The sequence below is a fragment of the Dipodomys merriami genome, unplaced genomic scaffold (assembly GCF_024711535.1).
Source record: "Dipodomys merriami isolate MVZ:Mamm:240054 unplaced genomic scaffold, mDipMer1.0.p SCAF_48, whole genome shotgun sequence".
In the NCBI taxonomy this organism is placed as follows: Eukaryota; Metazoa; Chordata; class Mammalia; order Rodentia; family Heteromyidae; genus Dipodomys; species Dipodomys merriami.
The window spans coordinates 2,185,832-2,247,500 of NW_027206046.1; the positions used below are offsets into that span (position 1 = coordinate 2,185,832).

The following is a 61,669-nucleotide window of genomic DNA, read 5'->3' on the forward strand; positions in this document are numbered from 1 at the left end:
TGAGCCACAGCGCCACCTCCGGCTTTTTTCTTTTTGCTTATGTGGTGCTGAGGAATCGAACCCAGGGCCTCAGGCATGCAAGGCAAGCGCTCTACCACTGAGCCACCTTCCCAGCCAACTCTGCTGATTTTCTACTCAGTTGACACCATAGAAATCATCGTGGGTAACCTTTGAACTTGAACAAGATATTCAGGGCCCCTGGCCAGTGGGGTGGGTCACCCTCACGGATTAGCTGTTACAGCCAGTGATTAGCGCTTAACCTGGTCTTTCAGAAATAACAGAAATGCTGCCAGGTTTCTCGGTTCCTTTAAATGTTGTGGACAGAGCTAGCCCTGAGTCCTGGCTGCAGGTTGGGTTGCTATGGGAGCAAGCAGCATCCTTGGCCACCTGCTCCTCAGAAGAACCCCTCCCTGTGCCAGCTTAATAATGGCACTTTCTAGTACCTTTCTTTGTTGCTGGCATAGGTGTCTCTGCCCTCCCCAAGCCAGCTGAACAATAGCCAGGGTCTCTCACAAATATGTGGCATGGAAAATACAGGCAACAATGTGATGGGGTTAGCTGTGTCCGTCGCTGGCCTTCATGACCCTAGGGGACGGGTGAGATTTTACATTAGACAAGATCAACTCAGAAGTGCCAGTGGGAGATTCTTGTCTAAGCACTGGGCCTGGCTGGCTTGTGGGGTTCCAGAGGCTCCTCTCAGTGTTTCCTTCGCCTGCATTAAAGGCTGCTGGCTACAGCAGCCTGTCCTGGTAAAGACACTGAAAGGGAACCCATAAGCGAGCAAAAGGGCCACAGAGATACAGAGATGCCCTAGCTCCTTGTTGGGGCTCCTGAAAGTGGAAGTGTACGTATGTGGAAGCCCTCACTTTAGGCTGCACTTGATTTGTAAACTAAAATCAGTGACTTGTGTTGCTTGTGTGCCTGGATTCTGCCCACCTGCACACTTCCCTGTACAGTTCGCCCAAACACCGAGGAGGATACAGTACACTATACTCACCACTCTGTAAATAAACTGAGGCTCAGAGACATGGGCCTGGCTTCCTTGGTAAGCAGCAATGCCAGCCTTCAAATCTGAGATTCCTACACTTGATTTGTCCTCTTGAAAGAAGAAAACTCTCTTTTCCTGCCTGCCAGCTAACCAGCTCCATGCTCAGTGCTCACTTCCTTTTTTTTTTTTTTTTTTTAAATTGTATTTTATTTTATTTGAGAACATACTGTACAGAGGGGCTACAATTACATGGGCAGGATAATGCATACATTTCTTACCAAGCATTGCAGCCTCCTCCTTTGTTTACCCTTCACTTCCCTTCCCCGCCTCCCCCCTCCCCCCACCCAATTTTACCCCCCTCCATCCCCCCAATTATACCCCCCTCCCCCCCCACACCAAAATTGTAAAGCTGGTTTTGACATGACATTTTGTACTTCTCATTGTTGCAACAGGTCTACCTGAATCCTTAAACGACTTGTTTGTCCCCATCTCCTCCACATGTTATACTGACATCAAATATAGTGAAAGCGGGGGTTACACTGTGGGGGAGGGACATACAAAGCAACAAAGAAATAATCTTATAAATGCATTAGAAACACATGCATGAAAGAAACGAAAACATTAAAATACATATTTAAGGGTTCATTTTCCTAACATCACATTATCTGGCCTTTTCCGCTTGACTCATACCTATACTAGATATTGCAAATAAGGGAAACCATGGGACCTATGCTTCTTTGGGCCTGGCTTACTTCACTTAATATAATTTTTTCCAAACCTTTCCATTTCCTAACAAATGGGGAAATGTCATTCTTTCTGATGGAGGCATAGAATTCCATTGTGTATATATACCACATTTTCTTGATCCATTCATCTACTGAGGGGCATCTGGGTTGGTTCCATATCTTAGCTATGGTAAATAATGCTGCAATAAACATAGTTGTGCTGGTAGCTTTAGTGTGGTCTTGTTTGTAAACATTTGGGTAAATGCCCAAAAGTGGGATTGCTGGATCATAGGGGAGATCTATGTGAAGTCTTTTGAGGAACCTCCATACTGCTTTCCAAAGTGGTTGAACAAGTTTACATTCCCACCAACAATGAAGTAAGGTTCCTTTCTGTCCACATCCCCTCCAGCATCTGTTGTTATTAGAGTTCTTGATTTTTGCTGTTCTAACTGGAGTGAGGTGATATCTCAATGTTGTTTTGATTTGCATTTCTTTTATGGCTAGGGATGTTGAACATTTCTTCATGTGTCTATTGGCCATCCTTCTTTCTTCTTCAGAGAAGCTTCTCTTTAAGTCTTTCACCCACTTATTTATTGGGCAGTTGTTTCTTTGAGGATTTGGTGTTGGGTGGTTTAATTTTTTTTTTTTTTTTTTTTTTTTTTTTGTCGGTCGTGGGGCTTGAACTCTGGGCCTGGGAGCTGTCCCTCAGCTCTTCAGCTCAAGGGGAGCGCTCTACCACTTGAGCTACAGCGCCACTTCCGGTTTTGGTGGTTTATTGGAGATAGGAGTCTCATGGTCTCTCCTGCCCGGGCTGGCTTTGAACCGCGATCCTCAGATCTCAGCCTCCTGAGTAGCTAGGATTACAGGCGTGAGCCACCAGCGCCCGGCTTTTGGTTTAATTTTTTGAGTTCCAAGTATATTTTAGATATGAGACCCTTGTCCGTTGTATGGCTAGTAAAGATCTTCTCCCAATCGGTGGGCTTTCTATTGATCTTGCCAGCTATGTCATTTGCCCTGCAAAAGCTCTGCAATCTTATGCAATCCCATTTGTCCAACCTTTCTTTGATTTGTTGTGCTTCCGGGTCTCTATTCAGAAAATTTCGACCTGAGCCAAGGAGACCTAGGGTTTCTCCTATTCCATCCTGTAATGTTTTCAGAGTGTCTGCTTTGAGTTCAAGGTCTTTGATCCATTTGGAGTCGATTCTGGTGCAGGGTGATATATAAGGATCTAGCTTTAGTTTTCTACATGTAGTTAACCAATTTTGCCAGCACCATTTACTGAAGAGGCTGTCTTTCTTCCATTCTATTGTTTTAGCTTCCTTATCGAAGATTAGATGGCTATAGGTCTGTAGGTTCATTTCTGGGTTTTCAATTCTATTCCATTGGTCCTGAGGTCTGTTCTTATGCCAATACCAAGCTGTTTTTATTACTATGGCTTTATAGTAGAGTTTGAAATTTGGTATTGATATTCCTCCAGCAGTGTTCTTTCTGTTGAGGAGCGTTTTTGCTATTCGGGGTCTTTTATTGTTCCATATGAATTTTTGGATTGCCTCCTCTATTTCCTTGAAGAATGAGGGTGGAATTTTGATAGGTATCGCGTTGAATTTGTAGATAAGTGCTCACTTCCTTAAACTCCAGTTCTGATCTAGAGAGAAGAAGTACCCAAAGGCATCTGTCTTTCGCACTGATGGATCTCTGCTTCCCAAGAGTCTGGGATGCTGGGGGGGCAGCAGAGGGCAGCCTCCTTCTATCTTCCTTATTTCACACAGATTTCACTGTATGTGCAATGTCTCCATTCTTAAAGAAATACTATCCCTCTTGTAACCCAAGACTATGGTGGAGCGGCATTGCTAATGGGGCAAGATAGAAATCCTAGAAGGTAGAGCTCTCTTTTAATTTCACATCCTTAATTCTCAGTGGGCTCCCTTTGAGGCAGGACAGATAGGCAAGGAGACCAAGAAATTATATTACTTTTAGCAAATAGCATAAGAGCTCTGTGTGTCTTGGAGACTTTTTTTTTTTGGTGGTGGTGGTGGTGATAGGGCTTGAACTCAGGGCCTGGGAGCTGTCCCTGAGCTTTTTCACTCCAGGATAGTGCTCTACCACTTTGAGCTACAGTGCCACATCCAGTTTTCTGGTGGTCAATTGGAGACAAGAATCTCACCGACTTTCCTGCCTGGGCTGGCTTTGAGCTGTGATCCTCAGATCTCAGCCTCTTCAGTAGCCAGAATTACAGGCATGAGCCATCAGTGTTCAGACTGTGAAATTTTCAGAGATAGTAATAAATTAGGATCTGTTGTTGGGAGAGCAAATAATTAAACGTTTTGTGGAGGACAGCTTGGCAAAATACATGAAGTCATGAAATATGCCTCATCTTTGACGCAGCTAAATATTTCTGAGAATTCCTCCGCAGAAAGTCACAGAGAGAGAAAGGCATTCTGGACAAGCGTGTGTCAGCACCATATGTCCATCAGAGGCCAGGTCTGGAAAAATAACCTACGTGATAGAATTATTCCTGCATGTATTCATCTAACTAGTAAGCAACTCTTAAAATGTGAAGTGCCTATCGAAAGGAAAAGACATTCTTGACACAGTAAGCAAAACAAAACAAAACAAAAACCCAAGGGTTAAAAATAATGGAGTAACCGAGGTAGGGTAGCATATGTCTATAGTTGTAGCTATTCTGGAAACTGAGGCAGGAAACCCACTTGAACTCTAGTTCAAGACTCACCTAGGCAACATAATGAGATCCTGTCTACACACAAATAGTTGTCCTCTTCATCCAACCAGAACCAAACTCAAGAAATGTTAGAGAGTCCCAAAAGTTTGATTAAAGTGTACTTTAGGAAGTTAGGAAGAAGAGGTCAGGTGTACTGTCACATACAAGGGTGACTGTAGATCATGACAAAGTGTAAAGCCAGAAGATGGAATTTGGATTGTTTTCACTATAAAAGAAATGATGTGTTTGAAGAGATCAGACAGACAGACAGACAGACAGACAGGTAAATAGAATAGTAACCATTCATTGAGTCCAAACCAGCATAAAACATATTAATCCAATACATTACCAGTTACCATAAAGTATAAGGCAGCTATGCAACCTGGGTCTTGTGTCCAGCATAAGGAGAATTCAGGTAAGGCACAAACATAAGTAAAGATGATGGAAGGGTTTAGTAGAAGAGGAAACTGACAGAGCACATGGCATAGACACACCACAGGGAAGATGGCAGTTCAGCCCAGCTCAGCCATCTTGGCCATCTACAGAGCTTGGCCTTGGGTTAAATAGAGGGAATTGAGTCCTTGAAGATGGCTTTCTGATTGGTGGCTATACTTTCTGTTTCCTGTAATGTTATGACACCAAAGATTTACTGTCCCATTCTTATGTACTCATTCTTCTGTCTATACATCCTTATTCTTCTGTAGACCTCTGCCCCCATATCCTTGTCTGGTAGGTTTTGGTTTACCTGCTGATCATGCCATCTGCAAGTTCTATGCTCTGATTGGTTACTTTACACTAACTCATACTAGAATTACTCTGAGTTAAATATTACACTATGTTATACATGGTTCTGAACATCACGTAATATCCTATAAATATGTACACTATATATCAGGTTAAAAATAGGAAATAACAATATTTCCTGAACAAATACTAAAAGGATATGCCCTAAAGTATTAAGTACTACTCCAGTTGTTTTATTGAAATGTATAATCATACAGAACTGATATTTGGGTAATAAACCTGATTTTATTTAGGTGGCAACATGTATAGAATTCATTCTAGAGAGAATATTAAGCTATCATAAAAACAACCCCACCTCCATTGCTATTCAAGATGGGTAATTTAGGTGCCAATTTCATCACTTCCTAGAGCAATGCATTTTCTTCTTCATAGGCAGAACACCAGTCCTGATGGTCTTCTTGTGTCTCCCTGACATACTGGCATGGCTTTGTCTTCTTACCAGGTTCCTATCATATAGACAGGGTAGCATTATGGTCCCACACTGAAGGCTGATCACCCCACATCTACCATTTTGAGAAAGGACAATTTTTAGAGTGCCTAAAGTCTATTGATTGTCTGCCTGCCTGCCTGTCTGCCTGCCTGCCTGCCTGCCTGCCTGCCTGTCTGTCTGTCTGTCTGTCTGTCTATCTATCTATCTATCTATCTATCTATCTATCTATCTATCTATCTATCTATCTATCTATCTATCTATCTATCTTGTATGCCAGTACTAGACTTTGAACTCAAAGCCTCATGCTCTTGCTTAGCTGTTTTTGCTCTAAGCTGTCAGTCTCCATTGGAGCCACACCTCCCTTTCCAATTTTCTTGCAGGTTAATTGGAGATAAGAGCCTTATGGACTTCCCAGCCCAGGCTAGTTTTGAAACACCATCCTCAGATCTCATCCTTCCAAGTAGTTGGGATTACAGGTGTGAGTCATCAGAACCTGGGTGACATCTTATCTTCATAAGCCGCCTATGGCTTGTGTCATCAACCAAAGGGTTTCTAGCCTACCTATTCTGTCCATGATTTCACGATGGAGGCAGCCATAAGTGACCATCTCAAAGCCTGTGATTTCATCCCACTAGACCCTACCAAAGCATTCACCACATGAGGCATCTCCCTGCCATGTTCTAGCTCTGGTCTTTTTATATCCTTTCTCCTTTTCCTCAAGCCGGTAATCCTAGCTACTTAGGAAGCTGAGATCTGAGGCTGGTGGTTCAGAGGGAACCAATGGAAGTCCATAAGACCCTTATCTCCAATCAACTACCAGTAGTTGAGCTGTGGCTCAAGTGACAGAACATGCTAGCAATAAGTAATAAAGCTCAGGGACCATGTCCAGGCCAGGTCCATTGCGTGCACACACACATACACACACACACACACACACACACACACACACACACACACACACACACACACACACACACAAATGAAAAGAAAAAAGCAAGGAAGAAGGAAGGAAAGAAGAAAAGAAAGAGAGAGAGAGAAAGAAAGAGAGAAAGAAAGAAAGAAAGAAAGAGAGAAAGAAAGAAAGAAAGAAAGAAAGAAAGAAAGAAAGAAAGAAAGAAAGAGAGAAAGAGAGAAAGAGAGAAAGAGAGAAACAGAGAAAGAGAGAAACAGAGAAAGAGAGAAAGAAAGAAAGAAAGAAGGAAAGAAGGAAAGAAAGGAAAGAAAGAAAGAAAAAAGAAAGAAAGAAGGAAAGAAAGAAAGAAAGAAAGAAAGACAGAAAGAAAGAAAGAAAGAAAGGAAGGAAGGAAGGAAGGAAGGAAGGAAGGAAGGATGAAAGGAAGAAAAGAAGGAAGGAAGGAAGGGAGGAAGGGAGGAAGGGAGGGAGGGAGGGAAGGAAGGAAGGAAGGAAGGAAGGAAGGAAGGAAGGAAGGAAGGAAGGAAGGAAGGAAGGAAGGGAGGGAGGGAGGGAAGGAAGGAAGGAAGGAAGGAAGGAAGGAAGGAAAGAAGGAAGAGAAAAAGAGAAAGAACTATCTGCACTTGGTTCCTGAGCCACTGTAATCTGTTCTATTGTTTACTGTTTGACTGACATTACTTGGTTAAGACCTTAGGAAAGAACACGTTCCATTTGCTTTTCCTACAATGAACTGGGACACTGGAATGTAAATCCTGTGTTGCATTCAAACCCCTGAGAGCTTCAACAACTGAATATGACAAGTACTGGGATGTTCTGCCTGAATGAAATCTGCTGAAGATTGTTTGAGTCTGCCTTTGTGCCACTGTCCACAGGGCACTTGTAGTGTTTAGACACCTGTGTCATCCTATGGAGGTGACTCTCCCTTGGAAGGTGAAGACTTGTCTGCACCCTGACCTGTCCACTCCTGAACCCTCCTCTGAAGTTTCCTTCCTCCTGTTCTCAGGAATCAGCTCATGTGTCTTCCTCTCCAGGAGGCTGAGCAGGCTACTTGCTTGGAAGAGGCACTCTGTCTCCAGGGAGATGAGACACAATACTGTTTTGGGCAGTAACCCAACATCCTGCCCAATCCCATCTGCCAGGTATTTGTCTGGGCACCCAGAGCGGCAGCTGACTAATATGGAATGAATGGAAAAGAGAACAACGCAATGGAAGATGTCCTTAAACAGCTTAGAGAAGAAGAGCGTGGAGTCACAAATGGGAGATGGCTCTGCATCTGCTCTTCTCTCCATGAGGCTTATCCGTTCGTTCCTTGCATTCCTGGACTTGAGTGCCCTCCAACCATGTCTCTCTGTGGCTGAGGTGTCTCCCTTGGTCGTGTAGACAATTCCTGTATTGCCAAGGTGACATCAAAGGCTGATGTTCCCAGGGCCATTGGAGAGAGACAGTAAGAAGTGGCTACTTACCACACACAACTTAAAAAAAAAAAAAGAAGCCTGGTCATTCACAGAATTGTGTTGAAAAACTCACAGTCTATGGAAGGGATGTATACCTTATTGTAATGGAGATAGAGGTGTCATACAAATGGATGACTATGAGGCTTGGAGCAGAACTAGCTGTTGTTGCTGGCCTCTTCACCACTAGATCTTTTCAATACCAGGAAAATGATGAAAACATCACCATATCGAAGTAATTCTCAGTGTTTCTTTTGCACCAAGAGTTCCAAAATGAGTTTCCAGCAGTCATCTTGCAAATGCTTTGGCTGCTCTGTCCTCAGGAGAGAGATCACCTGCCCAAAGTGCCTATTGGCCCTGGACATCACCTTAGCAACCAGCACCTCTGGGCTTGTTGGAGGGCTTTTGAGCTGGTGGGGGTGGGAAGTCCGTCTCCTCAGAGCCTAGGCCTTTTATTGAGGTATTGTCCCTTATTATAATGCCCTCTTTTCTTTTTCACAATAAATATTTATTATGTACCTACTGAATATCAAGTGTTGTCCTGAGTGAACAGGATGAGGTACTGCCCTCGTGGGGCTTATGTTCTGCTGCAAAACCTAATGCATCATAAATAAGTGGAGATTATGCAGAATATTGATGTAGGGAAAGGGCAAACATGATCAAAGTGACTATATTCCTGGGTGATTTGTAATCTACAGAATTCTCCCTGGCTTTCCATGTCTCCTGGTGCTTCACAGAATGGTTTTTAGACCCCACAAGCCTTTAGGCCTGAAGTGTAGGAGTCCCAAATTAGGTTTGGTCACTTGTTCCCATATACCAAATAAACAGACAAGGTGAAGGGCAGCGAAAGGAGATTCACGACATGGCAGCCATGGGAAGACAATACTTTAGTATGTGTTCAGGGATACAGACATTGGCCTCAGGTTAAATAGAGAGAATTGGGGGCAAAGGGTGAGGTGAAGTCTAAATACATCAAACAATCCCAAATCACTAGTATAGCTCCGGCTTTGTCCTTGGAGGCTTGTCCAGGAATTGTTACCACTGTATTCCTGGGCCCAAGCAGGCACAAGATGTTCCCCTGAGTTTTGAGCTGTCTCCTCTAAGATGAGAAGAAGAATACATAGCACCGTTTGAGGGGAAGTTTGCCTTCCACACAGGATGCTGATGATAGGAATTTGCTTTTTCCTCCTGCAACCCAAAGATGTTTGCAAAGGCACTGCAGCAGAGAGGAACTCGGATCCAATGGTATGGTTACACAAGTGAGTGATGTTTAGCTTATACACAAGGCCCAGAAAAACAAACAGCTTTAATGTTGCCTCTTACCTGCTCACCTTTGGAACTCTCTGCCTCCATGGGTTCAAATCTTGACCCAAGTCTGGTTCCATGAGGGTCTAGAATTTCCATGTTGGGTCAGGCAAAGCCTCCACTCACTGGGAATGAGTGTAAGTGAGAAGCCCCTAGAGCACTGGGGAGACACAGGGACCAACTGTATCTTGGAGGTGGTACAGCCACCTGGAGAATGGAGGTGGGGACAGATAACTGCAGAAACCACCAAGCTTTGTAAGGTATGTGTCTCTTGTTGGTCATGACAAGCTACCCGGAAACTCAATAGCTAAACTAGTATCTTTCCCCACTTTTTGTTTTTTAAATCACAATGAGTCTTCAGCAGGAGGATCCAAATCTGGGGCTAGGGGCTGAGCAGTCTTGGAGAATGTCTTTGTCTTGGGACTTGACATCTTTGGGCAACAGGTAACATTGGTCTCTCTTTCACCTGCCTTAAGAGTGATGTCACCCTCTTCTGATGACGTGTCTGTTCACAACAAGCTACTTCTCAAAAGCCTACAAGGAGAGAATTTAATGCTGTGGGAAAAAAATAAGCCTGGTTCTTTAGAAAAGGATTTAGACATGTATTTACAAGAGTGTAATGACAAGCCAAAAGGTTAATTCCTTGTAAATCTCTTTCTATGCTGTCTTGAGCTGTCACTGTGACTCATTCTACGTAAGCAGAGGAAATGCTTTCAGAATTGTGTGTGTGTGTGTGTGTGTGTGTGTGTGTGTGCATGCTTGCACGCGCACACGCATGCGCACTATTCCTGGGGCTTGAGCTTAAGGCCTGGACACTGTCCCTGAGCTATTTTACTCTACCACTTTATCACTTATGCCACCTCTCCACTTCCAGGATTTTGCTGGTTAATTGGAGATAAGAGTCTCATCTTGGCTGCACTGGCTGGCTCTGAACTGAGATCCTCAGACCTAAGCCTCCTGAGGAGCTAAGATTATGGGCATGAACTGCCAGCACCTGGCTTCTTTGAATTATTTTATTTTATAGGACTCAAGGAGTGCACATGTGTGGTATGCCATGGTTGGCGTGGTCTGAGGGTGTATGTATCAGAGGAGAACTGTGTGTCATGTGTATGTAGTGTGTAGCGTGTGGATGTATTTGTCATTTGGGAGTATAAACATGCCTATAAACATGTATGAACATGTAGTGTATGTATAATTATGGCTTGAGTGTGTGTGTGAGTGTGCATATGTATGTACATTTGGGTCTGTTTGTGTGTGTGCATACACACACACACATGTGCATGTGAGGTGTGTATGGCACTGACTGATTTTAGACTCCAGGATAAAGTCCAGGTGTCACAAATTAGGTCCGGCCACTCATCCCCAACCATCGAATAAACAGCCAAGGTGAAGGGCAGACAAAGGAGATTCATTACATGGCAGCCAGGGGAAGGTAACATTGCAGTACATCTCCAGCCATCTTCAGGGGTGCAGACAGTGGGCTCATGTTAAATTAGGAGAAGTGGGGACAGGGTGGGAGAAGGGAATGCACAGCTTAGAAAGTCTCTGGTCGCAGGTGTGGCCTTATGGATCATTAGTGCAGTCTTTGTCCTTGAAGGAGTTCTGGAAAAATTATTGCTGTATTACTGGAACAGAACAAGAACCAGGGGGTCTCCTGAGTTTTGGTTCATTTTCTTTAAGGTGATTAAGAAGAAGAATGTGTTTGTTGTTTGAAGCAAAGTTTGCCTTCTACACAAGAGGTTGAATCAGTGAATTTCCCCTTTGCTCCTGAAGTTCAAGGTCATGGCAGGGGACTGTAATAAAGAATGACTCACATGGAAGGGCACAGATACCAAATTGAAGGACTTTTGGTTAATTCTCTGGGCTCAGCAGAAGCGTCTCTTCTGGTTGCCAGGAAGAGAGAGACCAAACTAGATAAACGCTGACATTTCTAAATAGCAACAATGACTTACTACATTCCTTTCAATATTTAAAAGGAACAAAAACAGGCAAACTACACTTCGAAAGGCAGTCATTGGGGAGACACAATTCCATTTGCTCAGACTCGTTTTGAAATGTTTCATTTCTCTCCTATAAAAAATCTTCATACCATTTCCAGTGACAATCGATTGCATTACTTCCTCTCATCGTTAGTGACAGAATATGCTTTTCAAATAGCCCCCTGGAAAGCAGTCACACATGTAGGCAGCTTCAATGCAAGGAAAGGTGAAGAAAAGTAGAATGTGATGTTTAAATGGCTGTGAAAGTTTGAGATTCACTGAGGTAGCAAAAAAAAGGGGGGGTTATAGTTATCTAAAAGCTGAAATGGAAGCATAATCTGGTTCCAGTCTCCATAAATGACACATCTCCCATACAGTCACTGTGCTAGGGCTCCCTGTCACTTACTCTCCTTATTTCTGCAGCTCTAGGACTTTTACCTTCTATATCCACATCCTTTGCAACCCAGAATTAATCTCATGCTTACAAGATGCCCAGTGCGCATGAGCAGGAGTCCCAGGCAGACTTACTTTTAGTCTCTGATGTTCCTGCATTGGACTTAGGATGAGAATAATTATATCTACCATCTTTTCTTATCAGAATCACCTAATAAGAAAAAGGTGACTGGAGTCATGCTTCCTAAATTGGCTGTGACTGAGAAGAATTCCTAAGGGACCAATGCTAATATTTTGGTTTCTTCCTACATAGGGAAAGAGAGTATACAATGCAGGCTTTGGACTCTGCACTTGGATCTGTGATAGTGAACACATTTGTGGATAGGTATGGCTGTGTTCCTGTAAAACTCTGACACTGAAATTTGAATTTCGTGTGTGTGTGTGTGTGTGTGTGTAAATTTCATGTGTGTGTGTGTGTGTGTGTGTGTGTGTGTGTGTGTGTGTATACAACCAGCTCTCTAGCTCTACCTTCTACTCTAGGGTTAAAAAAAACATTCTAGAGATGAGAAAATGCAAGGTGCAGCCATGGTGAATCTTCATGCTTTTGTTTGTTTGTCTTGTGGCGTTAGGGAATAAATTCAGGGCCTTTCACCTGCTAGGCAGGCATTCTACCACTTAAGTCATGCCTCCAGCCCCGTTTTATGGTGACTATTTATAATAGAAGGTCTTTCTTTGTGCCCAGGCTGACCTATTTGTTCTGCTCTATGTCACTGGGGATTAACAGATGCTTTCCATAGTACTTAGTCATTGAGCTTTCCTTGTGGCTGAGATGATAGATGTGTAGTACCATGCCCAGATACTGGTTGAGATGCAGTCTCCTGAACTTTTTAGGTCCAGACTGACCTCAAACTGCAGTTCTTTGATCTCTGCTTTCAAAGTAGTCCAGATCACAGGCTTGAGTCACTGCGCCAGGTTCCAGACTTTTGGTTTTGATGTATTGCTCTACAGTCATATGTAAGTCAGCTTAATATTGATAAATTGTGTTTCCAATGGTTGTGAAGGATTTTCCTTATAGGGAAGGATTTTCCTTATAGGGAGTCCAATTCCATGTAGGGCAAGACAAAATTTTCCTTCGATAGTATCATGGTTAGCTGGACATGGCTTATACTGTAATCATTGGTACACAGGAGGCTAAATCTGAGGATTGCTGTTCTAAGCCAGCCTGGGCAGAAAAGTCCATGAGGTTTTTATCTCCATCTAACCACCAAAAAGCCAGAAGGGAGCTGTGGTTCAAGTGGTAGAGCCTCATCCCTGAGGCAAAAAGCTAAAGGATAATGCCCAGGACTTGAGTTCAATCGCTGACACAGGTACAAGCAAAGTTTTGGTTATTCTTGGGATATAAGTGAAATACAAATGAGGCAAAAAAGAAGTATAAGGAAAAAGAAATTAGCAAAAGTGTTTTACTCAAAGTAAATCACAAATGGGAGGCTGAAAGTGGGAAGGAAAGAAAGGAGAAGGAAAGCCAGGCACCGGTGGCTCATGCCTATAACCTTAGCTACTCAAGAAGCTGAGATCTGAGGATCATGGTTCAAAGCCAGCCCAGGCAGGAAAGTCTGTGAGACTCTTATCTCCAAGAAACCACTCAGAAAACTGTAAGAGGCACTGTGGCTCAAGTGGTAGAGTGCTAGCCTTGAGCTGAAGAGCTGAGGAACAGCGCTCAGGCCCAGGGTCGAAGCCCCATGACCAGGAAAAAAAGAAAGAAAGAAAGGAGAAGGTGAATAAGAGTGGAGATATGACCAATGTAGATTACAGTAAATTATTGCCATTTCCCCAGAGCTTCTGCAAAGTACCAGAGATGGCTACATGTATCAAAGATTTAAGTGCATTTAGCTTTTTGTAATGGTGAAAGCAAAGTTAAATCAAAGGAAGGAAGTGCATGCCACACATGATTGGCCGTAAGAGTCATGGAATGCACGTGAAAATGGTGGATTTGATACTGGAGGTGCTCACTGAGGACCAAGTTGTTACTTGTAGCCAAACCAAAGAAAATCTGGGCAAGAACTGAGCAGGCACCAGTGGCTGGTGAACTAATGCATGCTGTTTATTGGTTGGCATTAGGATGGAAACCTCTGACTTAAAAAATGGCCTCAAAACTGATGGCTTAATGAAACAAATTTTTTTTCCTCACTCAAACCATAGCTGGAGTTAGCCATCACTATAAGATAATGTCTTTAGTACGCTAGGGAAATTCAGCATGGAGAATTCTACATGAAGGAAGCATGTGGCTTCTGCTAACATTTTATCTGCTACAGAAACATCATCTTTCTATGGCTAAGTTTAAGAAAAGAAAGAAAATGCTGGTTTGGCTTTTTTTTTAAAGTCGGTTATGGGGCTTGAACTCAAGGCCTGGACACTTTTCCTTTTTTGCTCATGGCTAATGCTCTACTACTTTGAGCCACAGCTCCACTTCTACTTTTGGGGTGGTTAATTAGAGATAAGAGTCTCATGGACTCTTCTTCCCCAGGCTGGTTTTGATCCTCAGATCTCAGCCTCCTGAGTAGCCAGAAGTACAGGAATGGGCCACCAATACCCAGCTAGCCTTGACTTTTACTTTGTAAAAAATGAAGACTACAAATTGGTGAGAATTGTAATTTCGACTACACCTGGATCACACAGGAGTCAGGCTGGGGCCAGACAATGAGCTGTCCTGACCCAACTCTAAGTGAACTTAGAGCATTTCACTAAAAGGCTGGGATGAGGAAGACCAATGTCAACAATTGGTTTTACTGCTTACATTATCTAAGAGACTTCAGGCAAATCACTAACATCTCTAGGCTTCCATATTGGAAATGTCTTGAGATACTCAGGTACTGTGTAGAAATGAGGACAGCAACTTGAAAAGAATTTGGTAAAGGCGAAGATTTTACTTCTGTGAAACAGTGTAGGCAAGCGAGCAAGCGCGTTGGGCAGGCAGTCTGCCGAGGTTTTATGGTGAAAGAGTCACTGCCCCTCATCCTGAGGTATTAGGACATGAGGAGGGGGCACTCATGAGTGGAATTAGTGCCCTTATAAGATGAGGCCCCGCAGAGCCGTGAGGACACACCAAGAAAGCTCTGAGTAGCAGAAAGAAAGCCCTAAGCAGACAGCACATCGGCCTTGAGCTTGGAGTCTCCAGCTTCCAAAACTCTGGGGAATAAAATGTGGCTCTTCATGATCTACCCAGTTTATATTTTTGTTACAGGGTCTGCAATGGACTAAGGTACAGAGAGAATTATAGTGTGATTCAAGTCTGTGAATTATATATTTTTCTGGGTCCTAATAATGCAACTGAAACTTGAACAGGAACCCTTAACACCTGCGTGTGTGTGTGTGTGTGTGTGTGTGTGTGTGTGTGTGTTTATGAATTACAAATGGTTGACCCTGTGCTCCTGAGAATAGATTCTTTCATTTTGTTTTATCTTTGTGTGAATGGTCTCAGTTTCTGGGGATCCACCTCACTTTGGAGAGGCTGTGGTGCTAGAGACCTGCCCTAGTGTGTTATCAAACAGATGGGAGACACAGGTCGACTTGGAGTCTCTAGAAAAAGAGACTGGGTTCCTGGGCTGGCAAGGAAAGTCATGGCAGATGATAATGGCCAGTAAAAACCAAAGAGCAAAGTGCAGGGATGTAAATGCACCTACTCCTCAGGGTATATGACCTCTCAGGCTGGTTCTCTTCAACCCTTTTACATGGTTCTTCTTTTCTTTGATTAAAGGGCCTTTATTGGCTAAACAAGGTGCCTTCCAGAAGCACCACAGCATTCGGTATACTTACAGTCTTTCCATGTTTTGGTCTATCATCTGCTGCTTAAACATCTGTCTCCTACTCCAGGCTGTCAATGCCATGAGCTGAGCTCGTTGATTTTTGCCTGACATTATGTGCCTTTAGCCCTAGCCTGGCAGACAATAGAAACATTTGAGGAATGGGTAAGTTCCCCCATGTGTAAAAAGTTTTAAATGTGTGTAGCAGTTCCTGGTGGGGTGAATGCAAGTCAAAGGTTCTCCATTAGAAGACTAGAAGCCAACTGTCTTTATTTACCACTCTCAAATCGAGGTGGTACTAAATTAATTGACTGGTTCACTCTTAGGTCAACAGGAAAATCAGACAGCAGAGTAGCAACAGATACTGAGTCCTGAGTGGACACAGCTTATTATCTAGGGACTCATAGTCTAAGATTAAAAAAATTCCTACTCATTCTTTGGTTGGATGGGAAGAATGCAACATGCTATCATCCTGTGTGATGCATACCCTACGATAAAACCATGTGTGGCTACATGCTGGTGGTTCACACCTGTAATCATAGCTACTCAGAAAGCTGAAATCTAAGGATCGTAGTTCAAAGCCAGCCCAGTCAAAAAATCGGTGAGACTCTTAACTCCATTTAGCCACCAAAAGAAAACCCCCCTAGAGTGGAACTGTGGCTCAAGTGGTAGAGTGCTACTCTTGAGCTGAAGAGCTGAGGGACAGCGCCCAGGCCTTGAGCTGAAGAGCTGAGGGACAGGGCCCAGGCCTAGAGTTCAGGCCTCTTGGCCTGGGCCCTGTCCCTCAGCTCTTCAGCTCAAGGCTAGCGCTCTACCATTTGAGCCACAGCGCCACTTCTGGCTTATTTCTTCTTGCTTATGTGGTGCTGAGGAATGGAACCCAGGGCCTCAAGCATGCAAGGCAAGCACTCTACCACTGAGCCGCCTTCCCAGCCCCTGAAGTATATTCTTGTAACAGAGAATAGAGTTCCCAGGCAATCCTAGCAGTGGTGCTTTAGCCAATCACAGACTTCCCACAGACCAGACCATGCCCATATAAGGTCAGTATCTCATCACAGTCTGGAAGGAAATGCTGACTGGCTGCAACCAGGTTGTTTCCTTAAATCACTTCCTTTATTTCCTGGCTATAAATATAACCTGCACAGATAGTGTGGGATGGATGGGCAGGGATGGGATGAGGGACATTGAGAACCATTTTAGTCCAGATTGCTCAGCACTAGAGTCACAACTACAATTAACTAAGCTCTACAATACTGTATGTGTTGTGATGTTGTCTTTAGTAGACCAAAGGGATTCAAGGCTACTCTTCACCCTACTGCTGTAGTCCGTGCTGCTCTCCCCATGCCCACCCCAACATTTTCAGTCCTTCCAAGTTACTCACTATCCACCATGCATTTTGATATATTGGATCCAATCTTGTCATCCATTTACCCAAAGCAAAGCTGTCATTGTGAGATCGTGTGTGTAGGAAAGACCCACAATCCCAACACCCTCCCCTGTCTTGGTGCTCCTCCAGGGAGAATGGGAGACTTTGTTTCTGGAAATCCATTCCAGGACATTCCAGCTCTGCTTCTAAATAACACCTTCAATTTTCACAGTTGGAAGTTGTCTGAGACTTGCATCTGAAATCACCTTGGAAATCTATAAAGGATCCCTGGAAGATGCCGGGGATGGATGTCTCACTCTGCTGATCCTAGAGTTTGCTGCAGGACAGTAGAAGACATCAGGAGCCCTGTGGCCTACTGCCAGCTATTTTTGGGGAGAGAGGTTAGCAGGTGGAGGTGAGGAAGCAATCTCTGCCAGTTGGGACAGCTAGGTAATCTCACATTGGAATTTTAGATTTGGCCTTCACTTGTCTTTGCTTTGAAATCCCCATGGCGTTCTCCTGACATTTATTGAGGGCACTTGTCAGCTTGAGGGTGATGTAATGCAGACACTCTACTTTCAGATCCTCCCTCTCAGCTAAGACTGAATGCCACTAATGGGAGATTACCTAGAAGGGTGGGCTTGCCCTCCATGTACTCTGGTAGAGAAACCTCTGTTGTGAATTATTCCACTTGAATCTAATTGTAGCGTAAACACTGACAGGGACCCAAAAGTGGTAAGATTCCTATCTCCACAGTGTTCTTTCATTATATGTCATGTAATATCATACAGTGGCTGGTATCTTCACCTTTGCCACCTTGGCAAATGTAAAATATCCATGTTATTACTTCTATAACTATAAAACCTGATCTACAAAATATTAACCACAAAATATTTGCCACCCTACAAAACATTGTTATCCATTCTTGCTTAGAAAGCACAGATGAATTTGAGCTTGAATGGGCCAGGTACGGGGGGCTCTTGGCTGTAATCTTAGCTACTCAGGAGGCTGAGATCTGAAAAATCACAAATCAAAGCCAGCTTAGGCAGATAAATCAGAGTCTTATCTCCAATGAACATACTGCAAAAAGCTGGAGGTAGAGGTGTGGATCAAGTAGTAGAGTGCAAAGTTTTATTGAAATAGCTGAGCAAGAACATGAGGCCCTGAATTCAGGCTTTAGCATTGTCACTAAAAATTTAAAAATAAACTAAAATAAAGCCAGCCTGATTTCCTCCACTTTGGAAAAGATCTAGGCATAGCAGGATAGGGGAAAAAGTAAATAATTTCAAGATTTGTGTTCAGAATTCTGCTGTAAAAACCTAGTTAGAAGCTGGGCACTGGGAAGTGGTGATGTGTCTCAAGTGGTAGAGCGCTAGCCTTGAGCTGAAGAGCTGAGGGACAGCGCCCAGGCCCAGAGTTCAAACCCCATGACCAACCAAAAAAAACCAAAAAGAAGCTGGGCACTGGTGGTTCATGCCTGTAATCTGAATCTGAGGATCATGGTTCAAAGCCAACCCAGCCAGAAAAGTCCAGAAACTCTTTTTGTTGTTGTTGTTGTTAGTCATGGGGCTTGAACTCTCAGCCTGGGCACTGTCCCTCAGCTCCTCAGCTCAAGGCAAGCACTCCACCATTTGAGCCACAGTGCCACTTCTGGTTTTCTGGTGGTTAATTGAAGATAAGAGTCTCATGGACATTCCTGCCTGGGCTGGCTTTGAACCATGATCTTCAGATCTCAGCCACCTGAGAATCTAGGATGACAGGCCTGAGCCACCAGCTCCCAGTCACAGACTCTTATCTCCAGTAAAATACTTAGAAATGGCTGGAAGTGGTATGGTGGCTCAAGTGGTAGAACACTAGCTTTGAGCACAAAGAGGCTCAGAGACAGGCCCTGAGTTTGAGTCCCAGGACTGGCAAAAACCAACAGCAACAACAACAACAAAATCCAAAAACCTAACTGGAGTTCACCAGTATCCATGTGATTTTTGTGTATTGCAAACAGGTTTGGGCTGTACTGAGGAAGTGTATAAATAGAAAATAGATAATATCACTCATTCCAGTATTCCATTACTGACTCTACTTCCTGTAACAAATATCTATGGACATCGGGTAGGATATGGCTGACTGTGGTGCATGCTGGGTGTGGGGGGAAACGGTGGCAGTTTTCATTTTTGAAGTTGCTGCCAAGAGCGAAAACACATTTATGGGACATAGAGTATGAGTATTTGGAGAGATGGAAAGAGGCCTCCGTAGTCAAGCAGACAGGAGGAGGGTCCCAGGAAGAGCTTACTAAATGCATCTTCAGCCAGGGACAGTGCTAGGGGCATGCTCCAGCCAATGTACAGAAGGCAGGCACACATCCTGGCTTGCTTTCTGCCCTGAGTTTTTTTCCACGTCACTTTGTATCTGTAAATATTCTAACGCACAGGAAGTAAAAGTAGACTCTATTGTTATTATTTTTCTTTTATGCTGCTACTGGGGCTTGAGCTCTGAGCCTCTTGTTATGGTCTGACTTTTACACTCAAGGCTGGCACTCTACCAGTGGAGTGTGAGCGTGGCATTATTTGCAGATGGTACCTTTAAGAGATGGGAGGTTTGTAGGTCATTGGAATGGGGTTTGTTGGTTTGTTTTTGGTGCCTCTCTTTTTGTATTATCATATTTTTATTGTCTTAAGTACAGTACAAAGAAGTTACCATTCAACAAATCAGTTTATAAGTACGATGAATCTTCATCAGTGTCACCCCATTTATCAATCTCTCCCATCCTTCCCAGACCCATCCCTCCCCTCAATTTTCATAATTGCATAGCATATACATTAAATATTAGGACTGTATTCTTCCTCTTCCTCTTTTCTTTTTTAAATTATCTTTAAGTAGTTGTACAAAGAAGTTCCCATTCTACAAATCAGTATATGAATACAAGGTGCCTGACAACATTGTTACCCATTGCTCCTAACCTATCCCTTCTCTCACTTTTTTTTTTAAATTGAGATTAGGTGATTACATACATTTCACATATTTCATAGTATTGTGGAATAGTGATACTTAGTTAAAGTCACAAACACATTTTAACCTTCACAAGGCAAATTGTCATTATCATGGTCTATAAAGTTTGTGAATTCTATGAGCTTTGACAATCCAATTATTTCTTCCACATCAGATGACGTTTCTATCTCTTTCCTTTTGCTTAGTGTAAGCTGTTCCCTCTTTCCCTCTCATTCCTCCTTTCCCATCACTGTCTTTGAGTTGCTTAGTTCTTTCTTCTATGTCCAGTTGGTGCCTGTCTTGAATCTTGCAATCAGGGCCTAGGTACTGTCCTTAAGCTTTTTAGCTCAAGACTAGCATTCTACCACTAGAGCCACAGCTCTGCTTCAGTTTTTTGGTGGTTAAGTGAAGATGAAAGTCCCACAGAATTTTCTTCCCGGGTTGCTTTGAACAACAACCCTTGAACTTCAGTCTGGAATGTATTCTTGAAGGGTCTGTGGGAACCTGTTTTCTTCTGTTCTCTCTCTACTTCCTGGCTCAAGGTGTGGCCATTTGTTCTGGACACAAGATCCTGCCATTGTCATCTGTCACCCTCATCAGAGTTGAAACAATGATGAAGTTGGCAAGGTTTTAACTCTCTAAAACTATGAGTTAGAGAAACCTTTCTCTTTAGAAGTTAGTTGCCTTAGACATTTCATTGCAGTAATGTGAAGCTGACTAGCAGACACCTAGATTCTGGTCTTAACTTTAGGAGGTTTTTCTTTGTAAGAAGTCAGACCAAGCATGGATAAGGAAAGCACAGCATCAGAAGGCAGGAAGATCGGCCATGCTCAGTGACACATTCTCAAAGGTGTTGGATCGACCCATTGTGTGATGTATGCTTATTGAATTAAGACATTATTCAAAGAGTGCATTGAAAGAGCACATGTTGACATATAGAGCACCCAGAAAATGAAAAACACAACAAAACAAAAAAAGAGAAGTAAGCACTTAATATTCTAAGTGTGAGAACCCACGAAAATGTTGCTATGCCCTATGAACTTTGACCCCCGTTGCTATAGTGGGATGTGTACTGGTGTAGATTTTCTGGTGCCTTTCATTTCACACGCAGCAGGAGCAGCTTAGCATGTGTGCGGGCGGGCAGGGTTGAGTTGCAGTGCAAGCCCCTTATGGCCCCTCTTGGTGAAGGTTCCAAAGAGGATGCTCCAAAGTAGAGACAGTGGGAGGTACTCCCAGAAGGTCAGCCTGAGATCCTGAAAGCCTGTATACAGCTTTCCCTGCCCTGAGTGGAAAGAGTATACTGATCTTTATGTGCATTCTCCCCCCTATAAACAAACATATTGTCAAAGCAGAGCCCTGGGCCTGTATTAGGCCTTGTAGTTGAAAGGTGCTTTAAGAAGCACAGTGGCTTTGAGAGGCACCTCTGGAGGCTTGAAAGGCCAGGGAAAGGGCAGCACTGGTTACTCAGAGCCAAAAGATATTCCATTGCATTGGCCCTGAATTCCAGGAGAATAGACAGCTACCTCTCAATACTGTGGCTAAAAGCTACTCTTCAGCAACTCTGTCTCACGAGAGGTGAGAAGATGCCTAGAATTAGCAACCCAGAGCCCTAGGAAAAGCTGGAAATCCAGTCCCAATCTCCACCAAACTGAGGCCATCTGGCTGTATCAATTAAGCCATGTGTCTTCTTGGATACTGGCAGCTAAGACTACACATGGTTGGAGCAGGGCATTGGGCTAGCCAATCAGAAGGCTTTGATCTGAGGCTTGCAGAAAAACTGGAAAGTTTGTGAGACTCTTACCTCCAATTAACCAGCAAAAAATAAAAACCCTGGAAATGAAACTGCGGCCCAAGTGGTTGAACACCAGCTTTGAGTGAACAAGTCAAGTGAGAGTTTAAGGCTTTGGAAGTTTAAATCCTAGTAATGGACACACACACACACACACACACACACACACACAAACACACACACACACACACACACACACACTTATACAGATATTTCTGCAGGTCACCTCCCTCTGGGATGCAGTGATAGATGCTGAAAGTTGGTTCTAGCATCATTACTAATTCACTCCCTGTTTGGTGAGAGTGTTGTACACACAGCAGTAGTGTGGAAGCTTCTCAGCAAAACAGTCCCACCATGTGTATTGTGAGTGAGGGTGGGCATGGGCGCATCCCCTCTGCTGGCTGTTTAGGGCCCTCTTTGTGCATCTATGGACACTGTGCATTCAGAAAACAGCCTCTCCCCACAGTCACCAGAAGTGGCATGAGTGATGATCACAGGATCTTTGGTAAAGTGGGCTTTGCAAAGTCATTTCAGACATTTTTATATTCCCTCTCTGTTAAAGCTGTCTACCTGAAGTGGAGTTGGGATGTATGGCAGAGATGAATTTAGTAGTTTGCTGAACAAAGGGATCAAGTAACAATGATTACTATTTACCATATACTCGTAAGTACAGTGTACCAAGAACAGTGGGAGCAGATCCTATTGATGGTTTTTTTGTCTCCTATGTTGTTTATTTATTTATTTTGTGCTGGTACTGGAGCTTGAACTCAGGGCTGAGTACTGTCCCTTAGCTTTTTCATTCAAGGCTGCTATTCTATCACTTGACCTACTTCTGTCTTCTTGGGGTTAATTGGAGATGAGAGTCTCTTGGAAGCCAGAAGCCCATTTGGCTTACACCTGTGAACTGAACTACTTAGAAGACAGAGATCTCTAAGGGTTGAGGTTCAAAGCCAGCCAGGGCTGGAAAGTTTGTGAAACTCTTATCTCCAATAAACCAACAATAAAAGCTAGAATTGCTAGCTCTGTGCAAAAAAAGTCAGGGACAGCACTTATGCCCTGAATTTAAGTTCCTAAACGGTCACACAGAGAGGTAAGAAAGTGAGAGAGAGAGACAGAGAGAGTGGGAGAGAGGGAGGGAGGATAGAAAAAGAGGAGAAAGAGAAAGGGAAAGAGAGGAGAGAGAAAGAGACACAGAGAGATTTGTTTGTCCAGATTGGCTTAAAAATGGGATCCTCAGATCCCAACCTCCTCAGTAGCTAGGATGACAAACATGAACCACCAGCGCCCTGCATGGAGTTTTTTTTATATGGTACCTATTTATACATTGTGACCAGAACTAACACCGTGGTTCTGATGAGGGCTGCTGAAGCACCTCCTGCCAACCTTCTACCCAGACGTGTGCTGGCCCAGGAGTCATGAGAAACAAAGGGAAATCTGCACGTGCTGTTGGGCCATATTCTGGTCCTAGATACCATGATGGTCCCCTAAGGCTGCCATGGACCTGGAAAAACCCTATGGCCTAGAGACACTATAGTCTTCTTAAAATTGTAGCACAATGTATTATTTCCATGTGTACTAAATGCTTTGTAAACAAACCACGGTGATGCCAGTCAAGTAAATGACAGCATGGCCAGTTACATACTCAACATTTCCCAACCATTATCTTAGATTATATTCCTTCCATTCGTTATTATCATCTTAACATTAAATGCTAAAGAGCCTCCAAGGGCCCTTCAGAGAGTACTTCAGAAGAAGGTATTATTACAGGAAGTGACAGCTCCATGCATGTCACTTCTCCAAACCTTCCAAGGGCTAAGATGTGGAGTGGAAGGCAGAGAACTAACAGTCCTTAATGTAGGCTAGTGTGTGTGCCTGTGTCCGAGTCTTCAACAGAAAAACAGGTATAAAAAGAGAAAAGAATAGAAAAATTCTTCAGTACTAATGTAAAGGAAATGCATTTACAGTTATATGATACCTTTGTATCTTACCCTAAGGACTATCAGAACAGAGCTCAAACCAAAAATTGAAAGTTTCTAAAGTGAAGCTTACAGTCTCAAGATGAGTTTTTGTTATTAAGATGATTACTTTTAGTTTTTTTCTTTTGAGATAGGGCTTGCTATAGAGTGGCTGCCTCCCTCAAATTCATGATCCTCCTGCTTCTGCTTCTAGAATTATATGCCACACGTGAAAATATTTGTCATACGCTGAGCATCCCAAGTGAACAGTGTTTCTAAAGTCCATATCGGCATAGTAGAGCACAGTGAATGCTTACCCACCTACAGCAGCTTCCAGACCTGTGCGCTCTAATTGTTATGCCTTATATAGATGATATGTTACTATCTTTGGAGGGGTCCAGTTGTGGGGCCTAAACTCTGGGCCTGGGCACTGTCCCTCAGCTCTTCAGCTCAAGGCTAGCGCTCTACCACTTGAGCCACAGTGCCACTTCTGGCTTTTTTTCTTTTTGTTTTTGTGGTGCTGAGGAATTGAACCCAGGGCCTCATGCATGCAAGGTAAGTGCTCTACCACTGAGCCACCTTTCCAGCCCCCATATTTTACTTTTATATCCGTGTTTAGTTGTACGTGTTGTGTTGCATACTTTTTCTGTTTGTTTGTTTTTCCTCAAGGTTTTTGCTCTTCCACTTGAGTAACAGTTCTACTTTCTCACCTTTTGGTGGGTAATTGGAGTTCAATCTCATGGACATTTCTGCCCGGCTGGCACAGAACCCTGATCCTCAAATCTTAGCCTCCTGAGTAGGATTACAGGCATGAGACACTAGTATCTAGCTCGCTCTCTCTCTCTCTCCTCCCTCTCTCTCTCTGTGTCTCTGTCTGTCTCTGTCTGTCCCTGTCTCTCTCTCTGTGACATATTGGTGTTTAAATTAGAACTTCCAATTTGCTAGGCAAGTCCTCTACCATTCTTTTTCCAGGGCAGCCTAAACTTCGGACTGTGATCCTCTTATTTATACTTCTGGCATAGCTGACAGGCACACACCACTATACCCAGCACTTTCTTTTCTTTTCTTTTTCTTTTTGCCAGTCTTGGGACCTGAACTCTGGGCCTGGGCGATGTCCCTCAGCAGTTCAGCTCAAGGCTAGCACTCTACCACTTGAGCCACAGTACCACTTCTGGCTTTTTCTGCTTATGTGGTGCTGAGCAATAGAACCCAAGGCCTCATGCATGCAAGGCATGCACTCTACCACTGTGCCGCCTTCCCAGCCCCGATGTGCAGAATTTTCTGTTGAAAATGTGGTCTCACAATCTATTTTATCTGTTCAGGCCTTGAAGCATAATGTTTCTAATCTTATGTGTTCCTGTATACCTATCAGAACGTGCACAGGACACTTGCAAATGCTTCTTGATTCTCCCATCTCTAAGTATGTTCATTACCTCCAGATGACTCCACAGAGCAGCTTCAAGGGCAAACTGATCTTTAGGTCATAAACACCTAACAATACCCTAGGATAATGGGAAGAGAGGCAAAATGATTTGTGCAGGATGAGAGCAACGGTGACAAGGAAGGTATGGATCTGACCTAGAAAGGACTCCTGGAAGCTGAGACCATGCTGGCACCAAGGCTCAGCAGTGGACGTGGGGATTCCACAGACAAAGTGTGCTGCTGTGTACACATGAGCACATTGCGCTATGGGAAGGGAGATTTCAGGCTCCAGTTTGTTTTGAGGAAGGTCTTATGTGAGGAAGCAGCATAGGTCATTGGGCCCTGAGAGGATGACCCCCACTTCTTTGACAATGGAATTGAATGTGGAATTCTGATAGGCAGAAAACTGTAACTAACAGTCTCGTCATGGGACACAGAAGCCAAGAATTCAGAGGCAAACGACCCTATAAACAGTTTGTAAACCACAGGAGCAGATTTCTATCTTTATATACTATATTCCTTAAAAGCAATAGTAAAAAAAATACTAGTAATCCCCTCACCACCATGAAATATTTCATTATAGAATAAAAAATAGTCTTCTCTTTAATAAAAATGAGCACCTATAAAAAAAAAGGTCTGGTTATATGTGTAATGTTGGTTTTCGAATACTTCTTTGATTTTCCCACCTCTAAGTATTGGCATTAGCTCCAGATGACAGCACAGAAGGGTTCCAAGGACAAACCGATTAGGCTACAGAAAGTTAACAATGACCAAGGATGTAGAAGCCAAAATATGTTACAGAAGGACATGGCAGTCAGAGAAGGCCATGAAAGGCAAAAGGATTTGAGCTGGATGAGAGAAATAGTGACAAATAGGGCATGGATGTGACCTAGGACTGACTCCTGAAAGCTGAGTCCATGCCAGTACCTAGGCCTAGCAGATTAGGTTTGGACAAACAAGGTGTGCTGTTAACTCTAGAAGTGGGTTGTGAGGGGCATCCTGCTTGCAGGAGTTCACTCCCCCTTCCCAACATGCAAGTCTGGGTATAGGATGGACAGCCACAGCAGGGAGTCCTGGCAGAAAGGAGTTATGGGAGGCTCGGGATGGGGAAGCTGGGCTCTGACTCTCGCTGTCCCCAATCTGCCTCCAGCATCCTTTGTTCTGACTTCATGTGGAAGGACTTTGCCCCTAAAGATTTTTATGAACACATGAACAGAAACAATCTGAATGAACTTAACGCACTATCAAATGCTCAACATGGCCTCCTCAGACCAGCTCCCCCACTTACAAGTTCTTGTAGAGCAGCTGGAGGAGCCCGTGACTAATCAGAACAAGGAAGGGAGGGAGGAGTCCTTGTGTAGCCACCTGAGAGCTTGTGAGTAGGGATGGAAACAGGGCCCCTAGCGATGGGCTTCCCAGGCTGATGATTGGCGGGGAGTTCTTAGTACTCCCCAGCTTGGCAAAGTGTCTTTTGATAAGATGTTCTCTTCCAGGAATTGTCTGCTCTCAGTTTGAAAGCACTCAGCCATAGCCATGGGTGCGAAAAACCCTGCCTTCTCATCAAAGTTCAGTCTCAACTCAAATGCTACAACTTCCTCCATTACATCCTCATGGCAGTTGAGTCACACCAGAACTTCTAGAGTTCACTCTAATCCTCATGTACCTATTTCCATTCCCAGATTTTTGTCAACATAATGCAGTTACCCCTGAACCTATGCTAAAGAAGCCCCCAGTGATGTCCGTGGTGATAACAGGTGGAAATCGGGAGTCATCATTGGACTGCACCAAGTGTGTGGATGGAACCTGGTTATTTTCATTTGTAGAAAGGCCACAATAGGTTTTGATGTCTACAGACACCCTATGCAACCGGTGTCCACTTGAGAACTCAGGAAGAACATCTTGTCTCATGTGTGGTGGTAGATTCCATTGTGGACCCTGAATTAGCCTTCCTGCCTTAGGCAACTTGGAAGAAGATCTAGTGTTAGATCTTGCTTCCCTCCTCCCTGGGCAAATACCTATTTTACTTTTTGTCATGATTTACTATGTATTGTTTTAATGGTATGAAAATGTCCGTGTTTACATGATGTTGTACAATTCTTGAACACAAAAGAATGTGGTCTTTTCTACCTCCAATCTGATATCCTGAGCACATGGGGCCTGAGTGGGAGGAAGCAGAGTGTGCTGGATCTGGGGAAAGATTCTGCTGGATTTACAAGGAACTGGTGACTAGAGGGAGCCACAAGGAATGCAGGCAGTGGAGGATGCAGCCTGTGCCGAGATAGGACCCTTGATGCTGAGACACAAAAGCTCTGTGTTATATCACAACAGGTGTCTTTGGAAACTGGTCCCACTTGAATCTCAAGCCCCCACCTCTTACTAGGGATAACTTCCCCTTTCCAGCTAGTCAGGTAAATGTGTTGATGTTTGAAGCTCTCTGCCAACAGTGAGCCAGTCTGCACTGTGCAAATATAGAACATATAAATTTTAAAAGCTAGAGTTAAATATTTGGTGCTGTTTTATGCTCTTAAGATGTTCCTTGTGTTGGGGTTTTCATGAAGATTTTCTAAGTCTCCATGAGGGTTGTCATGGACTGTAAGTTATCAAGATGACACAATAAGAGTTCCATACCTGGGTTTGGAGAATGGTCTGGAAATGAGCTTGCTGCACATATTAGTTTACTTGGCTAGGCATTTTTCTCCGTAAGAAGTTATTGTGCCGGGGGGGGGGCTGAGAGGGTGGCTCACTGGTAGAATGCTTGCCTTGCATGCATGAGGCCCTGGGTTTGATTCCCAAGCACCACATAAATAAAAGGAAAAAAGCCAGAAGTGGCGCTGTACTCAAGTAGTAGTGCGCTAGCCTTGAGCTGAAGAGCTGAGGGACAGCAACCAAGCCCAGAGTTCTGGCCCCAGGACCGGACCCCCCCCAAAAAAAGTCATTGTGGCTGCCTTTTCGTGTTCATTATATCAAAAGCTTCAACCTCTAATATGTAAAAATCTGAGGGAATATCTAACTGTCTTTGGAAAAGGGTGTCGTTTGGGGTAGCAAAACATTTTCTTCTGACCATGTTGGCATTGTTCTACCCAAATAGATCAATGCGTCTCTCTATACCAGGTTAGGAACAGTTCTGAGTCTCCCTGTCTTGAAGCACAGGTTCTGTGAATCCTTGAATTTCATCTGCTCTCTATCCCAGGGCAGTGGATTCTGAGAGGAGGCCGGGGCCCTGTAGTTTGGCAGAGGTGCATGTGCAGAGGGAACATGGCTGGTTGGCATGCTGCAGTGGGAAATCCAGAAACTCTGGCAATCACCAGTTCAGTGAAGAGGACTGAGGGTTTAGGAAGGGACCGAGTGAAGAGTGTGCATGTAGGTGGTGTGTGTACAGAATGGTGGTGCTTGAAATTAAAAGCTGGCCACTGTCCCTGAGTTCTTTCACTTAAGGTTAGCACTCTAGCACTTTGAGCTACAGCTGGAGATAATAATTTGATAGCATTTCCTGACCTGGCTGGCTTTGAACCCTGATCCTCAGATCTCAGCCTGCTGACTAGCAAAGAATAAGGGCTGAGCCAGAGACACTGATACATACCATTTTTGTGTGTAGACTATTGGTGGTAAAGAAGACTCATTTACTCAAGAAATCAAAAACAACTAACAAGGGAGATTGTTGCTGAAAATCTACATGTCTGACAGAAGACTTGGGTAACATTGTGACAGGAAAAGCTAAATTCCAGAATTGGGATTGTTTTCCGTATTCACTATATACATCATTTATATATAATGTATAATAAAATATAAGTATATATGTATGTATATATTGTATAATATACTATATGATAATACATATGTTTGAATTTTTTGGGGGTCCGGTCATGGGGTCTGAACTCTGGGCCTGGGCGCTGTCCCTCAGCTCTTCAGCTCAAGGCTAGCGCTCTACCACTTGAGCCACAGCGCCACTTCCAGCTTTTTTCTTTTTGCTTGTGTTGTGCTGAGGAATCGAACCCAGGGCCTCGAGCATGCAAGGCAAGCGCTCTACCACTGAGCCACCTTCCCAGCCCCACTATTTGAATGTATTTTAAAGAAGGACTAGCATGTGATATTATGGGTCACAAATATATTGTTTCACAAAGCACCAATATAAGGGGCTGGAGGTGGTTCAGTGGTAGAGCGCTTGCGTTTCATGCATGAGGCCCTGGGTACGATTACTCAGCACCATATAAGCAAAAAGAAAAAAGCCAGTAGGGGTGCTGTTGCTGAAGTGGTAGAATGGTAGCCTTGTGCTGAAGAGCTGAGGGAAAGCACCCAGGCCCAGAGTTTAGGCCCCACATCCAGAACCAAAGAAACAAAAAACAAAAAAAAAATGAATATGAAACACATTATTGGGGAAATTAGTGATATATCTGTCTTAAGTCAACATAGTTCAATTCACCAAATGCTTTTGCAGAAAGGGATCCTGTGCTGGACACTGGTAGCTCACCCCTGTAATACTAGCTACTCAAGAGGCTGAGTTCTGAGGATTGCAGCTGAAAGTCAGCCCGGGCGGAAACATCCGTAAAACTCTGATCTCCCAATAAGCGACCAGAAAACTGGAAGTGGTACTGTGCCTCAAGGTGGTAGAGCCCTAGCTTTGAGCTGAAAAGCTGAGGACAGGCCCAGGCCCAGATTTCAAGCCTCAGGAACAATCCCTTAAACCCCCCAAAATATGGGAGGGCACGTAATGAGCTGTTCATATGTAGCTCAGGTCTGTGATCCTAATTAATCAGAAAACTTGGTTCTGAGTTTCAGAGGTTCTATCCTCAGGGCACTAAGTTTTGAGAGAAGAGCTGGGCCCTCCAGGGGCACAAAGAGACATGTGCAGTGGAGGATGGCTTGTGCCTGTGCTTGGATGGGAAATCCAGAAACTGAACCGCCATTGCCACAGTCGAGGAAAAATGAGGCTGAAAAGGAGCAATATCCATGCTGGGTAGGAAAGTTCCACGAATCTCTCATCTCCAACTGACTACAAAAAGCTCCAAGTGGAGCTATGTCTCAGAGGGTAGAGCAATAGCTTTGAGGAAAAATGCTAAGGGAGAAGGCAAAGGGTCCAAGATCACAAATGCGCGCGCATGCGTGGGCACACAAACACACACACACACACACACACACACACACACACACACACACACACACACACACACACACTAACCAGAGTAACTATTGTATCTTAAATTCCTATGCAGAGATTGGACAACAGCTCAGCAATGTGTGAAATTCCTTCTTCCCTTTTGTGCTGAGGGAGGAGGACAGATCATGGGACACAGAAGCAAAGACTACAGAGGCAAATAACTATATAAACGATTACCTTGTAAAAAGCAAAGGAGCAGATTTCTACCTTAAATACTATATTCCTTAAAGCTATAGTAAAACAAGTCCTAGTCATCAAAATAAGACAATGCAGCACCTCTTCCTTTCTCTGCTTGCCTCCATGAAATATTGCAAGTATAAAAAATAATTTTCTCGCTTACAAAAATGGACACATATACAATGGATGATTATAAGTGTAATGTATGTTTTGCAATACTTGTTAGTTTTTCTCATTTCTAAGTATTTGCATTAGTTCCACATGACCCAAGAGAGGGGTTCCAAGGACAAACAGATTAGGCTACAGAAAGTAAACAATGGCCTAGGATGTAGATGTCAAAACTATGTGCCAGAAGGATGTGGTAGTGACAGAAGGCCCTCAGAAACAAAATGATTTGAGCCAGATGAGAGGAATAGTGACAGATAGGCCATGAATGTGACCTAGCAGTGACTCCTGGAAGCTGAGAACAAGCCAGAACCTAGGGCAAGCACATTAGGATTGGACAAACAAGGTGTGCTGTTCATTGTGTCTACATGTACACATTGCAATATTGGCTGGATGGGAATATTTCTTGTGTGAGGAAGCGGCAGAGGTCATTGGCCCTGACAGGTGACCCTGCCTCCTTCACAATGGAATAGAACATGGAACCCTGATAGCAGGCCACGGTAACTCACAGTTGGCTCAAGCCAGCTCACTTGGCCTGTGCCTCAGGAACCAGAAACATGTTCTCGTGCTGTATTCGCAGGTCTCGAGACTCTGGTCTCAGCCAAGAGCAGTATGGGTGCCTCAGTCAAAGCTGTAGACACTGGATCAGTGGCAAGCCACGAACCAACCATCTCAGAGATTTGTCCAAAAAGAAACCTAGGAAATCACAAGGCAACTCAGGCAAGGTATACTCATGATAGAAAACCCACTTAACCCCAACCCAGCCCACAGTAGAACCTTCTTAGGTGATTTGTCAATACTGGGATAATGCTTTCTGCATAGTTTTCAATCCACTCGATCACAATTAGTCCTTTGTAAGTGTTCTCATTTCCATGATTTTTTTCTGATTCTTTTTCCCACCTTAGTGTGCCAATGAGTCAGCCCTGATCCTGAATGTGCCATGCAGTATATGGAGCCCGGAGGCAGGCCTGCTGGACATGCTGGTGATGAACCTGGTCCCTGCCTACCAGAAAGGCGATCTCTTCTATGTTGGAAACTTCCTCCACAATTATAGACAGTGGGGGACAATGCAGCAAGTGCTGGATATTGTGTTTAAAAAGTGAGTGTTCCCCCTTCCTTTGCATCTGGGTCTCTTCAGCCCCTCCTTGCTGAGTTGTGGAGTACTGGGCACCCCTCTGAACCTGTTGATTTCATGGGGGTCTTCTCACAGGAGCTTGGCATGAGACAAAGAAGTGCACCCCCTGCCTACTTTCTTAGTATGGGTCTGCCCAGGACATTTCCTAGAAAAGCTACTGGAACCTCAGAAGCTGGCTTACTGAGGGGCTAGGATTACAGGCATGTGCCAGTGGCACCCAACTTCTGCCCTGACCTAGGTGAGGTTCTAGGAAATCACATTTCCCATGAGTAAATAAGGTTTCATTAGCAATTGGATGTCTGTGAATAATGTAGACCCAGGAAAGGCTGGGGTGTGGGGAAGGCGGGTGAACTGGAGGCTGAATCACTTCAGAGACCTCAGGGAGGGATTATGTTAGCTTTATATATTTATAACCCCTGAAGCTTTGATGTTTTTCAGTTTGTGCCAGTCCTACAACTGAACTCAGGGCCTGAGTGCTGTTTCTTTGGTGCTCAGAGCTACCACTATAGCATTTGAACCATAGGTGCAATTCTGGCCTTTTAAAAATTAGTGTCCTTAGACTTTTACTGACTAATCTCTATTCAGACTGTGCACGTGAGATATCATGTTCCTGATTAGCTAGAATTTGAGGTATTAGCCACTGGCACATTTTCCTTGGACCAAATGCGTATACCTCTCATAAAAAATTTTTTTTACTGAACTGTATAGACATATCTCACTTGTTTATGTGTCAGATTCCATTCCCATCTGGGCATGAGCCCATCCCATATGTGTCCTGTGTGGGCAGAAAAGGAGAAGCTGAGAGGTGACTTCCTCCTGTCCTCCCATAGGTACAGGTTCCCGGGCCGTAACTCCGAGGAAGATGAACAAATAAAGAAGTAAGTGGACTGTGGCACAAAGAAAAGGCCCCTTCGTTCAAAATGGTATCTTTGAGGCTTCTGATTCAAAGTGCAGATTTCTCATTTGCACACCACTTGGGCTTTCCACTAGGGGCTGAGGGTTGGGATTGGAGTGGTGGCAGAGGACACAGCTGTGTTTTGGTTGTGGACTCTCAGGGATGACAGGGAGGGCTGTGTGTACAAAATCAGTTCCTTCTTGTTACCTATCCCAGTGAGAATATTGGAGAATTATCTTTCAGAAGCTTGTAGTCATGGCTGGTGAAGATCACTCTGCCTGCAGGAGTCTCCTCCTGCTTCCCAACTTGCAAGTGTGCATATAGCAGTCCTTGCAGAAAGGGGCTATTGGAGGCCCAGGATAGGGAGGGCAGGCACTCACTCTTCTTGTCACCAATCTGCCCACAGCACCCTTTGTTCCATCTTCACCATGTGGATGGACTGCTACCCTGCAGATTTCCGAGAGCCCCAGAACCGACACCCGGTGAAAGAACTTACCCACTATGCCATGCTCCACATGCCCTCCTCAGATCTGGTCCTCAATCTCCACGTTCATCTGGATGAGCTGGAGGAGACCGGGATGAATGAGACCAAGAAACAGAGGAAGAAGTCCCTGTGTGGTCACCTCAGAGCTTGTGAGTAGGGATGGCGCTTGGGCCTCTAGGGTTGAGCCTAATTGCCTGAGAGCCCTTATTACCCCCCAGGTTGTAAGAATGTCTTTTTATGATACTATCTGCCAGGCAGTGTTGGTTCTCTTGGTGAAAGCACTTTCTTTCTTGGGAAAGACCTTACCTTCTCATCAGTGTTCAGTCCAAAGTAAACTTGTACAGCTTCCTCCATTAGAGCCTCATGGAAATTGAACTCCACGTGAACATCCTGAATCCACTGTCAAACTCCTTTACCTATTTCTCTTTCTCAGGCTTTGGCCGCCGTAGAGCAGCTTCTGCTGACCACCCAAGAGAGAAGCCGTCGGTGATGTCAGGGATGGTGATGGATGGAGATCTGGAGCCATCACTGGACTCCACAAAGCATGTGCATGTAGAGGGGTTGCATGCATTTGCAGTGAGGCCCCAACAGGTTGTGAGTCCTGTGGATAAGACACTGGTTGTGAACCCCACATGTGACAGAGCTGAACTTGTAGGGACCCCAAAGCAAGAAGAAAGTAATAGTGATTGTCTTCCTCTGACTTTCACAGTCAGTCCAGATCAGCTCAAAAAGGGTCAAATCAGCACTCCCCCTGGTGTGCTGGAGGGAGTAGCACACGTGGGGCTGATGGAAAATGTCCCCAGTCTGTGCTCAGGGGAACCAATAACTGAGGTCCCAAAGTTAGATGCAGCTCAGGAAAGTGAATCTGTCCTCAAAAAATATCTGGACAAATCTGTCCTGATGCAGCAGAACCAATCTCCAACTGAGAAATTAGAATCTGCCTCTCCAGCAATTGCAGGAGCAACTCCAATCATTCATGAGGAGGCAGATCCCTTGGAGGATTCTGAGGCAGAATTTATGTTTGAAGGCAACTTAGAAGCCGACCTAGACTTAGAGCTTCCTTCCCCTCTCCCTGGGGTTATCTCTCTTTTTCTTTTTGTCCTGATTGTTGTAAAATGTGCATTCTTTTTATTCTTCTAAATTTATTAAATATATATGTTTATGTTGTACAATTTATGGAGGCTAAATGCTGTGGTTTGTTTTCTTATACATTCTGATGTCCCAGACACATGAGTCCTGAGTAAAGGCAAAAGAGTGACCTGGAGCTGTCCAAGAGCACTTACTGGCTATGAAGGGAACAGTTCAGTGCACTATAAGGGGAGGGGCAAGGAACCCAACCCATGCTTGCATGGGGTGATCAGGCTAATACTAAAGTTCTAGGACATAGCAAACCAGATATCCTTGAAAATGTTCTGTATGTGGGACTTTCTTCCATTAGTGAATTCAAGTCTGTACGCACACCCATTTTACTCTGTGCAAATATGTAAGGACATTTCACCTCAAAATACCACCAAAGTTTCTTTGAGGGAAAAGTATTTGACAGAATACATAGGAAATAGGTAACAGCCATCATCAGTAGAAGACAGAAGACTTAGCCAGAGGGACAAAGACATGCCAGGTGTCCTGTAGACAAATCTGAAAGACTTATCCAATGAGCCAGCAAAAGTCAGGAACTCATAGCATGGTTGAAGTTACATGTTTAAGCATGGAACAAAAAGTGAGCAGGAGCTTAAGGCCGTGAGTTCAAATTCCACTACTGGCACAAAAGATGAAGACATGTAGACATGAAATGTGGACAATGGTAGCTTTAAACCATGGAAACAGAAAAACATACAAATGGGAATATTACATATTTAAGCAAAAAGGCCAGACTTATAATCAACCATTGGTGAGTAGGTGTGGGCCTGTTTATGTTCTATGGGAGCATGTGGAATAATTTATGAAACACCAAATAGATTCCAAGTAGCCAAATGTGGATCAGGATGAGGTGGTACTATGTAGTGAGTTGTGGAAGAATAGGATATACATCTTAGATATCCATATACATTTTTCTAAATGGAGTTGTCAGGGATTTCTCAGTCTTCCTGTCTGTCTTTCTGTGTTTGTCTGTCTCTGTCTCTATTTCTCTCAATCTCTGTTTCTGTCTCTCTCTTGTGTCTGTCTCTTTTTCTGTCTCTGTCTCTGTCTCTGTCTCTCTCTCGCGCGTGCGCGCGTGCTTTTCTTCTCTCCGTTTGGTTGTGGAGCTGGAACTCATGTTGTGGACACTGTTTTTGAGCTTTTTTTGCACAAGGCTAATGCTCTTCCACTTACAGTCACAGCTCCCCTTCCATTTTTTGGTGCTTAATTGGAGAGAAGAGTCTCATGGACTTTCCTGCCTGATCTGGCTTGGAACCATGATCCTTGGATTTAGCCTCTTGACTAGCTAGCAGCAAAGGAGAGATCCACAGCATCCAGTCAGGAATCTTTTTTAAACCTGATTTTCTAAGAAATCACATAAATATTTCATAGCAAAGGTTTGAAGTCTGACTTCAATGTGACAAGAAAAGAATTTTGTCAGCCTGAGACAATTGAAGATCCTGGAGTATTGTTTGTTGTTGTTTGAGTCTGGAACCCAGACATATACAAGCGACTGAAGTACTACACCATTAGCTTTACAATCTGAGTCTAGGGATTCAAGTTTATATAAAATGTTAGCTCTCCATCATGCATACCTCCGAGATATGGTACATAACTTCTGCATTTCTATTGGTGTTTTGAAAACGATGCTATTTATATAAGTGTTGTTTTGTAAATCTGGTGGTAGAGCTGCACACTTCTAATCAATCAGAGCAACTGGAAAGACAGAAGTGAGGAACTTGAAATTGAATGCCAGCCGGAGGCCAAAACTCACCAATTGGTCTGAAAAATAATTGTAAACAAACACCCCAGGCAAAACCCAAGTCACAGAGTAATACCTGTGTACTAAAACATTTTTGGGCAAAATGCTTATAGAACATTGATTATCAATATATAAATATATATTGTGTGTACATATACCATTGATTAAAATAGATTAATATATATTTGAGTGTGTGTGAGTGTGTGTGTATGTGTATTTACAAAGTGAACGTAAGGAAATTCAGCAAACTCAGTATGAAAAAGGCGCTGTGAGCTGGCCACCTGAGGTAGAGGCCTGTGATCTTTGTGACTTACGAATCTGGGTTCTGAGTTTCAGGAACTCTCAACCCCAAGGCCTTAGATTTTGAGACAAGGCCTCATCTCCTCTGAAGCAGCACGTGGAAGAATGACCGGGAAGAATGAGACCAAGAAACAGAGGAAGAAGTCCCTGTGTGGTCACCTCAGAGCTTGTGAGTAGGGATGGCTCCTGGGCTTCTAGGGATGGTCCTAATTGCCCGAGAACCCTTATTAACCCCAGGTTGTAAGAATGCCTTTGTATGATATTCTCTGCCAGGCAGTGTTTGTTCTATTGGTGAAAGCACTTGGGCTTATCCACTGTTGGGAAAGACCTTACCTTCTCATCAGTGTTCAGTCCAAAGTAAACTTGTACAGCTTCCTCCATTAGAGCCTCATGGAAATTGAACTCCACGTGCACATCCTGAATCCACTGTCAAACTCCTTTACCTATTTCTCTTTCTCAGGCTTTGGCCGCCATAGAGCAGCTTCTCCTGACCTCCTAAGAAAGAAGCCGTCGGTGATGTCAGGGATGGTGATGGATGGAGATCTGGAGCCATCACTGGACTCCACAAAGCATGTGCATGTAGAGGGGTTGCATGCATTTGCAGTGAGGCCCCAACGGGTTGTGAGTCCTGTGGATAAGACATTGGTTGTGAACCCCACATGTGACAGAGCTGACCCTGTAGGGACCCCAAAGAAAGAAGAAGGTAATAGTGATTGTCTTCTTCTGACTTTCACAGGCGGCCCAGATCAGCTCAAAAAGGGTCAAATCAGCACTCCCCCTGGTGTTCTGGAGGGAGTAGCACAAGTGGGGCTGATGGAAAATGTCCCCAGTCTGTGCTCAGGTGAACCAATAACTGAGGTCCAAACCTTAGATGCAGCTCAGGAAAGTGAATCTGTCCTCACTGAACATCTGGACAAATCTGTCCTGCTGCAGCATAGCCAATCTCCAACAGAGAAGTTAGAATCTGCCTCTCCGGCAATTGAAGGAGCAACTCCAATCATTCATGAGGAGGCAGATCCCTTGGAGGATTCTGAGGCAGAATTTATGTTTGAAGGCAACTTAGAAGCCGACCTAGACTTAGAGCTTCCCTCCCCTCTCCCTGGGGATATCTCTCTTTTTCTTTTTGTCCTGATTGTTGTAAAATGTTCATTCTTTTTATTCTTCTAAATTTATTAAAATATGTTTGTGTATGTTGTACAATTTATGGATCCTAAATACTGTGGGTTTTTTTTTTTTTTGATCAAGTCGTGGGCCTGAACTCTGGGCCTGGGCACTGTCCCTCAGCTCTTCAGCTCAAGGCTAGCGCTCTACCACTTGAGCCACACAGTACCACTTCTGGCTTTTTTCTTTTTTGCTTATGTGGTGCTGAGGAATAGAACCCAGGGCCTCATGCATGCAAGGCAAGTGCTCTACCACTGAGCTACCTTCCCAGTCCCAATATTGTGGGTTTTTAAATGTACAATCTGGCCAGGCGCTGGTGGCTCTCGCCTGTAATCCTTGCTATACAGGAGGCTGAGATCTGAGGATCGCGGTTCACAGCCAGCCCAGGCAGGAGAGACGGTGAGACTCCTATCTCCAGTAAACCACCAGAAAACCAGAAGTGGCGCTGTAGCTCAAGTGGTAGAGCGCTCGCCTTGAGCTGAAGAGCTGAGGGACAGCGCCCAGGCCCAGAGTTCAAGCCCCACGACCCACAAAAAAACAAAAATAAAATAAAATAAAATAAATGTACAATCTGATGTCCCAGACACCTGGGTCCTAAGTGGGGGCAAAACACAGTGACCTGGAGCTGTCCAAGAGCCCTTTCTGGCTATCCAGGGAACTACTCAAAACACTGTGGATGGCAAGGAACCCAGTCCATGTCTGCATGGGGTGATGGGGCCACTACTAAAATTCTAGGACATAGCAAACCAGATGTCCTTGCAAGTTGTTATGTCTATTGAGACAAATACCAGGCTAAATGTACTGAATGGATGACCTTCTTCCATTAGTGAATTCAAGTCTGTTTGCACACCCATTTTACTCTGTGCAAATATGTAAGAAAATTTCACCGCAAAATGACATGAAAAGCTATATTGGGGGAAAAGTAGTTGACAAAATACATCGGCATTAGGTATACTGAAAAGTAAAAGCCATCATCAGTGGAAGAAAGAACACTTACTCAGAGGGACTTACTCAGAGGACATGGCAGGTGTCCTGGCTCATCGCAATGATTCTATCTTCCAGACTGCCCTGTCCTTCCTCAGGAAGGAGGTTCAAATCAGCCCCCATAGACAAATGTGAAAGACTTATTCACTGAGCCAGCAAAAGTCAGGAACTTGTAGCATTGTTCAAGTTGTATGTTTAAGCACTGAACAAGAAATAAGCAAGAGCTCAAGGCCCTGAGTTCAAACTCCACTACTGGCACAAAAGATAAAGACATCTAAACCTGAAATGTATGCAATGGTAGCTTTAATCCAAGGGAAAAGAGATGTATAGAAATGGGAAAATTACATATTAGTTTAAGCAAAAAGGCCAGACTTACACATTAGGTCCAAATATGAAATAGAAAAAAGAAATGTAGTTTCCCCGCACACATCAACTCCTGGCCATCAATTTCATCAAATAGGCACAATGCTGGGTTTGAATGATTAATTGCTCTTAATACTAGGAACTCAAAATATCTCTAATTAACCCTCAAAAAGAAAGAACTGATCAAGTGGCAGAGCACCAGCCAAGAGCAGAAACAACTGAAGTGAGAGCAGGAAATTCATGACCCACTACCTGCATAAGAAAACAGCAAAGAAGCCTGCAGACAACAGCTGCTATGCTAAGGCTGAGTCTTGTCTCTCTGGGGATCAGGACATGTAGTATTATTTTTCTATCTCCACCTACTTCAACCTGAACACTAAAATGAGTCACTAAAATGAGCCTCTTTTGAGACTGTGTGTAACTCTCTTTTGTGAAATACCCTATAATGTTAATCCCATGTATCTCAAGGACCAGTGATGTTTGGCTCAATGGGTAGATGCTAGCCTTGAGCAGAAAAGCTCAGCAATAATGCTAAGGCACTGCATTAAAGACCCAGTGCCGACATGCCAAAGAACCTATGCATTACACACATTTCTCAATGGCTTAATGAGTTTTCCATATGTTTAAGGGTAGGGTTTATTTCTTTTTAGTTAAATGAGATAATTCCTAGTCATATATTCCAAGTTTCATGGTTCCATTCTGCCTTTTTTTTCTTCAAAAATGCTCTGGAGATAAGGACCATTTCTAAAATATGTGTTAAAGCAAAGCAGATTTTTTTCTTCATGAATCAAAGCATTTTATGTGGGTGGTCCATGTGTGCATTATTGAAACCATATACAGCTATATTTGAAAAGATGATGCAGCTGACCATGGAGATGGTATGGAGATATGATTGGCTTAACTGTAGAATAACCCATTGGTGAGTGGGGGTGTGGCTGTTCATGTTCTATGGGAGCATGTGGAATGATTTATAAAACACCAAATAGATTCCAGCTAGCCAAATGCGGATCAGGATGATGTGGTACTCTGTAGTGAATTGTGAAAGAATAGGAAAAACATCTTCGATATCCAGATACATTTTCTGAATGGAGTTATGAGGGATTTCTCTGTCTGTCTGTCTGTCTGTCTGTCTGTTTGGTCGAGGAGCTTTAACTCATGTGGGCACTGTCTCTGAGCTCTTTTTTCCCAAGGCTAATACCCTCCTACTTTGAGTCACAGCTTCCCTTCCAATTTTCTGGTGCCCTGGGTCTTGTGTCACTAGATAAAGTAGTGTCTAAGGCCTTCCAGAGGGCTTTGTGTTCCCAGGGCTGTGGGAGGAAGAGGGTGGGGCCTCTCCACCCCGCCCCTAACCCCGCCCCTACCCGCCCCGCGGAGAGGAGCTGGGGAGGACGCCTTCCCTAGTGGCCCAGCCGAGCCACAGCCCCGCCCCTCCCCGCCCAGCCTGAAGTCCCGCCCCTCCCGCCCCGGAAGCCGGGTCTGCTCCTCTCCCGACACCGACAGTGCTGGGCTCCTTGTGGTCCCGCGGCCCTTATAGTTCCGGTTGTGGCGCCCGGGCGGAAAGTTGAAGCGGACGGATTGGGGTGAGTGGAGGCGGCGGCGGCCTGAGGGTCGCGTTTAATCGGTAGCAGGGATACAGGCGAAGGCTGAGGTGAGAAGAGCCGCGCAGGCCCAGCGCCCGGCCATCGCGGCCTCCCCGCGCCGGCTCTGGGGCGCCATTCCCGGGGTCCCTGCGCTCCGCGACCCGGGACTGCCGAGCGCTGTGTGAACAGCCCCATTTCGCCCCGTTTTAGGCCCCTCTCTCCCCGCTTTCCTCAGGAGGGACTTCCCGGTCTCGGATTCTTTTCGCTGATTTTAGAGGTTGGTGGTCGGTTGTTTGGGGGGGCGGGTGGGCACCTCCCGTCGCCGTCCGTATGGAAGCACATTTGCAGCCAGACGTCTGCCCGGGAGAAGGCTGACAGGTAGCTGCGGCCTCCGCGGCGGCTGCGACACTCAGACGAGGCCCACGCTTTGAGGCTCGCCCCCTGAGGGGTTTGGTTTTGTTCTAGCGCTGGTTCTGGGGCCTTGAACTCAGGGCCTGAGCCCGTCCCTGAGCTCAAGGCTAGCGCCCTACCACTGGAGCCACACTTGCACATCCCGTGTTCTTTGGTAGGTTAATGGAGATTAAAAAAAAAGAAAGTCTCAAGGACTAGGATTCCTGGCAGGCCTGGCTTCGAACCACCATCTTCACCTCTCAGCCTCCTGATAAGATTACCAGCGTGAAAAAAAAAAAAAGATTACCAGCATGAGCCGCTGATGCAGGCCTTAGCTGGAGGTTGTTCTGTAGAGCTGCTGAGACGCTTCAATCACTTTTCTTCAAGCATCCATCCAACACCGTGTTCTGTCACACACAGAGAACATGACTGAAGAGCGAAGCAGCAGGGCAGCAGGGCTGTTTAAAGCGGTGCTGCTACGACATTTTTAACAGGGTTATGTTGAACAAACAACTTTAATGAGGCAGAGATGAGGGAGACAAATTTAAATTTTTCTATCAAACTAGTTAAACATTTGGGACTTCTCAGGAGTGAATTTTTTTTTCTGGTTAACCTATTGATGTGGAAATCTGAACTCCTATTTGAAACATATCTATGTCTATTATGTGGTTTTAAAAAAAGAACCGCTTTTGCTGTTTAACCTGTGTTCCTAACCCCCTGTTTAAAACATTGTTTTCAGTCAGGTTTAATTCTAGTTACTTAGCAGGCTGAGACCTAGAGGATCACATCTCAAAACCAACCTAGATGGAATCCTAGAGATTCCCATCTTAGTACTGGCACACTCACAAAATTTAAAATAATCCTATGCACAAAAATAAAGAAATAACAAATACAGAGACCCACTAATGTGGATACAATTTGTTGATCCTTTGTTAAGAAACTATAGTGTGCTGGGCACCAGTAGCTCAAGCCTATAATCCTAGCTACTTAGGAGGCTGAGATCTGAAGAGTTCAAAGCCAGCCCAGGAGCCTGGCGCCGGTGGCTCACACTTGTAATCCTAACTACTCAGGAGGCTGAGATCTCATGATCAAGGTTCAAAGCTAGCCCAGGCAGGAAAGTCTGTGAGACTCATCTCCAATGAAGTACCAGAAAACCAGAAGAGTGGCTATGGCTCAAAGTGGTAGAACTCTAGGCTTAAGTGAAAAAGCTCAGGGACAGCGCCAGGCCCTGAATTCAAGCTCTACAACGAAAAGGAAAGGAAAGAAGGGGAAAGGGAAGGAAAGGAGAGAGAAACTGTAGTCTGTTGACACAATGAAATAGCATGTAGTTACAAATAAATGACCCAGCTAAAAAAAAAATACATAACTAAGAAAAGTGGGTTATAGGACTATATGTGTATACTTCGTACAACTCCATATTCACATTGCTTGTGTCCTATACAATTGTGGAAGACTTTAGGTAGATGTAAAAACATTATACAAGGATAATGTTCACTGTTTGTTTTTTGGAATTCATTTCAAAATGTTTAACAATAGCCAGACTGCTTGCTGGTACAATGCCCAAGCACGGATGTGTGAAATTGTAAAATTCAAATTATAAGGGAGCTGTTGGAAACTTAGAACATAGTGGTTCACAAGAGCCAAATTACATTTTATTTATATATTTATTTAATTTTACTTTGAGGCTGCTATTGGGGCTTGTATTCAGGGCTTCATGCTTTCCCTCAACTTGCTGGTTCATGACTGATGAGCAGACTGGCTCCAAAATGAAAGCCTCTGACCTTAGCTTCCTGAGTATCTAGTATTACAGGCCACCAGCATTAAGCTATAGTGTGTGTGTGTGTGTGTGTGTGTGTGTGTGTATCTCTCTCTCTTCCCCCCCTCTATATATGTATATATACATAAATGTATATATGTAAGTATATATGTATATTTATATAAATAAATACATATTTTATATAAAAATTGAAAGTTGGAAGTAAGGCCTACCTTTAATGCTTTTTCCCACTGGTAATAAGGTAGCCCTTGATTCACAGGTGTAGATAGTGTGTTTTGAGTGTGTCTGGGAGTGGTCTTCCCAGTGAATTAGGCTGCTGTCTTCTGTCTTCTTTCTCCCAGAATTCTCTGCAGATTGACCTATATAGGGGTCACCTTGCCTTATTTCTGGAAAATTGGTTACAGTTATGGTGAAAAGATACTGCTTTCCTTCTGTGACACTTCTTTTTTTTTCCCCACAGCATTTCACTATTTGTAGCTTGTTGTCTGCATTCTGACTGGGCTCGCTTGGATTCTGTTCACCATGCCAACAGTGGTGGTGATGGACGTGTCCCTCTCCATGACTCAGCCTGTGTCAATCGAGGGGTCTGAGGAATACCAGCGGAAGCACCTTGCAGCCCATGGGTTGACAATGCTGTTTGAGCACATGGCCACAAACTACAAGCTTGAATTCACAGCATTAGTGGTTTTCTCATCGCTTTGGGAGCTGATGGTCCCCTTCACAAGAGATTATAACACCCTGCAGGTACAAAAAGGAATAAAGACCCAAGTTGATTGGAAAGAAAGCAGTATGATAATAGTGTACTGATTTTAGACCTTAGAATTATTTAATACTAAATATACAGGCACTTAACATGCACAGCTATAAAGCATAATGCATAACCAATAGGTCCTAGGCCTTTCTTTTGTAAAGCTATGAGGTAGAGAAAGAGGTCATGGGGGCTGGGAAGGTGGCTCACTGGTAAAGTGCTTGCCTCGCATTCATGAGGCCCTGGGTTCGATTCCTCAGCACCACATAAGCAGAGAAAGGTCATGTCCATTTTCTGGAATTCTTAGGAAAGGTGAAGATTTCAGCATACCATGCTTCAGTCCCTAAATTCAACATTTTTTACCATTCTGCTGTTTTCTACTTTCTCATACAATTTTAAGGTAATGAAAAATAGCCCTTATTAAAAGACACACACACACACACAATTTCTTCTAGAAAGTTCAGAATGATGCTTAGATATTATTGATGCCAAGATATTATTTTTTATCTTTTTCTTCCTTTTTTCCATCCTGGGGCTTGAATTCAGGACCTGGGCGTTATCCTTGAAATTTTTGCTCAAGGTTGGCACTCTACCACTTGAGCCATAGCTCCACTTCCAACTTTTTTGCTGGTTGATTGAGATAAGAGTCTCATGGACTTTCCTGCCCAAGGTGGTGTCAAATGTCGTTAGATCTCAGCCTCCTGAGTAGCTAGGATTACAGGAATGAGCTACTAGTACCCAGCTCAATGTTGTCATTTTAAAATCTTAATAGGTATTGTCTTTCAAAGATATTTTTCTGAGATAAGCCAGATGTCTTTTTTTTTTTTCAAATTCTTTATTGTGATTAAGTGATTACATAATTTTCCAAATTTCACTGTATTTCGAGATAGTGATGCTTAGTTAAAATCACAAACACATTCTAATTTCATGGGGCAAGTTGTCTGTCGTGATCTATAATATTTATGAGTTCTATGAGCTAGCCAGATGTCTTTAAACCATTAATATCTCCTATAGTTCTTAGCACAGTGTCTTGGCCAGTGAGTACACAATAAGTGTTTCTGAAATTAAACTGAGCAATTAAATAATTGTTGGGCAATTTGGAAATGCAGGATTAATGCAGTTTGAATTCTTAGTAATTTTTTTGTTGTTGTCTGTCGTGGGCCTTGAACTCTGGGCCTGAGCACTGTTCCTCAGTTCTTCAGCTCAAGGCTAGTGCTCTACCACTTGAGCTACAGTGCCACTTCTGGTTTTCTGGTGGTTTATTGGAGATAAGAGTTTCATGGACTTTCCTGCCCCTGCTGGCTTTGAACCGCAATCCTCAGATCTCAGCCTCCTGAGTAGCTAGGATTGCAGGCATGAGCCAATGGCGCCTGGCTGAATTCTTACTAATTTTTATTAAAGCTTTCCTTTTATTATCTTGCATCTTTATGAGACTTAAAATTTTTTTTAATCGTACTGTACTGGTGGACTCTTTTGGTGTTACTGAGTCTTGAATTCAGGACCTCATGCTTGGAAGGTAGATGCTCTACCACATGAGTCATACTTCCAACCCTTTTTTGTACTGGGTATTTTCAGATTATAGTCTCAGTTTATGCCCTGGATGGTTTGGGCTTTGATCCTTCCACTTGTGCTTCCCCATGTCAGTGGGGATAACAGGTGTGTGCTACCACACGTAGTCTTTGGTTGAAGTAGAGTCTTGTGAATTTTCTCCCCGGGCCAGCCTCTTAACAGCAATTTCCCAATCTCTGCCTCTCAAAAAGTTAGGATTACGGGCGTAAGCCACCCCACTCTGCTTGTACTGGTTTTCTTATAAGTTATTTAGCTAAAGATTTTTTTGGTGTTTAGCAGTTCTAAAATTTAGAGAATTGCAATGTAATGAATGAGGTGTAAGAGGTAAAAGCAGAAGCTCTGGAGTCAGGCCACTTCTTAAAAATTTCCTCATTTAGGGCTGGGAAGGTGTCTCAGTGGTAGAGCGCATGCCTTGCATGCCAGAGGCCCTGGGTTCGCTTCCTCAGCACCACATAAGCAAAAGAAAAAAAAGCTGAAAGTGGCACTGTGGCTCAAGTGGTAGAGCGTTAGCCTTGAGCTGAAGAGCTGAGGGACAGCGCCCAGGCCCAGAGTTCAGGCCCTATGATCGGCCCCCCCCAAAAAAAATTCCTCATTTAAAAGTAGGGTGAACAATGGTAGGATGATTAAATCCATGTAAAGTGCAGAGAATGTGTTTAGCAGATTATGGTTAATGGTCCATACATTTTGGTCATTACTTAAAGCTTATTTCATTGTCCATTACAGTTGAGGAAGTCTGTTTTGCTGTGTTTGTGTGTGTGTGTGTGTGTGTGTGTGTGTGTGTGTGTGTGTGTGTTTTCTGGAACCTATGCTTTGGGGCTTACAGAAACTCAGTGTTTGCTGTATGATACTCAGACTTCGTACAGTTTATATTGTTTCTAATAACAAAACAGCAGAGAATAATGAGCAATTTTTTTCTCGCCCAATAAGGAAGCACTGAGTAACATGGACGATTACGACAAGACATGCCTAGAGTCTGCACTGGTTGGTGTCTGTAACATTGTTCAGCAAGAATGGGGCGGTGCGATCCCTTGCCAGGTAATGCTTAGTTTTTTTTCAATGTCCTTAGTTAATATCATTAACGAGCCAGGCACTAGTGGCTCACACCTGTAACCCTAGCTACTAAGGAGGCTGAAATCCAAGGATTGCTGGTCAAAGCCAGCCCAGGCAGGAAAGTATATGAGCCTCTTATCTCCAATTAACCCAAAAAGAAAAAAAAAAAGTAGAGTTATGACTCAAGTGGTAGAGTGCTAGCCTTGAGCCAAAAAAGCTCAGGGACAATGCACAGGGTCTGAGTTCAAGCTCCAGGACTGGCACCAGCAAGAAAGAAAAAAGGAAGAGAAAATATAGACCCCCCAAACTGGCCTGTAAATCTTAGGTATTCAAGAGGCTGAGATCTGAGGATCTCAGTTTGAAGCTAGCTGAGGCTAGAAAGTCCGTGAGACACTTGTCTCCAGTTAAGTAGCAAAAAGCCAGATGTGGAGCTGTGGCTCAAGTGATGGAGCACTAGCCTTGAATGAAAAAGCTAAAAACGGGCTAGGGAATGTGGTTTAGTGGAAGAGTGTTTGCCTAGGCTGCATGAAGCCCTGGGGACGATTCCTCAATACCACATCAACAGAAAAAGCCAGAAGTGGTGCTGTGGCTCAAGTGGTAGAGTGCTAGCCTTGAGCACAGAGAGACTCAGGGACAACACCCAGACCCTGAGGTTAAGCTACTAGGAGTGCATGTACACATGCATGAGCACATGTGCAAAACATACAAATCATTAACCACTGTAGTGTTGATTTTCCTCAGGCTCTAACCGCCTACGTTATAACTCCACAAACTACATTTTACACTATTTGTACAGTTTTTAAAGAAGGCATTAAATCACTGTAATCGTATCACACGAATTTAAGTCATACTAATGTGTTCAGAAAGCAGACCTATGCGTCGAGGAAAGTATTTTCCTGGTAAACTGATGTACTGAAAATTTATATTGTTTATAGAAAGACAAAAGGCTCACAGTAGAATTTATAACTATTCACTGAAGGACGGATTATAATTTTGTGTGGTAGAATTGTAAACACGGAACAATAGTGTCTATTCTTCATTATCTCAGTGTAGCAGTTATTCAGCAAATTTCTAACCATCTCAACTGAGTTGTCTAAAAAGTGAAGAGTATCATAAAGACTTGCTCTTGTGGGACACCAGTGGCTCACGCCTGTAATCCTAGCTACTCAGAAGACTGGATTTGCGGATCTCCATTGAAAGCCAACCCAGGCAGGAAAGATGAAACTCTCATCTCCAGTTAAACACTAAAAAGTTGGTAGTAGAATTGTGGGCCAAATGGGAGAGTGCTAGCCTTGAGCAGAAAAAGCTAAGGGACAGTACCCAGGCCCTGTGTTCAAGCTCTAGTACCTGCATTTTTGTCTTACATGCATAAATTCAAAATACATGATTTGGTCTTGTCTATGAGGATGGATGTTAAGGAGAGCAGAGAGAGAGAGAAAGAATGGTGGACACAAACAGTCATAATATTCAATGTACATATTGAAACTGGGACTAGAAAACTTCAGATGGATAAGTTTGGAGTACATAGAAAAATGATAGAAAGGTTGACACTGATCAAAGTGTATTCTACATATCAGTTGACGTTGAATTAAAACTCTGTGGTATAACTAGTTAAAGATAATTTTAGCTGTGGGCCAGTGGCTCACATGTATAATCCAAGTTACTTAGAAGGCTGAGATCTGAGGATCCAGGTTCAAAGTCAGCCCAGCAAGAAAGTCTATGAGGCTCTTATCTCTAATTAACCATCAGAAAACCAGAAGTGCAATTGTGACTCAAAGTGGTAGAGTGCTAGCCTTGAGCAAAAAGAGCTCAGGGATAGCACCCAGGCCCTGAGTTCAAGTACCATGACTGACAAGAGAAAATAAAGACAATTAAAAAAAATAAGCCAGGCATCAGGGGCTCATGCTTTTAATCCTACCTACTCAAGAGGCAGAGATCTGAAGCTCATGGTTTGATGCTAGCCTGGGCAGGAAAGTCTGTGAGACTTTTATCTCCATCTAACCAGTAAAAAGGCAAAAGTAGAGGTGTAGCTCTAGTGGAAGAACACCAGTCTTGAGCAAAATAGTTCACAAATAGAGCCCAGGCCCTGAGTTCAAGCCCCAAGACCGGCACATAAACAAACAAATAAATCACACAGTTTGCTAGATTTTCACAAATGGAAGCATGTATGTATATATATCCTTACTACAAGTAAGACCTAGACCATACCCATCACCCCACAAAGCTCCCTGCACATTCCTGTGGCAGTGAAAGCAAACCTGGGTGGAGCTGTTGGGCATGTGGCTTAATGGATACTTGTCCTCTGCACACAGGTCGTTCTGGTGACGGACGGCTGTCTCGGCATTGGTAGAGGGTCCCTGAGACATTCCCTAGCGACACACAATCAAAGGAGCGACAGCAACAGGTTCCCGCTGCCTTTCCCTTTCCCGTCTAAGATATACATCATGTGCATGGCAAACCTGGAAGAGGTAATGCCTTCTGCTAACTGCTTTTTAGATGGGTTAGGTAAATCCCAGGGCTCGGTTTATTTTTCAGTATATTCAATGAACACTCTTGCGTACGGTATAACATTTAGCTTTGAAAAGACTTGATTTCACATGCTCTTTGACATAACAACACTCACCTCTCCGAGAGTATAGCTGGAGATGCCCATTCTGCTGATGACCATGAAGGGTTGAGATGGTCTTTTTTTTCTGTCCATTCCTCCAGAAATGTTGACAGAGGTATACTTTAGGTTTTTTCTGTTTTGGGGAGGAGGGTTTGGAACGGGGGAACATAGGTCTTTTTGTTTGTTTGTTGAGGTGCTGGTATTGGGGCTTAAAATCAAAGCCTGGATGCTGTCCCTGAGCTTTTTGCTCAAGACTAGCACTCTACCATTTTGAGCCACAGCTCCACTTCTAGCTTTTTTGGTAGTTTAGTGGAGCTGAAGATCTCACAGATTTTACTACTCAGGCTTGGCTTCAAACTGCCATCCTCAGCTCAAACTGCCATCCTCAGCTCTCAACCTCCTGAGTAGCTAGGATTACAGGCATGAGCCACCAGCACCTGGCTTCTGATGTGTTTTATTAAATACTTCCTGCTTTTCCATTGAGTCAGGAATTATTTCACTTTACCTCAGTTTTTCTCTCTATAAAATGCTGATAATTGATGGCTCTTGCCAAACCATGTCAGGAACAGGTTGTAGGGAAGATGCTGTATGGCTACTAACTGTGGTCTCCTGAGAATCTGCAGAACTACGTATGAATAAAGTACCTCTTGTAACCTTGAGGCAGATTGCAGTAGTTGAGGTAAGAAGGTCCATGAGACTCAGTATCTCCACTAAACTACAAAAAAATCTGGAAGTGGAGTTGTGGCTCAAGTGGTAGAGTGCTAGCCTTGAGCAAAAAGCTCAAGGACAACACCTAGGCTCTGGAATTGAGCCCAGGAACTGGCACACACACAGAACAATTGTTGTGTTCCTTCCTTCTTTATTTGTATTTTTTTTGGGGGGGGTGGGGGTGCGGTCGTGGGGCCTAAACTCTGGGCCTGGGCGCTGTCCCTCAGCTCTTCAGCTCAAGGCTAGCACTCTACCACTTGAGCCACAGCACCACTTCCGGCTTTTTTCTTTTTGCTTATGTGGTGCTGAGGAATCGAACCCAGGGCCTCATGCATGCAAGGCAATCGCTCTACCACTGAGCCACCTTCCCAGCCCTTGTAGTTACTTCCTTCTGATATTGACTGTTAAGAAAATCATCTCACGGACTCAACACCCGTAATCCTAGCTACTCAGGAGGCTGAGATCTGAAGATCATGGTTCAAAGCCAGCCTGGGCAGGAAAGTCCATGAGACTCTTATCTACCAAAACTCCCAAAAAAGCTGCAAGTGGAGCTGTGGCTCCACTTGAGACTTGAGACTCTTATCTCCAATTAACGACTCAAAAAAACTGCAAGTAGCTCTAGGCTGAAGTGGTAGAGCACCAGCTTTGAATACATAGAGGCTCAGGGACAGCATTCAAGCCCTGAGTTAAAGCCCTGCAACTGACAAAAAAAAAAGTATAAGGCCTTGAGTTTAAGCCCCAGTACCAGAACCAAAAGAACAAACAAACAAACCGTTTATTGCCCATTTTGTTACAGTGGCTGTGGCCTTGGTGTGCTGGTAGTGATGTGGTGATTTGTTCTACTTTAAAGGTGTCCTCTCTTGCTTTGTAGCTTCAGAGCACCGATTTCCTGGAATGCCTTGAACGTCTCATAGACCTCAACAATGGTGAAGGGCAAATTTTTACTATTGATGGCCCCCTGTGCTTGAGAAACGTGCAGTCTATGTTTGGGTGAGTATATGCCTTAAAGTTGTTTTTTGAGGGGTCGGGGGTGGGGGCTTCTTTACAATCTGATATTATCATTTGACAACCAAGAAGAACAGTTACTGTATTATTTCTTCAGTCTAACGTTCTCCCAACTGAGCTATTTCGGCGACCTCTCAGTTACTGTATTATTTCTAACAGTGTGAGTCCATTTTCCCACAGTTGCCCGTTTCTCAGGTAAAATAAGGTGGTCATGCTTTAAAAAGACTCAGCTGTTCCCAAGTTTAACTTGCTCTGGGGTTTCTCTCTCAATTGAAATTTCCTCTGTAAAAACATCAAAATGTTTTCCGTTTCACAAGTAGATTTAGTTTTGGAATCAGTGCGAAGGTTTAACCACCTTTACATCTTGAAATGTTACTTTCATGTGTACAGTCCTTTTATGTGTACCACATGTGAACTCTTCCTCCCTTAACAAGTCATGATCATCTTCTAGAAAGCTGATAGACCTGGCATATTCGCCTTTCCATGCTGTGCTCAAGTGTGGCCACCTGACCGCTGACATCCAGGTCTTCCCCAGGCCAGAGCCATTCATTGTAGATGAAGAAATCGATCCTATCCCAAAAGTCATTAAGACAGGTAATGCATGAAAAATTCCCTCCTGGCCTTCCTCTTTTCTCTGCCCTCTTTTCACTTGTGACTTACTTTCTCCCCATCTAGGAGGGTTGGAAAGAATCTTGTATTCTCACAGGGAGGTGCTAGTGTCATCAGCCCTTGATTTTTTTTTCTTTTTTGCTGGTCCTGGGGGCTTGAACTCAGGGCCTGGGCATTGTCCCTGAGCGTCTTTTGCTCAAGGCTAGCCCTCTACCACTTGAGCCACAGCACCACTTCAGACTTTTTCTGTTTATGTGATACTGAGGAATCAAACCCAGGGCTTCATGCAGTCCAGAGGAGAACCTTCTTAGGTGATTTGTCTATACTGAGATAATGTTTTCTGCATAGTTTTCAATCCACTCTATCACAATTACTCATTTGGAAGTGTTCTCATTTCCATCATTTTTTCTGATTCTTTTACCCACCTTAGTGTGCCAATGAGTCAGGCCTGACCCTGAATGTGCCACGCAATATATGGAGCCCGGAGGCAGGCCTGCTGGACATGCTGGTGATGAACCTGGTCCCTGCCTACCAGAAAGGCAATCTCTTCTATGTTGGAAACTACCTCCACAATTATAGACTGTGGGGGACAATGCAGCAAGTGCTGGATATTGTGTTTAAAAAGTGAGTGTTCCCCCTTCCTTCGCATCTTGGTCTGTTCAGCCCCTCCTTGCTGAGTTGTGGAATACTTGGCACCCCTCTGAACCTGTTGATTTCATGGGGGTCTTCTCACAGGAGCTTGGCATGAGACAAAGAAGTGCACCCCCTGCCTACTTTCTTAGTATGGTCTGCCCAGTACATTTCCCAGAAAAGCTACTGGAACCTCAGAAGCTTGCTTACTGAGGGGCTAGGATTACAGGCATGTGCCAGAGGCACCCAACTTCTGCCCTCACCTAGGTGAGGTTCTAGGAAATCACATTTCCCATGAGTAAATAAGGTTTCATTGGGAATTGGATGTCTGTGAATAATGTAGACCCAGGAAAGGCTAGGTGTGGGAAGACGGGTGAACTGGAGGCTGAATCACCTCAGAGACCTCAGGGAGGGATTATGTTGGCTTTACATATTTATAACTCCTGAAGCTTTTATGATTTTGTGTGTGTGCCAGTCCTGCAACCTGAACTCAGGGCCTGATTGCTGTTTCTTTGGTGCTCAGAGATACCACTACAGCATTTGAACCATAGGTGCTATTCTGGTCTTCAAAAATTAGTTTCTTTAGACTTTTACTGACTAATGTCTGATCAGACTGTGCACCTGAGATCTCATGTTCCTGATGAGCTAGAATTTGAGGTATTAGCCACTGGCACATTTTCCTTGGACCAAATGCGTATACCTCTCATAGAAGAATTTTCACTTAACTGTATAGACATATCTCACTTGTTTATGTGTCAGATTCCATTCCCATCTGGGCATGAGCCCATCCCATATGTGTCCTGTGTGGGCAGAAAAGGAGAAGCTGAGAGGTGACTTCCTCCTGTGCTCCCATAGGTACAGATTCCCGGGCCGTAACTCCGAGGAAGATGAACAAGTAAAGAAGTAAGTGGACTGTGGCACATCGAAAAGGCCCCTTCTTGTAAAATGGTATCTTTGAGGCTTCTGAATCCAACTAAAGATTTCTCCTTTGCACACCACTTGTGCTTTCCACTAGGGGCAGAGGCTTGGGATTGGAGTGGTGGCAGAGAACACAGTTGTGGTGTGGTTGTGGACTCTCAGGGATGACAGGGAGGGCTGTGTACAAAATCAGTTCCTTCTTGTTACCTATCCCAGTGAGAATATTGGAGAATTATCTTTCAGAAGCTTCTAGTCGTGGCTCGTAAAGATCACTCTGCGTGCAGGAATCTCCTCCTGCTTCCCAACATGCAAGTGTTCATATAGCAGTCCTTGCAGAAAGGGGCTATTGGAGGCCCAGGATAGAGAGGGCAGGCACTCACTCTTCCTGTCACCAATCTGCCCACAGCACCCTTTGTTCCATCTTCACCATGTGGATGGACTGCTATCCTGCAGATTTCCGAGAGCCCCAGAACCGACACCCAGTGAAAGAACTTAGCCACTATGCCATGCTCCACATGCCCTCCTCGGACCTGGTCCTCCACCTCCACATTCTTCTCGATGAGCTGGAGGAGACCGGGAAGAAAGAGACCAAGAAACAGAGGAAGAAGTCCCTGTGTGGTCACCTCAGAGCTTGTGAGTAGGGATGGCACCTGGGCCTCTAGGGATGAGCCTAATTGCCTGGTTTGTTTTCTTATACATTCTGATGTCCCAGACACATGAGTCCTGAGTAAAGGCAGAAGAGTGACCTGGAGCTGTCCAACAACACTTACTGGCTATGAAGGGAACTGTTAGTGCACTGTGAGTGGCAAGGAGCCTAACCCATGCCTGCATGGGGTGATCAGGCCATTACTAAAGTTCTAGGACATGGCAAACCAGATGTTCTTGAAAGTTGTTCTGTCTATTGAGACAAATGCCAGGCTAAATGTTCTGTCTGTGGGACTTTCTTCCATTAGTGAATTCATGTCTGTACGCACCCCCATTTTGCTCTGTGCAAATATGTAAGGACATTTCACCTCAAAATACCACCAAAACGTTACTTTGGGGGAAAACTGTTTGACAATATACAAAGGAAATAGGTAAAAGCCATCATCAATAGAAGACAGAAGACTTAGCCAGAGGGACAAAGACATGCCAGGTGTCCTGGCCCATCTCAATAATTGTAGCTTCAAGAATGCCCTATACTTCCTCAAGGTTCAAATCAGCCCTTGTTGACAACTCTGAAAGACTTATCCAATGAGCCAGCAAAAGTCAGGAACTCATAGCATGGCTCAAGTTACATGTTTAAGCATTGAACAAAAAATAAGCAAGAGCTCAAGGCCGTGAGTTCAAATTCCACTACTGGCACAAAAGATGAAACATGTAGACATGAAATGTGGGCAATGGTAGCTTTAAACCATGGAAACAGAAAAACATACAAATGGGAATATTACATATATAAGCAATAAGGCCAGACTTTTAAACAATTGGTGAGTAGGTATGGGCCTGTTTATGTTCTATGGGAGCATGTGGAATAATTTATGAAACACCCAATAGATTCCAGGTAGCCAAATGTGGATCAGGATGAGGTGGTACTATGTAGGGAATCATGGAAGAATAGGATATACATCTAAGATATCCATATACATTTTTCTAAATGGAGTTGTCAGGGATTTCTCAGTCTTCCTGTCTTTCTTTCTGTGTTTGTCTGTCTCTGTCTCTATTTCTGTCTGTCTCTGTCTGTTTCTGTCTCTCTCTCTGTCTCTCTGGTTTTTTTTTTCTGTCTGTCTCTGTCTCTGTCTCTCCCTTTTCCTCTCTCCGTTTGGTTGTGGAGTTTGAACTCATGCTGTGGGCACTGTCTCTGAGCTCTTTTCTGCACAAGGCTAATGCGCTTCCACTTACAGTCACGGCTCCCCTTCCATTTTTTGGTGCTTAATTGGAGAGAAGAGTCTCATGGACTTTCCCGCTTGATCTGGCTTTGAACCATGATCCTCGGATTTAGACTCCTGACTAGCTAGCAGTACAGGCGAGATCCACAGCATCCAGTCAGGAATCTTTTTGAAACCTGATTTTCTAAGAAATCACATAAATGTTTCATAGCAAAGGTTTGAAGCCTGCCTTCAATGTGACAAGAAAAGAATTTTGTCAGCCTGAGACAATTGAAGATCCTGGAGTATTGTTTGTTGTTGTTTGAGTCTAGAACCCAGACATATACAAGCTACTGAAGTACTACACAATTAGCTTTACAATCTGAGTCTAGGGATTCAAGTTTATATAAAATGTGAGCTCTCCATCATGCATACCTCTGAGATATGGTACATGACTTCTGCATTTCTACTGGTGTTTCAAGAACTATTTATATAATTGTTGTTTTGTAAATCTGGTGGTAGAGCTGCACACTTCTAATCAATCAGAGCTACTGGGAAGACAGACATGAGGAACTTGAAATTGAATGCCAGCCGGAGGCCAAAACTCAACAGTTGGTCTGAAAAATAATTGTAAACAAAGAACCCAGGGCAAGGCCCAAGTCCCAGAATACATTGCTTACTAAAACATTTTTGGGCAAAATGCTTATAGAACATTGATTATCAATATATAAATATATAGTTGTGTGTACATATACATTAAAAATTGATTAATATATTTGAGTGTGTGTGAGTGTGTGTGTGTATCTATAAAGTGAACATAAGGAAATTCAGCAAACTGTGTATGAAAAAGGCGCTGTGAGCTGGCCACCTGAGGCACAGGCCTGTGATCTTTGTGATTTAGGAATCTGGGTTCTGAGTTTCAGGGACTCTTAACCCCAGGGCCTTAGATTTTGAGACAAGACCTGAGCCCCTCTGGAGCAGCACATGGACATGCGCATTGGGAGGACAGCTGGTGCGCATGCTCAGACTGGCAATGCAGCTCCTGCGGGTCCGCCATTGCAGCTTCTAGGAGAGACAGGGGTCTGGAGCAGAGAAGTTGGCGCTGAGGTCCTGTCCTGGGGGAAGCGATGAGGAAGGGCAGCCGTGGGGAAGGGAGGCCTGTCAGGAAGCCCCGCAAGGCCTTGTGTGCAGCGGGAACTTGTGGACGTCCTTTCTGGGGCTCGGGCCTGGCTGTGCCGCCCCGTGCGGCCTCCGCGGTCTTTGGGCGCCTGGCTCCGCCATGGTTGCTGTCAGGCCGGGCAGCGCACACACGGGGTGCAGGAAGCAGTGGGGTTTGCGCAGGTGTGCTGCTGAGAGGAAGGGCGGCGGCACCTACCCTCTGTCAACAACTTGTATTGCTGTCGCTAACCTTTCCCATGCCAGACTTTGACCAAACCACTCTGTTTTGCAAAGCCTCTGTGATGGCAGTCCACACTGTTTCAAGGCAGAAAAAAAAAAAATCATAATAAAAAGGATGGGAGATTATGCAATGGAAACTGTCTCCTGATTTCCTTTCCTGTATCTATGATGACATCCTGGGTCCTGTCTCTTAAGAAATTAATCAGCTCACTGTGGGCAAGGAATCCATTGGCTCACGTGTAACCCTAGTTTCTCAGGAGGCTGAGATCTGAGGCTCACAGTTCAAAGCCAGCCTATGCAGGAAAGTCTGTGAGACTCTTATCTCCAATTAACCACCCAAAAGCCTGAAATGGAGTTGTAGCTCAAGTAATCAAGTGCTAGCCTTAAGCAAAAGATGTTTAGGAACTGTGCCCAGGCCCTGAGTTCAAGCCTAAGGACCAGCAAGTATCTCCTTTAAGACACTAACAATTAGTGTTGATGTTCTCTGATTTTATATTCACCCAACAACTTTCAGGGGTGTGTGTGTGTGTGTGTGTGTGTGTGTGTGTGTGTGTGTGTGTGTGTGTGTGTGTGTGTGTGTGTGTGTGTGTGTGTGTGTGTGTGTGTGTGTGTGTGTGTGTGTGTGTGTGTGTGTGTGTGTGTGTGTGTGTGTGTGTGTGTGTCAGGGGTGTGTGTGTGTGTGTGTGTAGAATAATGGGGCTTGAACCCAGGGCTTTGAGCTCTTACTTAGCTTTGTCATTCAAGGCTGGTGTGCTGTACCACTTGAGCCGCATCTCCATTTTCAGCTTTTTTTCTTTTTGCTGGTCAATTAGAGCTATGGGTCTCAAGGATTTGTGTGCCTAGCCTGGCTTTGAAGTGGGATCCTCAGATCTCAGCCTCCTGAGCTAAGGTTACAGGCCTGAGCCAGTGTCACCCAGAAACCTTCTGATTTTTTTTTTGGGGTCAGTCGTGGGGCTTGAACTCTGGGCCTGGGCGCTGTCCCTCAGCTCTTCAGCTCAAGGGCAGTGCTCTACCACTTGAACTACAGCGCCACTTCCGGTTTTCTGGTGGTTTATTGGAGATAGGAGTCTCACGGTCTCTATTGCCCAGGCTGGCTTTGAACCGCGATCTTCAGATCTCAGCCTCCTGAGTAGCTAGGATTACAGGCATGAGCCATCAGCGCCCACCATATCCTTCTGATTTTTTAATAGGGCTTCCCTAAGAGGGAAAGAAAAATAATACAGACACGTAATGGTTGTCATAAGCAACTTGGTCCCCTTGATCCGCCTTTTTTGAACAATTTTAATAAACTGATATTTTGCTTTCCAAGTCTCTAGGAAGTCAATTACTCAGAATTAGTCCACCAAGAACTGGGAATGTAGCTTCAAGGTAGAATGCTTGCCTAGCATACATGAAGTCCTGGGTTCGATTCCTCAGTATCACATAAACAGAAAAAGCCGGAAGTGGCACTGTGGCTCAAATGGTAGAGTGCTAGCCTTCAGCAAAAACAAAAAGAAGCTCAGGGACAATGTCCAGGCCCTGAGTTTAAGCCCCAGGACTGGCAAAACAAACAAACAAACAAATAAATATAAAAAAAGAATTAGTCCACCAAGATCTGATCATTCATTATGACCACTAGTACACTTTTAAATTTTAGAACTTAAGTTTTAAGGTAACAGATCAGACAATGATTCCCTGACTGAGTTACCACCATGGGAGGGGGGACTAGACAACTCTCCAGGAGACATTCTCACTGATCCTTCTCAATAACACAAGATGAGAAATCGTGGCCAAGTGATCAGGCTGCAGCATTACTTACCTAAAGCTCAGTGTCTGCTCAAGCATAACATAGCAGGCTGGGAATGTGGCTCAGTGGTAGAGTGCTTGCCTAACATGCAGGAAGCCCTGGGTTCGATTCCTCAGTACCACATTAAACAGAAAAAGACAAAAGTGGTGCAGTGGTTCAAGTAGTAGAGTACTAGCCTTGAGCAAAAGACATCCAGGGACAGTGCCCAGGCCCTGAGTTCAAGCCCCAGGACTAGCAAAAAAGGAAAAAAGAAAAGAAAAAGGCAAAACATAGACTTGAAGTAGGTGAGACCAGCTAGATTGAGGAAAGAAGTTTGAAGCACTCGTGGCAGTCTCAGTCTGGGATCTTCATGCTGGCAAAGATGTTTCCAGCATCTTTCTTTGCTACTTTTTTTTGGTCTGTGTTGTGCCATAACAGGACTTGAACTCTGGGCCTGGGCACTGTCCCTTGGGTTTTTCACTCATGCTTGGTGTTCTACCACTTGAGCCACAGCTCCACCACCAGGTGTTTTTTTTTGGTGGTTCATTGGAAATAAGAGTCTTTCAGCCCTTCCTGCCTTGGGTTGGCTTCAAACCATGATCCTCAGATCTCAACCTCCTGAAGAGCTAGGATTACAGGTGTGAGCCATGAGGCAGGCTCTCTGCTACTGCCATTTTGTAAGCACGTAGTTTCAAGATTATTTGAATTTGTATTTCCTGGATGGCAAACCCTGCACAGCCCCAACTGCATCTACTTTTCTTTGTTTCCCACTCTGCTGATTTTCTTTTTTTGTTTTGTTTTTTCTTTTTTTTGGTTCCGGTCATGGGGCCTGAACTCTGGGCCTGGGCGCTGTCCCTCAGCTCTTCAGCTCAAGGCTAGCGCTCTACCACTTGAGCCACAGCGCCACCTCCGGCTTTTTTCTTTTTGCTTATGTGGTGCTGAGGAATCGAACCCAGGGCCTCAGGCATGCAAGGCAAGCGCTCTACCACTGAGCCACCTTCCCAGCCAACTCTGCTGATTTTCTACTCAGTTGACACCATAGAAATCATCGTGGGTAACCTTTGAACTTGAACAAGATATTCAGGGCCCCTGGCCAGTGGGGTGGGTCACCCTCACGGATTAGCTGTTACAGCCAGTGATTAGCGCTTAACCTGGTCTTTCAGAAATAACAGAAATGCTGCCAGGTTTCTCGGTTCCTTTAAATGTTGTGGACAGAGCTAGCCCTGAGTCCTGGCTGCAGGTTGGGTTGCTATGGGAGCAAGCAGCATCCTTGGCCACCTGCTCCTCAGAAGAACCCCTCCCTGTGCCAGCTTAATAATGGCACTTTCTAGTACCTTTCTTTGTTGCTGGCATAGGTGTCTCTGCCCTCCCCAAGCCAGCTGAACAATAGCCAGGGTCTCTCACAAATATGTGGCATGGAAAATACAGGCAACAATGTGATGGGGTTAGCTGTGTCCGTCGCTGGCCTTCATGACCCTAGGGGACGGGTGAGATTTTACATTAGACAAGATCAACTCAGAAGTGCCAGTGGGAGATTCTTGTCTAAGCACTGGGCCTGGCTGGCTTGTGGGGTTCCAGAGGCTCCTCTCAGTGTTTCCTTCGCCTGCATTAAAGGCTGCTGGCTACAGCAGCCTGCCTTGGAAAAGACACTGAAAGGGAACCCATAAGCGAGCAAAAGGGCCACAGAGATACAGAGATGCCCTAGCTCCTTGTTGGGGCTCCTGAAAGTGGAAGTGTACGTATGTGGAAGCCCTCACTTTAGGCTGCACTTGATTTGTAAACTAAAATCAGTGACTTGTGTTGCTTGTGTGCCTGGATTCTGCCCACCTGCACACTTCCCTGTACAGTTCGCCCAAACACCGAGGAGGATACAGTACACTATACTCACCACTCTGTAAATAAACTGAGGCTCAGAGACATGGGCCTGGCTTCCTTGGTAAGCAGCAATGCCAGCCTTCAAATCTGAGATTCCTACACTTGATTTGTCCTCTTGAAAGAAGAAAACTCTCTTTTCCTGCCTGCCAGCTAACCAGCTCCATGCTCAGTGCTCACTTCCTTATACTCCAGTTCTGATCTAGAGAGAAGAAGTACCCAAAGGCATCTGTCTTTCGCACTGATGGATCTCTGCTTCCCAAGAGTCTGGGATGCTGGGGGGGCAGCAGAGGGCAGCCTCCTTCTATCTTCCTTATTTCACACAGATTTCACTGTATGTGCAATGTCTCCATTCTTAAAGGAATACTATCCCTCTTGTAACCCAAGACTATGGTGGAGCGGCATTGCTAATGGGGCAAGATAGAAATCCTAGAAGGTAGAGCTCTCTTTTAATTTCACATCCTTAATTCTCAGTGGGCTCCCTTTGAGGCAGGACAGATAGGCAAGGAGACCAAGAAATTATATTACTTTTAGCAAATAGCATAAGAGCTCTGTGTGTCTTGGAGACTTTTTTTTTTTTGGTGGTGGTGGTGGTGATAGGGCTTGAACTCAGGGCCTGGGAGCTGTCCCTGAGCTTTTTCACTCCAGGATAGTGCTCTACCACTTTGAGCTACAGTGCCACATCCAGTTTTCTGGTGGTCAATTGGAGACAAGAATCTCACCGACTTTCCTGCCTGGGCTGGCTTTGAGCTGTGATCCTCAGATCTCAGCCTCTTCAGTAGCCAGAATTACAGGCATGAGCCATCAGTGTTCAGACTGTGAAATTTCCAGAGATAGTAATAAATTAGGATCTGTTGTTGGGAGAGCAAATAATTAAACGTTTTGTGGAGGACAGCTTGGCAAAATACATGAAGTCATGAAATATGCCTCATCTTTGACGCAGCTAAATATTTCTGAGAATTCCTCCGCAGGAAGTCACAGAGAGAGAAAGGCATTCTGGACAAGCGTGTGTCAGCACCATATGTCCATCAGAGGCCAGGTCTGGAAAAATAACCTACGTGATAGAATTATTCCTGCATGTATTCATCTAACTAGTAAGCAACTCTTAAAATGTGAAGTGCCTATCGAAAGGAAAAGACATTCTTGACACAGTAAGCAAAACAAAACAAAACAAAAACCCAAGGGTTAAAAATAATGGAGTAACCGAGGTAGGGTAGCATATGTCTATAGTTGTAGCTATTCTGGAAACTGAGGCAGGAAACCCACTTGAACTCTAGTTCAAGACTCACCTAGGCAACATAATGAGATCCTGTCTACACACAAATAGTTGTCCTCTTCATCCAACCAGAACCAAACTCAAGAAATGTTAGAGAGTCCCAAAAGTTTGATTAAAGTGTACTTTAGGAAGTTAGGAAGAAGAGGTCAGGTGTACTGTCACATACAAGGGTGACTGTAGATCATGACAAAGTGTAAAGCCAGAAGATGGAATTTGGATTGTTTTCACTATAAAAGAAATGATGTGTTTGAAGAGATCAGACAGACAGACAGACAGACAGACAGGTAAATAGAATAGTAACCATTCATTGAGTCCAAACCAGCATAAAACATATTAATCCAATACATTACCAGTTACCATAAAGTATAAGGCAGCTATGCAACCTGGGTCTTGTGTCCAGCATAAGGAGAATTCAGGTAAGGCACAAACATAAGTAAAGATGATGGAAGGGTTTAGTAGAAGAGGAAACTGACAGAGCACATGGCATAGACACACCACAGGGAAGATGGCAGTTCAGCCCAGCTCAGCCATCTTGGCCATCTACAGAGCTTGGCCTTGGGTTAAATAGAGGGAATTGAGTCCTTGAAGATGGCTTTCTGATTGGTGGCTATACTTTCTGTTTCCTGTAATGTTATGACACCAAAGATTTACTGTCCCATTCTTATGTACTCATTCTTCTGTCTATACATCCTTATTCTTCTGTAGACCTCTGCCCCCATATCCTTGTCTGGTAGGTTTTGGTTTACCTGCTGATCATGCCATCTGCAAGTTCTGTGCTCTGATTGGTTACTTTACACTAACTCATACTAGAATTACTCTGAGTTAAATATTACACTATGTTATACATGGTTCTGAACATCATGTAATATCCTATAAATATGTACACTATATATCAGGTTAAAAATAGGAAATAACAATATTTCCTGAACAAATACTAAAAGGATATGCCCTAAAGTATTAAGTACTACTCCAGTTGTTTTATTGAAATGTATAATCATACAGAACTGACATTTGGGTAATAAACCTGATTTTATTTAGGTGGCAACATGTATAGAATTCATTCTAGAGAGAATATTAAGCTATCATAAAAACAACCCCACCTCCATTGCTATTCAAGGTGGGTAATTTAGGTGCCAATTTCATCACTTCCTAGAGCAATGCATTTTCTTCTTCATAGGCAGAACACCAGTCCTGATGGTCTTCT

At 44.1% G+C, this 61,669-nt stretch overlaps 2 protein-coding genes across 3 annotated transcripts; both read left to right on the top strand.

Moving 5' to 3' along the window:
• Nucleotides 1–30,152: 30,152 nt before the first annotated feature.
• On the top strand, nucleotides 30,153–33,308 carry LOC138809018 (ral guanine nucleotide dissociation stimulator-like). The gene is made up of 4 exons (XM_069995440.1): nucleotides 30,153–31,243; nucleotides 31,424–31,617; nucleotides 32,484–32,531; nucleotides 32,955–33,308. The coding sequence occupies exons 1-4, from the start codon at nucleotides 31,076–31,078 to the stop codon at nucleotides 33,187–33,189; spliced, it is 645 nt and encodes a 214-aa protein (XP_069851541.1). The 5' UTR covers nucleotides 30,153–31,075; the 3' UTR covers nucleotides 33,190–33,308.
• Nucleotides 33,309–40,317: 7,009 nt separating this feature from the next.
• LOC138808881 (integrator complex subunit 14-like) lies at nucleotides 40,318–54,927 on the top strand. 2 transcript variants are annotated; one of them, XM_069995123.1, is made up of 9 exons: nucleotides 40,318–40,366; nucleotides 42,926–43,209; nucleotides 45,710–45,817; nucleotides 48,145–48,300; nucleotides 50,020–50,138; nucleotides 50,605–50,747; nucleotides 51,193–51,386; nucleotides 52,248–52,295; nucleotides 52,717–54,927. In XM_069995123.1, exons 2-7 carry the CDS (start codon nucleotides 42,988–42,990, stop codon nucleotides 51,201–51,203), a joined length of 759 nt encoding a protein of 252 aa, XP_069851224.1. In that variant the 5' UTR covers nucleotides 40,318–40,366; nucleotides 42,926–42,987; the 3' UTR covers nucleotides 51,204–51,386; nucleotides 52,248–52,295; nucleotides 52,717–54,927. The 2 variants fall into 2 exon arrangements, with proteins under 2 accessions (XP_069851224.1, XP_069851223.1); XM_069995122.1 differs by having other exon boundaries at nucleotides 52,248–54,927.
• The last annotated feature ends 6,742 nt before the right edge of the window (nucleotides 54,928–61,669 follow it).

What these genes read in the sequence shown, in the direction of transcription:
- LOC138808881 (XM_069995122.1), top strand. Translation starts at nt 42,988, where the DNA reads ATGCCAACAGTGGTGGTGATGGACGTGTCCCTCTCCATGACTCAGCCT. An exon ending in GAGATTATAACACCCTGCAG is followed by an intron (nt 43,210 to 45,709) that starts GTACAAAAAGGA and finishes TCGCCCAATAAG; the next exon opens with GAAGCACTGAGTAACATGGA. An exon ending in GCGGTGCGATCCCTTGCCAG is followed by an intron (nt 45,818 to 48,144) that starts GTAATGCTTAGT and finishes CTCTGCACACAG; the next exon opens with GTCGTTCTGGTGACGGACGG.
- LOC138809018 (XM_069995440.1), top strand. Translation starts at nt 31,076, where the DNA reads ATGTTCTCGTGCTGTATTCGCAGGTCTCGAGACTCTGGTCTCAGCCAA. An exon ending in CTGGATATTGTGTTTAAAAA is followed by an intron (nt 31,618 to 32,483) that starts GTGAGTGTTCCC and finishes GTCCTCCCATAG; the next exon opens with GTACAGGTTCCCGGGCCGTA. An exon ending in GAAGATGAACAAATAAAGAA is followed by an intron (nt 32,532 to 32,954) that starts GTAAGTGGACTG and finishes ATCTGCCCACAG; the next exon opens with CACCCTTTGTTCCATCTTCA.